The 72089-nt window shown below is 38.4% G+C and overlaps 1 long non-coding RNA gene across 1 annotated transcript; it reads right to left on the bottom strand.

Moving 5' to 3' along the window:
- Positions 1-25435: 25435 nt before the first annotated feature.
- On the bottom strand, positions 25436-32440 carry LOC135298169 (uncharacterized). Its single transcript, XR_010360162.1, has 3 exons — positions 32201-32440; positions 31465-31523; positions 25436-26226 (listed from the first exon to the last, which is right to left on the bottom strand). It is a non-coding gene; the product is annotated as an uncharacterized LOC135298169 (long non-coding RNA).
- Between the last annotated feature and the right edge of the window lie 39649 nt (positions 32441-72089).

Below are 72089 nucleotides of genomic sequence, written 5' to 3'. Positions count from 1 at the left end.
TTTTAATACTGCTCATGTGAGACTATATGAAATGTTCCAGATATTCTTGCTAGAATATTCTTTTTTTTTGTACTTTGTAGAACTTCCTCATCAGAGAACTGTCTTTTGACCTTTCTTCATCAGCTTTTAACTCATTACCCCTTTTCTCATGTTTGTGGTGCACAGGTTGAAGTTACACATGCTACAACCCTTATCACAAGTTTTTGTGCAGTATGCTGGGATAGCAAAACCACTTGCTTCTGGAGCTGATGTCTCACATGCCGATTTTTTCAGTGCTCAGGGGAGGGGATTAGTCATCTGTCCTTATCCAAATGCATTAAGCTTTTGGAGTTGTTTTTCCTCTACCTCAGCATGATCCTTCTCTATCCCCTTGTTTCTGTCAGCCATCTGGCAGTGCTCTACCCACCTCTTCTCTGTGAGTTTCCATATCCTGAAGTCACAACTCCAGAAAGTGTTGAGTTCTAGTGTGCTGAGCCTCCTCTGTGCTGATATTTGGGAATTCTGAAGCCCAGTTGACTTCCTGTATTGGGTATATTAATGTCCTGAAGTTTCTCTTCCTGAAATAAAGAAATCTCAGTTATGAGTCTGTTTGTTTCACTTTCTGTGTAATTTAAGCTGACTCAATTTGTGATCAGTTTGACACAGGGTTATTTTCTATGACCCATGCTTTCATAATGTCACAACTGCTTGCAAAAACAGAGTGGCTTTTGTTCTCATCTTTTGACTTATGCTGTATTTGCATTAAGGCCCTTGGCTCAAGCATCAGGGATGGAACCCGTGAGTCTCTCCTTTGCTGTGGTCCCTTGTAATGTATAGCTGGGGCTCATGCAATGCACTCTGCACAGTAGAGCAGGGGAGGTTCAGCTCTCACAGCGGGCATCTGTCTGCTGCCTGGCAGGCGCAGCCACAGAAAGAATGCTACTTCAGTTCTTCCCTGAAAGAGATAGCTTTCAAGTGGCAGCTAGATGCTTGTCTTGGCTACTTGATATCTAGGCTTTCACCCAACAGCTGACATCAGCTAGAGCATGGAAACTGCAGATTCAAATATCAATGCGTTCTTCCGAAAAGCTTCTTAGATCTGTCACTCACTTTTTCTCACTGGTCTGACAGAGCCTACTTGTTGACTCTGCAAGTCATAAAGAAAGGCTCACTTATTTTCTCTAACCATTATATACTGAATGCTTAATGTTGTTCAGTCATATTCGTGCAATTAAAAAAAAACAAATTGGAATGGTCCTTCATCATGCCTGGCAGAGCACATTATTGCAGTAGGAGTCACCAAACAGTGCAGTAACATAAATGTCATGTAAATTGCCTTTTTTGACCGAGCAGGAAAGTTTTCCAAATTTGAAGAAAATCTGCACCTAGTTTTTCTGTCCTCTGAATAAATCATTATATCCAAAATTTCTGTTTTGCTATACCTTGGCAAGTAACAAGTTCCTTTTTCTTATTGGGCCTCTGTGATTGCATCTACGGCTAACAATTCAAGCAACAAGAGGCAAGGTTTCTGAATGCTGCTTTCCTGTATGCAGGGTTGTTATACTGCTCCATAGCACAATAGAGTCCTCTCTAACCAGCTTTTTGGCCCAAGTTATTGAGACATCTCCCCAAATGAGATTTGGAGGGGTGCTTTTCTCCCTCCTATTTGCCCATCAGGACTATATTTTGGAATTTGGAATATGCCAGCTTTATCCAGATTTGGTGACCAGTATGCCTTTTTGGCAACCAGTTCACAAAGATGTACAGTTTGGATGCTGGGACCAGTGCTGGGAAGGAACTGGAGTGGAATCCTGAAAAACAAGGCTTAGGTATTCATTAAATCCTACAAATATTATTGAAAATGTATCATTTGTAATAACCAAAGAACTTATTCACTATGAATATGAGCAATTCCTTCACTTGAACCATTCATACTACGAACCTGAGGATGGACCTGAAGAAAGAGTCGACCTAGACATATTTTGTATATGAAATATACTTTTCAATGAGTTTTCAACATATAAGTGATCTATTTCAATTTCACAGCACTGCAAACTACTTTATAACTTTACCCTGTTATAAAATTATTTGTGAACACAGGGTAACAATGGGGATCTCTGATTGGCTGGCAGTGATGTCATGCATGTGTCAATAATTCTCATTAAAAGCACAGGTATGACCTTTTTACCTTGGAGTTTCCATACCATAATAGCTATAAAGCACTCATGGTTAATAGATTTCTGAGGGATTATTGCACTCTTTGAGTAGCTGAAGTCACTTGGCTTTTGGCTGGTGCCTCATGCTGCACCTGAGGTGTGTGATAATCCCTCAGAAATGCACTGCTTGTGGAATCTCAGGGCTTAATTATAAACATTAACTGAAGTCAGCTACACATTAACTAGTTTACCCAGATGTTTCTGTACCTGATGGATGGATGTAATGGCTGATGAAAAGAAATCATGCAAAAAAAGGTTCTCTTCTGATGGCTTAATCTGTCATGGAAAAAGGGAAGGAGAGCAAGGCAACTGCACTACTCACAAACAAGAAAATGGAAACTTCTTGACTGCAGGAGGATGCACAAGAAAATTAATTCTTATTTTTTTTATGGGGGAGAAAAGTCTCTGTTTGAAATCCTGAAGGTAACCACTGCTCTGTCCTCCACATTGCACTCCACCTGGAGCTCCCTTCAATGCAGACCGTGGTCATGCAGCTGCCTTCTGTGCACTGCTAGGACTGGGATGTTTTGGAAGGAACTTCTTGGCAATGATCTTCTGTGATCCAACAGAGACAATCTTTCTCCCATCAAGGAAAATACATCCCTTCAGAACTTAACCCTCTTTTTTCTGACTTGTTTTTTCTTCCCTTAGTGTTTTTAAGTACTAAAACTGCTCTAAGAAGTCTGTGATATATTTTTGATAGGTTGGCATTTATAAACTCTAATTTTCTTAATTGGTTCCTTTAATTCAAACAGTAATGAAGAACAATGGGAATAACCCTCCTCTTATGTGTTTTAGAGGTTTTTTTACAATATTTTCCTTTACAATATTTACCCAGACTGTAAAATTCAGGCTAATTTTAGTTTCTCCTAGAAATAAATAAACTCCTAGAAAAAGTATTCACAACAAGGAACATCTTGGACAGGGAAGAAAACTTAGACTAACCTTTCAGCTCCAGTCCAAACACTTAGCTGAAATTATCTGTAAACCCACTCTAAATCCCACACTAAGTAATTGATAGCTGCCCTAATGTAATGATATTTGCAGCAGTACAATAAGATTCATGCCCAAAAAGTACAGGCAAACATTAACCTAACATCTGCATCTCTTACCAGTAACTTGCAGAAATTAAGAGTAAAGGTTCTGCAGATTTACAAGAATCCCTTGACATTAAGGAAAACCTCAATGGCTCTGCTAGGGCACTTTTCCAGATGTTTTTCCTGGGAAGCATGATACATCTGTGAGAGGAACTGAGTTGTAGTTATTGGGTTTTAATCAGTATTTGTTTTCATGCCTAATTGAATGTTAGTTATAGGGTTGTTTTCAATGCTTCCATAATATTAATAAAGTCATAGTTAAATGGGCTGCATTTGAACATTTCTAAATAGTAAGTCTTTGTGCTTCCAAGTATAAGGCAAATTAATTTTCATGATTTTTTTTTTATTGAGCTTGAAAACAAATATTCCCCTATAAGCATTTCAATGTATAATTGCCCTTACACTTTTGTAAACACACATAAAAGATTTGGAGGAAAATTTTTAATTCAATGAACCACTTGCTGAATTGTATTAAATTTTATTTCTATGGGTAAACCTTAAAGGTGATTGACAAATGACAGCTTTGGTGTGATTTGCTCTATGTGTCAGTCATTCCAGCAAATTCATGCATGTAAGGACAATGTAAAGCTGTATATTTTAATGGAGTTGTCCTGCTGATGCACTTTTACTTCTCAGTGTAAGGAGATGTGCTGTGTGATATCAAGAGAGGCCATGGTTTGCAGAGAAGATGCTGCAGAGCTGATTTCTTTCATACATGGAGAAAGTGCTGCATATGAAGGCAGTCATGCTAACTCCCTTCCTCTTTAGCACTAGCTGCAGTGAGTGGAAGGAATGGATGGCACTAAAAATGAATGAAAGAAAAGGCATCTTCCTGTTTCTCATTCTGCGAGCAAACACGGAATTTCTAATCTCACCAACTGGAGAGAGATTACATGTGCAATTACTGTGTAATTATCTTAATGGCAAGACATCACTTTTTTGCTGCATATTCTTAGGTACTTTTAAGCCACACCTGTGTACGGACCCCATGGGCAGGCAAATGGGTCTCCCCTTTCTGGTCTTTGTATTTGAACTTGGGCACTAACACATACTCGGAGAAATTGCTGTGCAGCAAGTTTTTCTCCCTAAGGCTGTTCATCTCCCATCAAAATCTATTAGTGGGATGACCACACCTCCTTTTCTTCTGGACTTGCGGTTTTTGGGAGTTTTTTCATATGTTCCACTGTGGTCTTCCTCTGGGGATTTGGTAAAAAAGGAATCATTAATGGAAGAATCAGGTATGTCTCTCTGATCCCAACCTCTCAGGTTCCAGGTAGGACAAGTGAGGAGAGATAGGGTACATTCCTAGGGATGTGCAGGGTCTCGGATTTGTTACTGAAGCCCTGGTTCTCCTTTTTCAAGCAGCACTGCCTCATGTGGGCTGCATTAGCAAGCTTCCTACAATGTATCCCTTTAGCAGGAAATCACACTCAAGTACTCCTGTTCTTTCTAATTTTTATGGAACATAATGATCACAATTTGAAGGAAAAATTCGTGCCTTCTTTTGTTATCCATTCTGTGTCCTCCTTCCTTCTGCCCATAGAATACACTGCCAACATTCTGCACAGAATAAGATGCTTTAGCTGTTTCAGGATCTCAGTGAAGAGCACTTAGCTGCAGCTGAATCCTGACAGGTATTGTGTATTGCTGGTGAGAAAAAGGGGACACTTTAAAATACAACACTCAGCCTTCTCCATGTTGTTCTAAACTTCCTGGTCTCCTGGCAAGCCAGGGTACTAAGAGTAGTGAAAATAACTTCTTTCTTCTGTATGCAGTAGGACACCTCCTTTTTCCTTCCCAGCCAGAATACTGACTAAAGCAAATTACTCTTCCACTTTGTTGCTTTTTGGCTTTTTTTAATCTGTCAAGAACCTAAGGAATGATGTGTCAGGCCAGCCCATGGGCCCAGCCAGCTCAATGTACTGTCTCCAAGCGTGATGGATAATAGGATGTTCAAGAAAAAGTCACAGAACAGGCAGGCATACCAGGACATCTATAATTCATAGTGCCTCATGACAATCTTCAAAAAATTTGTGGCTCAGGAATTTGCTGAGCTGTTTCTAACTTCACTGTAACTTTCTCATGAGGAGGACAATAGTATTTACAATGAAGATGAAGCATGGGTTTTTACAGTGGCATAATGATGATTAGTGTTTTCTATTCTTTTCTTAATTGGTCCTGGCCTTTTATTTGTTTTTCATTTTGTTCTGTTTGGGTTATTTTAACATCATATGTTGAGGTAGAGTTTTGTAGATTTTTTAAGGAATTGTTTGTTCCAAGGAATACTTTTCCTATGTACTTTGTTTTACATTTCTCTAACCTGAATTTCATCTGCTTCTTTATCTGCTGGACACTTTTATTAATGCACTTTCAAAACTGAATCTTCCATAAATTTCTATAAATATTATTGACTTAATCCTTGCAATGTTTATCTCAGTTAAATGTGTAGTAAGAAATCTGTGAAGAACTAGACTGTTTTACCAAAATTCTCCTTGAAGTCATGTTTTACTTTGACAAGGCAGCAGTAAGACTTTTGGCAGGCATCACTGGAATATTTTTAGAATTCAAGTGGTTATCTTACTTTTAAAATTGGGAATCAGAGACAGAGCATTAGGCAGAATTTGAGCAATTGAATATTATCCTAGGAATTCATTCCTTTACTTTGATGTTTGGAAAAGGTCTTTTATGAGCCAGTTAGCAAAGTGTGATATTCTTACAGCAAGACACTGAAGAAATCACTGTAAGGCTATAAGTGAACACTTGAACACACTGCCATTTTATAGTCTCCAGCACCTTCTCATTATTTGGAAAGAACAACTAAGTAAATAAGTAAATAAATAAATCAGCCAACACATCCATGAAATCATAGCAACAAATTTTTTTTTCAAATTAAGTCCTCTGTTCTATAATTCTGGTTTTGGCTTTCATTCATTTCCCAGCCAGCTGCAGCATTTCATCTTCTGAAGAGCACAACTGTCATCTGACAGCTGAGTGCCATTGTGCTAATGACTCCATAAACAACCCCATCAAGTCCTGTATGATAAATTTCCCCCTGATTAGTTGAACAGAAATTGCATCATGCCAGCAGAAGGAGTTTTTGTTGACACAGCATCTCCGGAGACACTGGTATATTTTCTTTTACTCTGTGAATGCTCAGCAAGTGGAGTAGTGAGAATGACAGAAAATCAGTCGGTATTATTCAGTCCTGATGATCTTTCTTACCTTTAGTTTTTGTCCTTTATATATATATATTTTTATTTTTTTTTAAAGAAAACTTCTATAACACAGCCAGGTTCTGTCTTGTAAAAATGAAATTGAGTTGAGTCTTTGAAGGGCAGAATGTGAAAATATTGTTAGATCCAATCACAATATGCTTTTTTTAGTCCATGATCCATTAGAGCTACTTGTCTGTTTCAAAAAAGAAAGAAAGAAAAATTGTGCTCATTTTATATATTGAGGTTATTTTATATATTGAGGTTATTTTATATATTGAGGTTATTTTATTTTTAGTCCTTGAGTTTTACAGTAAATGCACTAGTGGGTCACTTCTGTGCATTATTTTTATGCCTTTGTAGTAGTACTATTTCCATGAGCATATTCATTTTATAGTGGAGTTTCCACTTAGGGCTGTTAGTAAATCTTTCCACAGAAGCCAGGCTTTGATAAATTTCTATTGTTAAAGAAATGTTACTGCCTATGATGGGTACGACAATAAATGTAGGAGAGACTTGGCTTGTGGTTATTACTCCTGTATCAACTTTCCTGTCACAACGGGAGGACAGGGCTAATTGTGTCTTCCCTTCCCCGCAGCCTCCACGCTTCCCTTTGGCCAGAGATTTTCAGGGAGACACAAATGTAAGCATCTCAGACAGAAAATATGGACCCTTGGATAGACTTTCAGAATAGGATGACGTGTTCCAGATAAACAGCAATTTACTCTAACGAGAATATGAATCCGGCATGCGGCGTCTTGGGATCCGAAACAGTAATGGTTTTTCCATTACGTGTTTGGAACATTTCTGGTGTTAGCTAACTGCTGCAAGGAAAGCCCATGTATGTGAGCATCTGATCAACTGGATTTTACAGTCCTGTGTCATAGAGGGCTCTAATTACCGTGCTTTGAATATTAGGGAACTCAACACACTTTTAATCAATCCCATGGGCTCTGCTGTTTCCATTACTCAGTCTCAATTCCTGTTTAAAAACTGGTACTGAGAATTTGTTTCACATACTCAGTGAATCCCTAAGTGCACTGCTCCTGAAATCAGAAACTCACACTAAATCTGGATAGTTTATATTCATTCTAAATGAAAACAGCAGAACAGTGGGATGACTGTGAAAAATTATGACATAAAGCTGATTCAAAACCCATTCAGACTCTCACTTCAGCTGAGGGCTAAAGGGCTTTTATTTATGTTCAAGTGTGTTATTTATGAAGAAGCAGAGTCTATACATAACCCTCCACAAGGAGGAGTCAAGATAGTTTGAACACCTTCCAGTCCAACTCCCTTTCTGATCAATAGCCCTCTATTATCATATGAAGCTATACTGTCAAAATATGTGCAAGCAGAGCTTAAATAATCATAACCACTGTCTCCTAAGCAAAAGGAAAGCCTTGGTAACTGACAATTAAGCAACTGGAGATCAAAACATAGGTAGAAGCAGAACTGCTAGAACACTGGCTATGACTTGAGAGGAGGAAAGAAAAGGGATGCAAGAAGATTTGATGTCAATGTGAAACACCTTAACATTTTCTGAACTGTTTAAAATGAAATATGTTGAGTTTTTGTTCCCATGTGATGATGATCCCCAGCTGCACCCAGGGACTTAGTCATTCTGGGAAATTGCAATACTACTACAAAGTGAGACAGCAGATTAGGGGTGGATTCAGCAAAGCAAATAACCTTGTGATATGGTCTTCCTTAATACAAAATATTATTTGCGATTTGGAATAACTGTTCTTGGGCGACGTGCTCATTATATGGTATAACATTTTGAGGTAGCTTTTTTCTTACTCCAACAGGAACAGGAAAGTTTTATTTCATATATTTATTTTGTGCCAATTCTTGAAGTAGTTATTCCTCAGCAACTGGGAGTGATTCATTAATTTTTGACTGCATACTGCCTCACATAGAAAGTTCTAAGACCATCAGCCAGTTTCTAGAACCACTTCCAAAACTCAGAATATATTAGGAGAAAAATATCCAGGCATGTTCACGGCCTGTATGCTTGAAGCCACATCTCAGCTGCTTAGAAGAAGGCTGTAAGATGTTTACCTCTGAGTGAAGAGATCTAATGAAACAACACTAAAGGAGAAAACAAAGTGACATTGCATTCAAATCCACAACCTCTCTGCTAAGGGCAACAGTTTTTACTAATGTCTTTCCATATATTAAAACTTATCCGTTAATACCCAGCAAATCCCCACCAAACCTGTTCAGAGTGACCATTAGAAAGCAGTCAGAGGCATATTGGGTTAACCTTTCTTAGATTTGGCAAGTGAAAAAATGCATGTTGATGGAATTGTATGGGAATATTTGGGCAGTATACAAGCAGTTGCTGCTGCTGCCTTCCAAATTCTCCCATTCCAATGAGGGATTAGTTGACTTCTATAATGGCAGGTTTGGTGATCAAAATCATGTAGGACCAGATTCAAGAAAGAAGAAACCAGAAAGACCAGAAACTTTCCTCTGGGTGATACTATTCCAATGCTCTGGTGGTCAGTCTGAGGAAGCTGGCCTAGTTGAAGATGTCTCTGCTCATTACAGGGAGATTGGACTAAAAGACTTTTAGCAGTCCCTTCCAACACAATGTATTTTATGATTCTGTGACCCTATGACTCTGTGGTTCTATGATTCTAAGTTTGTCCCCCAGTCACAGTTTATACTTATTTGCCATTTCAGGCTGCAGAGAACAAGGGTGGTTGTGTCAGTCCAAAGCAGTAACCTAAATTTTCCTCATGGAATTTAAAGTTAAATTTCGTTTTGACTTCTCTGAAGTATGAATATCAAATGAAGGTGTGGGTGTCTTATTTGGAGAAAAGTTAGAAATCGTTGACCTGTTTGCAATAGATAAAGGTTTTTGGAGTAAATTACATGGAGAGAAGTGAACATGATTCCTACTGTCAGAAGCCCTACATGTTTTGTTCTTATTCAGATGATTTTATGTATGAAATGGAATTGATGGACAGTTTTATTACTGCTGGTGTGTTTTCTTTAGAACATTTTTATATATGACTTGCAGAAGAGGTAAAGTACATTTAAATGGTGTCATCCATTTTAGAGCTTGCTGTCTCATTTCCCACTTTCTGAGTAAAAGCCCTAGTTGATTGACAGTAATTAAATTTGCAGAAGTTCTTATCTGAAATGAGTGTTTTGCGGTTGATTGCCATAAAATAGATAGATTATTTCTGGGAAGTATATTATCTGGGGTATCTAGGCCTATTTCCTTCTGAAAGATGAATCCAGTACTGATATCTATCATTCTTGGCTCTGAAGTGCTATTCTTCCTTTATTTTATGAAGATTAATATTCTTCAGTGTACTCCATTTAGACACATAATATTTGTGAATCCATAGCCACCAGTGGACCTATTTGCCAAAATTAAGGTTAATGAAGAGTAACAAAATTAATTTGTAGAATTTCTGATTCAGAAATTTTCTCATTAAAACCATCTTTGTTCATCCCTGGTTTTAAGTTCTAACCCACAGCTCATTAAAAGGAACAGAAAGGATTTCACTGAGCTTTGTGCTTGGTATTTATTGGTCTTTAAGTGGGAAACAGAGGTCCTCAGGAAGCAAGTAACGAAGCCAGGGAATACATCTCTGTTTATTTGTATTCTTCAGCTGATCATTTTCACTTTCTCATTGGAATGCGGCTGCTATTCTTCCTATGAATATCAAGAAGTTTGCTTTTGAAAAAGCAAATGCTGGAATATATTCCATAAACATCATGTAAGTTCCCGTATAAAGTTACATTTTATAGGAAATTTTACTGGTCTTATATCCATTAGCCAAAAATCTCAGGTGCTTAAGTCTGTGGAAAAATAAACTACTGTCTCTTGAAGTTTCAATAAAACAGTCAAAAAAGTTGATGTTAAAGAAAAACTTACAAGCAAAACTAATATTTTAAAGACTCAAAGGATTTTTTTTTCTTTTTTTTTTTTTGGTTTATATTAGACACATTAGAATTCTTCAAGAGTTTATTTCATTCAAGATACTAGATATTTTATATATTAATTTTCACTTTGAAGTTCAACAAAAACCTCGGTTCAGAAATTTATCCTTTTTGTATTTGTTTTAAAGATAAGATTTTTTCCTTGTTTATTTATTTTTTCCCTAATATTTTCTCTAAATATGTGTGACATAAATGGTGGCACCCCCCCTAGCCCCCCAAAAAAGCCTATTGAGATAGATAGATAGATAGATAGATAGATAGATAGATAGATAGATAGATAAAACAAAAATAAAATCAAATACTTTCAGGGATTAAATAAGGAAAATATTACAGATCACTGCTTTGGTGTTTCTAGAACATGTAACTGCTGAATGTTGATATCTGATCACTGAGAACATCAAAAAATATCTTTAAAACTCCTTGTTTTATTTAATTACAGTTCAACTCACTTAAATCTAAGAGTAGTAACAAAAATGGATATTGATACCAATAATTTAGGTATCATTCATGGGTTGTGGAGTCAGTTTTAAGAACGCTATAAATAACCACTGCTTGCAAAAGGCAGTCTACAAAAACAGCTGTAAAATGGCTAGCACATAAGCCTTCTGTATTATCATTCAGATCTCTTGCACTGAAATTAGTAGAGAAAAATAAGAATTTTGGCAAACTCTTCCCTCTTGTAACAGGAAAGTCTTGTTTTCTGCCAATGCCCTTGGCAGAAAACAGAAATCAAGCAATAACACAGGTTCTCTTCCCAAGCAGCACATTCCTGCTGTGGCAGCTCTGAGGGAGAGGGAGGGACAAAACACAATAAAAAAATCCATTTTTTTGTCATTGCTTTTCCATGACTTCACATCAGGCTGTCAGCACTCAGGGCTCAACAGCCCCGATGCCATTTTACAGAGATCTCCATCCTTGCCCTGTACTGAGGGCACGTATTGGCCTTTACATGTTGTAACATGAGTTGTCTCAAGCCATTACACCATTACAGATACAGCCTTCTCCTGTGTTCCCCAAAAACATTACTCCTAAGGCTGATCATCTTTCCTCTTGCTTGGTCCCACAGATCTTTTGCACAAGGGTTTTGGACATATTTTGCTAGGCTGGGATGTTGTCAGTTGTTGGTTTAATCAGGTAAAAACATTTGCCTTTGACTGCTTTCCCCAGTAGATCTTGCTGAACCAATGTTTTACTAGATCATATTTATAACCTGCACCTAAAACATAATGTTCACATTTGTGTTGCTAAAAGAGCATGAAAGCTAATATATGCTTTTATCTTTTGTTATTGCAAATAATGGAAGTTTTTAAAAGCTGATAGAACAAGACTTTTTTATACCAGCAAACTTGGTTTTTTGTCCTGGTTCACATATCACTACAACTCCCCTATCTTTATGTAACATAGAATCAAATATTTTCATTGGGAATTATAAAATCTAAAATCATTTAAATTACACATGTAAAATAAAGGAAACGTAATTTAATGAGTTCCATGTTTGGGACTTATAAATGTGTTTCTTCATGCAAAACCCGATCAAAAGACCACTGAAATTAATAGAAAGAGTCCCAGAGATTTCTATAGATTTCAGATCAGTCCCTTGTTAAGGTTTAATTCCACACAGTTTAACTCAAATAAATCACATGTGGAACTGGTTGAGAGTGGGTTTTATTCCCTATGAAAAATTTCAGGCAAGAAAACATATGAAAGAAATGTATTTCCATTTGCAGTGAAAGCACCTACTAGCCCCAAAGTTACTGTTTTGTCTGTGTCTTTGGCAGCAAAGAAAATAGTTCTGGTATTTCTAGCTATCTAGCATATAATGTTAGATTATAAAGCCATCTTAGAAGTCCTATAATTGTCATGATAAATTTGTTAACATACTTAGATGAAAATATTCACATGTACCGTTTCTTCTTAAAATTATTATCTCAATTTTAGTGCTCCTAGTTGTTAATTTAAACTCAATACTTTTTTTCATGCTTTTCCTTCTTGTTTGTGTGATTTCCATACTGATGCACTCTGTGTAAGTTCTCCCAGTTTTCCAGGTTAGTAGGCATGGTCCCTTATACTTTCACATGGCCCACAGTGATGAGAATTTCTTTCAGATCTCAGTTGTATACCTCATGTTTTATTGCAAAATCAGAATAAACCCACAACTTTCTACCTTTGAAACTTCTTGTCTCTCTGCTGATGTCAAAGATTTACAATTTCATTTGTAAGACCAAACACTACATGTAAGTACAGGGAATTTCTGTAGGTAAGCAAGACAGACGACCAAAAGGTTCTTTGGTGCTTCCTGTTTTTAGAACTTAATGGGGAAAGGTCCTATCAGCCACAGGACAGAGTTCAAGAGCAGTTCACCACTATAAAGTATTAATATAAAATTAATAAAAATGAAGCATGGGATGCTTCATTTACAAACACATGGGTATTTCTTGTTATTCATGACTGTTTCAACTCAGCCGGGTCTGGATATTAAGCTGGGTTCTTTCCTTGTTACCTTCCAAAACACTTAAAATCATGGACCAAAGAACTCCTTCAGCTATGCCATCACTGACAGATGTTCAGTGCCTTGCTGTAAATCTGACTCATAAATACAATGGTACAATAGATAAGGTACAAGGATCTGGAATGTAAAAAGCAGTAATATTTTATCATATTATATCACATCAATATAACATAATTTAGCTCCTTGCTTCAGCTCTGAAAATAAGGAACAAGTAGAAAATATTTCTCTGTTGGTTCTTAGTCTCAGATACTGATGAGATCACTAATTATAGAGGAAGAAAGGGAACCATTTTCTGGTAAGCAATTATCAAGTGTTGAGAACCATTAATACAGAGAAATATCTGAGCTCCTGATCTTTTACTGATATCTCAGACCAGAAAGGTGAAAGACATAGAATTAGATCCCAACTTTTAGTGTAGCCACCAGTCGTGCTTGTCAGTGTTTTCTTAGAGGATATGCCTGTACAGTAATTAAGTGTAATACTCAGTGTTTTGGTACTTTCCATCTTACTGATATCCCTACTACTGCACACAAACAAACAGGACTTTCGGTGGCTGCAGGAATAGACTCCATGATCCCAATGACATGATTTCAAATGCTCAGAGACACTGATGACTAAGTTTATGCTTAGGTTCTAATCTACTTTTATATTACCACAAAACTAGCTTCCCTGAAGTTGTTGGGAGGGAAAGCTGGGAGAGCACAATGAGAGCAGCTGGGAGGGTTGAGAGGCCCGCCCAATTGAACCATTTGCAGACTGACCAATTTGTACCAAAATGAGGGTGTTCAAAGTTTTTGCTTGCATTTGCAAAGGGTTGTGTATGTTTCCACTGACTCATGAAGGAGTCTGACTTTGGAGAGCCAGACTATTTTAAATTAAGGAGAAGTATTCCAAAATACCAAGAATATTCAAAATCAAACTCGTCTACCTTCTAGATGAGAAGAGAAATAATGACATCCACTGGCATTTTACTTCCTCACACCGTGCCCATGTTTGTTCATTCCTCAGCTTACCTACCAAGGCAAAGCAGAAAATACTCAGGGAACAGACTCAGCATGGTTCGAACTGCAGATGTGTTCCATTTGCAAATGGTTGAATTTTCATGTAAACACCTCCATTTGCATATTCTGCCCACTAGGCTTGCTTACAGAAGGCTAGAGATCCCAGTTTCCTATTAAGAAGCTCAGTATAGTTATTTGGGAGTTTCGTAAAAATATTGATTAGAATATTTATCAGACTATCAATAAGAAATGGCACTTATTTTCCAAACAGTATAAATGAATACTACATATATTTATACAACATACTTATGTATTTCTTTTTAAAAATTGGAAAGAAATCCTTCAAGTCCTGTATCCTGTCTATAAATGCATACCCATATAGTATAAATGGGTATGTATACCTGCGTTGTCAAACCCTTATTCTTATTTAGAAACATTTTTGATTTTGGCAGAAGAGAATTAATCATAAAAAGGTTGTAATGTATATGTTAATGAGGTTACTCTTTTAGTTCAGCCTTCAAAATCTATCTCTCTTTAGCTTAGATTCTGGTTACTTTCTGTAACTCCTTATTTCAAAACCAAAGCTTTCCTTATTCATTCTTTGTCTGGCATTTTTCTGACCCAGAATTGTCAGTATTTCCATTCTGCTGTTCATTCTCTTGAGGGTATTGCTGTTGCAGCAACACAAGGGAACCTGAGTGAGGAACTGACTTCCATCGTGCCAGGTACCGTCCGCACACAGAACAAAAGCTGGTTCCCACGCCAGGTCTTTAAGCTTGTTAAGTGCTTTGGGCTAAAAAGATTTGAGTGAATATAAAATATTACAGCTCATTTACAAACTTTGTTTAAAAAGATAATCAGGTTCTAAAGGGAGCTGATTCAACAATTGCGCGTAATAATATCTTAGATTTTACTGTGGTCCCCGGTGACTTTATAATAATATGTGCAACACTTAATCCTCACTTACACTAAAGCCAGTTTGCATTGATTTTACAATGAAAAGCTTAAAGTAAATGCAAAAATGGGCCCAGGGGATGCATTCTTTTCCTGCTGCTATGGCCAATGATAGGGTTGAAAAGAGATGGATGCTTGGAGCAATTAATTCTCCTCAGGCACAGGAAAGGGCCCAAAGAGACCAAAGAATCCACCTCCTACTCATGATCCCTGCAAATGTTGCTACTCTCTCTCTTCTTCTCACCATCTTCTCCTGTCTGCTGTGATGCTGTCTAATTGTCTTTCTGTGCTTGCTTTAAAGTTTCCACATGGAAAGACATATTTATCGTCTAAACTGACCTATACAGAATTATCCAATTTATGAACATCTGGAGACTCCAGGAGATTTTCTGGAATTCTTTTCTAGCAAAGCTTTAATAGTTGTGCATGAAGTCATAGCCATCCAAGGACTCTCAGACTGGATTGTGCTTAGCCTAATTGTTAATATCAATAAGATAATAATTTAATACAATTATTAACCTAGTGGTTCATTTACTCTGCTCTCTCATTTCCTGCAAGAGCCTGTGGTTACATGGAGAAGTTGCCGTGATGCTTCTCCAGTATATCATGCTAACTTCCCTCCACTGGAGTTTATGAATTTTTTGAGCCTGAGATTGTATGCTGGTGTTTTTCACTGTATTCAATGGTTCTTTATCTCAATAATTTGTCTAATGTTTTTTGAACTTATGTAAAAATTTGGTAGCTACAGCATTCTCTTGCAAAGAGTTTCATCACTTTACAGCCACATGCAGAGTGAACAAATAATTGTGGCTTTTTACTTATTTCAGAACCTGCCATCTGACCAGTTCCTTGGGTTCCGTTAGCTCCTGTGCTGTAAGAGATGATGAACCACAGGCCCCTCCTCACTGCTACTGTGAAGATCCTCCTCATGTCCCCCCTCCCACTGAACCCCTGTTGCTGCAGCCCAGCTCTCCAGCTGACAGTGAAGTTATTGAGACCAAACCATCTCACAGAGACATGACAACTTCTGTTAGGACTGAGTCACTTTGGCAGAAGCAAGATACATGACCAAGACAACTTTTGGTAATAACTTATAACTTTTCATGTGTTTTAGTTTAAAGAAAATTTAGTGTACCAAAGCTATCAATTACATTAACTTAAGTAGGTAATTAGGATTAAAAAAACCAAACCTAACCAAACCAAACCAAACAAGAACAAAACAAACAAAAAACTCTACATAACCATTACTTTATCAATATTTTAAAGAGCATTTACAGCATCAGCAAGGATTTGCAAGACTGCTGCTTAGGTTGAACCTCTGCTGCTGTTTCAAATCAAGTGAAACAGCTGTAGTTAATGCCATGGCTCTCACAAGCAGGATCACAAGACACAAATAGACCCTGGCCACTTAGCCACCCAAAATATTATCTGTTTGGGACTCTCCACCCCTAAGTGTAGAATAGCTTGAGCATTAGGTATTTTTAACTTGTTATAACTTGTGAGCAACTGGCTACACTGGCAACTGCAAAGAGCCTGGGATTGTATCACAGCCTAATAAAAGCCTCAATAAAAGTTTCAAACTAGTTCACACATCTGCAATCTGATGGGGGCCTTACCTAATGTGTGCTGTTTCTGTTGTGCTCCCCACTATCCCCTTGGTTGTCACAGGGGAAAATGTGTCACTATGATGTCCCCCAGGCAATTTATGGCCTTCTCTGAGCCATCACCACCATCTTCAGATAAACCTCATGAGAATTTATTAGAGGGATATAGGTAATTCTCTGAAGGGCCTATAATTCTCACCTCTCAAGGTTCTTTGAAAGTATTATAACCTACCTCCAGTCCATGGATACCTTCAAAGTGAGATAAAAATACGTGTCTGGTATTTTTATACCATGGATAAAAGTAATCAAGGCAGCCCTTTGGGTCCATGCAGTGTTTTAAAATGTTTGTCCTTCCAAGTGCTATGGTTTCACCACACAACCTACAGAAATAAAGTCCATCGTTAATTTCCAGTATTTGAAAATGGGGACATTTAAACCTGTTGACATCCAAGAGGGTGGGGAGCTCTTAGTAGCTCTGAATATCAGTATATAATGAAGTAGATTGAGTTAACAGTTTTGGCAACACTTTCTTCTCATATGTAAGGGTGTTCTATGTCCAGTGGGATTTATAGTGGGACTGCACAGCATTTTATGGAAAGATAAGATTTTGCCCAACAGGGCAGATTTTCAATGGTCAAAGGCTATGAAAGATTGCAAAGATGCAATTTTTTGTTTTAAATGTAGTGATACAGTTCCTTCACTCAGCCCTTAGGCTCACACCTCAACACATTGCATGTGCTTCCCAGGCACCATGTTTCCAGCACGGCAAAAAGACCCTGAAAAGCTGCACTATAAAACCACCCCGATGTCCTTCATTTACAGAGATTCCTATATTTAGAGACACATTTTAAAGATGTACAAGCTGCCCTCCTTTCCATTTTCTTTCCAGTCAAAGGAACTCATTACAGTAAAATGCTGAGGGGCCAGGGGGAAGCAATGTCTGGCAGGGGCTGGTCGAAATTTCCTTTGAACTCTGATGAAGAACATTTCCACTCTGTTTATTACTAAATCCACTGGCCATAGATGATCCAAGGCTCATAAACTCAGGTATGATGGAATTCTCTAGGGAACTATCAGAAAGAGAGAGAGAGAGAGAGAGAGAGAGAGGACCTGCATGTGGTGCAAGTGTATATGTGTGTGTTTGTGTGTGCTATTTCTCTTTCAGCCTGGCTGTGAGAAAAATAGTGATTGAATGACAATAATTGTTCTGTGCTCTCAGTAAAGTAATGGTACATGGTAGATGTTCTCTCATTGAGGAGAAGAATGCTCATTAAAATATCAACATCACCTCTCTTTTCCCCTAGTTTTTCTGATCTCTCTGGAAGTACCTCCTTTATACTTTAGAGCCATTTAATGTATTACAACAGACTTTTCAGCAAATGTATTTCAGACAAAATTTGTCAGGCATCATAAAGTAAACCCAACCTGCCAAATTCAGGAGGAGGGAGAAGCTTTTCTCTTTTCTTTTCTTTCTCTCTTCAGCTGCTTTAATTCATTAACTCTCATATGAATTCTCTTTGTCTTCTCTTGAATTCCTGGGCCATGTAAGCTTCAATCCCGTGTGAAAATTACTATTTTCAGTCCATCTTTATGTCAATGGGAACTGAAAGATCCAATTGAGCAGAACTGAAAGAGAAGTGGCTGATGGTAATCCAAAACTCTGATCCTGAAAACCCCTGCTCAGTTGCTACTTCTATGTACAGATCTTCTAGCTTCATTAGCACAATATTTTCTATGAAAAGGCTCTGACATCAGACCAAAGAGGGAAATGTCAAGCTACCTGTAATGCCACTCCCTGTGGCAGGAGAGAAATCACAGTTCCCAAGAGGTTTTGATGATATTTTATCCCCTGGCTGCTAAAAGCAAAGCAAACTATGAAGCAGAAATTGGCACCTGGGTCTCTTTTTCCTACTGAGTACCACAGAGATGCAGATACAGAAGAATCTCTCCAGCCAGGTGCAGGGACCCAGTAGCCCCAAGGTGCTGGTAGATGCCAACTGTAACTTCAGACAAAAGTGGGAGCTGAGACCATCTCTCCTGTATTCCTGGGAATACTGTAGCTCCTGGATGTTATTTTAAGAACAAAGCAAGACTCTACTTTGCCTTGGAAAGAGCAAACAGCATTCCTTTCAGAAAAGGACACAGTTAATCCTCCTTTGACACAAAAGCTTCAGAGAAGCTGAGTTCAGTCCAGGTCCTCTCCTCAGTGTCTTATTTGTACAAACTAGAAGGAAATTTCCTGGTCAACATGCAGGTTCTTTTGGAGTGTTTCTTTGGAGCAGAATGGAAGGGTCACTGAAGGGCAAGGCACAATCAAAACCTCCTGGAAGTTACTCACTGACAAGAATTTGAAGCTGATGCTCCAGGAAATGTTATTTAGATCTGCTTGGTACAAACACTTAAGAAAAAAGGGCCATTTAAAGGGACTTAAATACATGTCTTTGCCTAAAATCTAGCTAAGGACTGCTGAACTGAAACCTAAACTCTCTGGTCATCAAAAGTCCATACTTAGTGTGACTGAAAAATAACAATGCCTGTCAATTGCCTTGCTTGTAAGCCTCAACCACCACAGAGTAAACATCAGTAAAAGTTTGACAAGCTTTTTTGTCAGCTTTGATTTCAGTTTACATAGGAAAATTTATGAAAAAATAAAAGATAAACTCTTATCTGCTTTGTTAAGTCTTTATAATCCCCTGTTTGTGCTTACATGGTCTCTTGAAAATAGAAGAACCATTCAGAAAAGTGATTTACTCAAGCAGCTCTTTCCAAAGGTAAACAAATAATAAATGAACACAAACCAAATAAGTTTAACACTTGCAGTTGATCTTGTGAACAGAACAGGTTACAAAGAAACAGGGAGAGTTTATTCACAATAGTGCTTTTGCTTAGATGTGTATTTCCCTATTGTTTGTATGTTAAATCCTTTTCTTTATTGTTTGTAGAATAAAGCAGCATATAACATGGCTGAACAGAGGATTTTATTATTACTGTAATTATGTCATCTATTACCATCATTTTAGTATCCAGTTAGGATTGGGACGTGCTTGGCATGGTTCAAACATAAACTAATGAACAAGTACCTCATTTAAACAACATATGCTGTCCACATATTGGTAAGATACAGGAGACAGGACTGGAACTCAGCTGAGATGACAGAGAGGGAAAGAGTGACTGCTGAAGGAATAGCCAAATATAATAAATACCTATTAAAATCAATAACAGCTTTTCCATCGGATTAAGTAACTTTTGGACCAAATCCTAAGTGTACCATTTGAAGGATTTATAGGTTTCTTTTAATAGACATGAACAAAAGTCTTTTTTATTAAATTATGTCTTTGCTGCTGTGGCTTATGGAAACGGCATGCATATCTCCGAGCAGTGTAATGGACCTCAGCTCTGACAACACTTGTGCATTTGTTCAGCTCCACATGGTGAATAGGCTTAGTGTATGAAATTAAGCATGTGTACAGGGCTGAGGCTTTTCTTAATTGTACAATAATTTTATCTGGAGATGTACCAAATTCAGACCCTCTTTGCTCTGACATTTGTTTTCGTTTTCAATCCTAAATCTTTCTGGTCCCTTGAACTTTCATTTGTGTGTGAAGAACACCATGGGGATCTGCACCCACACAGATCAGCAAGATGGAGTATCACAGAGAAGCAGCACAGAGTGGGGGCCTCTTGCTCTTAGGCCTCACAGCTGCATGAATAATGAAGGACCACCAAAAAAAAAAAAGCTGAGTCAGCTGAGTGCTTTGAAAGAATGGCTATGCTCTGGAGAGTTTTGTCAACCTTGAATCTCAAGTAAGCAGACACATCCCTTGAGAAGCTTAAACCTGAGATAAAAATCATATTTCAAAACCAGTTCATTTGGGTTCTCCTATTGGACATGTTTAGATCACTGTGCACTCATCGCATGGATTTTCCAACTTTCCTTCTCAGTCACCAAACAGACTCAGTGGGCTGAATGGACAATCTGTGTGCAGGGTCATGTACACAACACGCAGGTGACAAAGTACCTCAAAATACTGTTTCATGGTACAGTGAAGTTCATCTGTCACTGCTCTCTCAAAGAGATGGTGTTCTCCCAGCACCACCTCCTGCTCCAGCATTCGCTGTAAACGACAATCTATTTATTTTATAAAAAAACATTCTCTGAATATTTTTGTTCTTCAGAAACAAGAGATTTAACTGAAAAGGTTCCTGAAGCTGCGGAAGGAAAGACCCAGGTTTTGTTCGGCAAAGCTGAAATCCTACAGCTATTTTATTTCAGTTTGCCACCTTAGTTCTAGAATGTCTACAAGCTCTGTAAAATAATACTTCTTCCATGTTAATCTAAAAGATAAACTCGGAAGATATTGCAGACTCACTGACAATCAGCCTGTTCAGAAATCTTAGTTCTCCCATGCATTGCTGTCCTTTGCATTCACCTGGCTTCCTCCTTTAACTTATTCACATCTTCAAGTTTAAGGCCTGCCTGTGAAAAGCAAGGATTGTTCCAGATGAATTTAAATTAATAAAGGAAGTAGGACAACGGAATAGAGAGGTGTAATGTGCCTTGTGGGGAGAAAAACAAGGAAATAAAATAAAAAATAAAAAGAAGAGATCTGGTGTAGTGTTCTTGTTAACCTCTGCCAGAAAATTGAAGACACTACAATTTAGAAGAAGACTAGAAAACAATCCAATAGTGAAATTCTTTCAGGGCTCACAAGCATGTAGTTATGTCCTTATTTTTTCAAATTCCAGTATTGTACATATCTAAAGTCTAGCCAGGAATAAATGTAGGTGTGCCAAAATACTGTGAGGAAGATTCATTTAAAATGTTTCTGGACTTAACAGAAGCTGGAGGTGAAAAGAAACTCACAAGAAATCCATATTGCTTGAGATTTATTGACAAATTTGTAGATCCCAGATGTTTAAATGATTTATGTAAGCTGCAAATATTTGAAGGCTTATCCAAAATAAATTCCAAGATTTTAAAAATTTGTCTCTCACTTGGCTTAATGGACCACTGAACATGAAGTGATTAAATAAGCCTGTTTGCCCTTAAAATATAGAATGGCTGATGAGGACAATGGGAGTGCCAGGCAGGGATGGGATACTTGCTCAGATCTGCTCTTTAACTGGAGACCCACACAACCCATGCAGTACACAAATCTGGGCATAGGGGGGATACCTACATCCCCAGCTTCCACTGATTTCGTTCTCAAAATGGGAACCTGCATTGAAGTTGAGCTCCAGGGTGGCATCTGGGTCTGTAACCTTCCTGCTCTCTTATCCTTTGCCCACAGTCAGCAGCCATGGCACAGATTCTGAAGACACAGTAGCTGTTCTCTGGGTGATACTCTCAAAGTGGTAGCACAGCAGGGGAAAAAAATCAAGTATGCTTTAAAAATTACTATCAAATTTACTTTACCTCTTTCAAATGTGGAAAAACCTTATTCTTCTGGCATTGAGATGGAACAATTTAAAGAACAAAATGTTTTCCGGGAGTACTTCCATCAGACCTTAAGGGAAGTTTATAAACCAACAGAAACCACTTAACTGCAGCATTTTCATGGATCCAGAGGAATTCTAAGCAAATAGCAGATTTGTAAGAATGGAAAGTTACTTCTATTATACACACAACCTAATGTTCAAAGGAGTGTAAAAGATGCTTAAGTTTTAATATTTTATGCAGCCTTACCTCTCAATAGTAATTGCAAGCCATTAAAAAGAATGTTAAGCCATAGCTGTTAGCACTGGCACAGCCCCAAGTAAACCCTGAACCCTCACGGAAGGGGGTTAATTGGTACAAGAAGAGGTAATTTACTAAGGAACACTGAAACCCTGTATACACCCAAAGATTAGACTGAACTGCAAATGTCCTGTGTGAATACTGAGTCTGACAATCAGATTTTTTCCTACACTGCACTTTAGAGTCTTTGCAGAAAACTGAAAAACCAACATGTTTTTTCTATGTGGCTCCAATAAACCTTAACCTAGTGCCCATCAGTCTGCCCCTTTCCCACCCCAATCTCCCCTAAAAAGTCTGTCACTTGCTGGGAAGAAAAGCCAACATGACAAGCAGACCAAGGGTGTGGGACTCATGTTACTCTCTTTCAGTAAGTTTGGCACAATGTGCTAGAGCCTTACTAGTCTTGCATAGGTCCATTTAACTTTTTCAGGATTGATAAGCTTGTCTTTTTTTGAATCTTCTAAAAAAAGACTTCTCTCCACAAGTTTTCTGACCCCTTAAGGCACAGTAAGGTAAATGGAAGTGGACAGCAGTCAGTTCTTCTCACCCCACTGTCTCATGAACTCCTGTTTTTTTAAATGGTGGCTCAAAAACCCCACAGTTTAGTTGTTTAGAGATCAGGAGTGGAGTTCTCCCTTTCAGATCTCCATGTGCCACTGTAAATCTGGGATGCACCCTCCTTCCAACAAGCCTGGGAAACATTATGCATGTTACCAGTGCTCCTTTAAGAAAAGCCACCTGGAAAATCTGCAGACTCCAGAGCCAGACCCAGTCTCCCAGCTGAAAGAAATGGTATCAACTTCTTATGTTTCCCTCTCCCTGACACAACATCTTCCTTGGTCTGCAGTGCAGATGTCTCCTGAATATTTGCTGTTTCAGTTTTATGAGAAAGGTGCACAGAGCACATGGCAGACGTGCACTTTGGAAAGGCCAAACTTTATTATTTAGTATTTAGAAATTGTGTATGCAAAGTAAAATTCAAAGCCCATTGAAGTCACTGGGAATTCTCCCACTGTGCTCAGCAGGGTTTGGATCAGGACCATGAACTAGAATATCTTGAAATCAGTGATTAAAAGCTTAGACAAAATGAAAACAGATTTGTGAAACCCTACCCCCTCCCATTCTATGTTTTGCCTCCCATGGAAAGGTAGCACAAATGCAGGAAATGAGGGATCTGATGGCTGCAAGGTTTTATAGCTCTGATCCCCAAATTTTCCTCTTGATCTCTAAATGAAGTAAGTATGGTTACATCTGTTCAAGTCATTTTATTAATCTAAAATAAAAGGGAAGACACTTCTCTGACACACTAAAGCAATTTGTAATTTTATCTGTTTTGACATAGTTCATTTTGCATTATAAAGGTCATTATTTGAGATGAGGACCTTATTTCTCATGCTCACAATTATTTGCATCTAAAATTGCACTTAAACCTATATCTTACATTTTTATAGATTTGACTTAAAGAAGAATTAATTTCATGCTGTGTAGATATCACCCCCGTAGCTTTTTACTTTTGTCATCTACTTTTGATGACATATGACACTTCTATAAAATTGGTGTCAAAGACAGAAAAAGAAAATAATACTTTAGTGATTATGAGGACTTCAAATTTTCTGATTTTTGATTCTCATATAGTAGGTCCAGGCCTTAGTCCCAACAGAAAAGCTTTGGGAGTTTTGACATAGTACTTTTTTCACTTCTAATTGCACATTCATAGGCCCTAGCAAGGATTTTTTATGTACAAGGGAAGCAGCTTAAAATAATGTTCAAATTAAAATACAATTTTGATAAACAGTCCTCATCATTTTAGATTTCTTTTGCTAATTCAGCTATTCTCTTAATTTATTTTCTAAATTTCTTGTTTATTTATAATTTTTACTGTTTAGCTATAAGCCCTTGAGACTTTCAAAGCATTGTTCAAGCATTTGTCACTCCTTATATTCCATTAAAATGTCATCTATGACCATATCAACTAAGTCCAGTCTTTATTTTTTCACTCTCATATAAGCAGAACTGCCAAGTTCTGAATTGGAAGTAAAAGCAAGTAGTTTATTTGAAAAAAAAGGCTATTAGATAGTATCTAGAGGATCCCTACACACACAGCCTTCTAAGTCAGAAAGTTGCTAAGAATAGTTGTAATAACATATGTTTAAAATATTATTCTCCCAAATAAAAACCTATTATACATTCATTCAAGGCCATTAATGGAAATTCTAGAATTTGCAATATTTCTTTGATTTTTTTTAATAAAATACCAAATAATGAGAAGTCTTGATTTCAGTGTTCTGGGGTTTTTTTTTTGTTTGTTTGTGGTTTTTTCTTGGGAAGGAGGAGAGATCAGAGGATTCAACAATGGTTCAGTAGTACAAGGCAGCACTAATAAAGATTATTCTGTCCTGTCTGGTCCTTGCTAGATAGGTTTTCTCTGAGGATATCTCTCATAGCATTCCATTGTGTGCAATTCCCACTTGACGTACTGTGTAGTTTGGTAGGTGACTAAAGAAGTGCATTGTGGAAGATGTAATTCATCCAAGGAGGAGCTCAGCCACAAAATCTTTGCGTTTTTGGGGTTTTTTGGGTTTTGTTTGTTTGTTTGTTTGTTTGTTTGTTTTTGTGGTATACAGCTCAACAGGCAGGTATGAATTAAAAGATAAGTTACACAGAAAGTTTCATTTCAGCACAACAAAATGTCAACATTCACATTAAGCACAAGCAAGTCTGAGACATTTATGACATTTCTTCAAGATAATGATGACATTTCTTCAAGACAATTATTATGATATTTCTTCAAGACAATGATTATGACATTTCTTCAAGACAATGATTTATTGAGATAAGGTCCAAGTTTATACAAAACCATTTTGGACTTCTAAAATTCCCCAGGTATCAGGAAATTCTCATTCAAGTTGCCCGTGTCTTGTAGCATCTTCTGGGACACATATACACCAAGGTGGGACTGAGCAGGTGTATGCAACGAAGATTAGCATTTAGTATTTTTACAGGACTGCAGGATAGCAGATACCTTTCAGAGTAGTACAAAAACAAATATACAATGTACTGTACATATAAGATCTAAGGGGACAGGAAAGAAGCAATGTCACACAAGGGTTTTACCATGAGCTTGAATTTCCATTGAAGGAGGTTTTCAGAGCTGCATTTGGTTTCAAAATACAATGAACCTTCCATGACAGGTCATTTTTACCTTGTTGTTAGTAAACCTAATTAGAGCTGGAGACATCTTTAGGAATTAAAACTGAACCTCACATGCCCAACCTGAAGACAATAAGATACTTTTTATTAAGACAAATATATTGAGGATAAAACTTCCTCAGTTTACAACTATCATTCCTAATGTTATTGCTTAAACAGCCAACAAAAATACATTTTCATCAGAACTATTCTTCAATACATTACTTAGATTTGTTTTTATTTCAGCCCTTTTGTAGGCTGAAGTAGAAGCAGTATTTTAGCTAGGAACAGTATATCATGATATACAATGTTATCAAGAGCAGTATATGCCTTTCAAAGCAGATATAATGTTCCACTTGCATTCACCATATGAGTTCACTTTTGAAAATAAATCTTCAGATAACCCACAAACAGGGAAGCAAAGCCAGGAAGAAGGCAGAGGCAGCAGTGTTAGTGGATATAAAGTGGGCTCTGGGGAAAGTTCTTCTAATGTTACTTACACATGCATATATCATGCATTTCTGCTGAAACATAAAGATTTATGTCTTCTATATGCACATATGGCACAAACCATATGAATGAAAATATGGGATTATTTCATACAGAAGAAATAAATAAAAAGATGATTCCTAAATTTCTAATTCAGATGTTCAAAAGGTAAGAGACCCTCCTAATGACCTACCGTGCTCTGGTTTTACTCTCTTCTGATCTTCTTTCTCCTGGAACTCCCTGTATGAGTCTTTAGTTACACGATCACATGCTATCCTACAAAAAATCTTTGTTTCAGTCCATGTACATTTGACAAAGAAATGATGGCAAAATGCTGTTGAACTACCCTCTGCATCATCTGTTTTAGATAAATCTAAGATTTTTCAAAAAAAAAAATCAAAATCTGATCAAAATTAATAAAAAAAAAATCTACATTGACTTAAAAATTTTGCTTAAATATGATCATCCAGCTATGCAGTATGAATGCATGAGGCAAGGCAGAAGACATAAAGATTTATTGGCACTCTCTTGGGATGATGTACATAATTCTCTCATGTTTTCACCACTTATAATACAATCATCCCAAAATGATGCCACTAAAACCTGCATTTCAGATCATATCATCATGTGCTTAGACTGTATGATTCACTCAGTAATTTACAGAAAATACAGCTTAAGAACTCCATTATACAAGGTATGTTCAGATTTTAAACATTTCAGACCTTTTCCTTATATATAATCTATGCTTAAAAGACCAGGTGCCTTAGCTACTGGCTCCAGCTGACTGGGACTCAGCAAAAGACATTAAAACTTCAGATAGGAATCTCAAATTGCTTTCCTCTACATAAAAATGCCATTATTTTAAGGCCTTTTCTTCCATGACTCTTCTGAACTAAGAGCAGATCAGGTGGGAAGCCTGGGAAAGATTGCTTTCCAAATCCTGCATTTTTAGTCTGACAAGCAGTAAGAAAAATACCTGAAGTAGATCATTTATCTAAAATGAAACACTGTCCATTTTGTCCATAATACTGTGATGAGAACTTCCAGATTCTAAAAAGATGGGAAGTGATGATATAAATATAGGATGCTTCAGATTCCTTAATGGCACATGTTAAAATAGGGTAATAGTGCAGGTTGTTGGATATAATTTCAGTAAATACTAATTTAGAAGTAATCTTTTAATGGAGAAAACAATGTGATTTTTATTCCATCACTAATTCTCATAGATTAAGTAGGAGATTTCAATGGTTATTGTTCTGGACAGGAATTCAAGATCCCAGTTTTTGCCCTTATCACCATTTCAGGTTTTTTTCTTGTTACCTTGCTAAAGGATGTGACTCAGAAGTAAGCTGGATCAGCGAGAATTCTCGAGCTGGAGCAGAATTTCCCCTTTAATCATTTTGTGTCAGTCTAAAGTGAACACTTGAGGAAAATTCCCTTGTGATATCTCTTTTTTTAAGTAACAAATGCTTTGGTGTGTTCATGCTTGCTATTTGGAGAAAAAAGAATTTTCAACCACTAATAAAATATGGCTGCCCCACCTCTTTAGAATCCCACTTGCTGATCCTGTTTGCATGGACAGAATATCTCAAATGAAATTTCTTGAATTGTAGACCACACACATTAAGTATATGAAGAATTAAAAGTATGACTTTTGCAAGGCATCCCAATTTTCACCTGGCAAAAAAGTTTCATACACATTTTCCCATTAGCAGCAATGTATTTTGCTTCTACATTTTTTTCCTTTTTTTTCTTTTTTTTGCCAGAATGTACTCAAATGTAGGTAAAAATTCCTACCTCCTCATCTCTTTATCCATCATATTCCTTGATAGTCATGGCAACAGTAAGGAAGAAAGGAAAGACAACAGTCTGTCTAAAATGCTTTAATCTGGATTAAGGGGTAGAAAACCATGCTCTGGGACTACTTGGATTAGAATATAGCTAATGTTCTAAGGCGGGGGGAGGGGGGGGTGTAGGCAGTGTGGAAAGTGCATAAAACTACCTTTTCTTTAACATGCTAACATCTGACTTTGTTGTTTGGACAGCCCTTGACACCCACCATAGTGTCTTCTGGGAAGAGCTCAAGGTGTCTTCTGGGAAGAGCTCAATTCTATTTGGTTTTTAAATAGCAGTTAAATTACAGAGTCCACACTAGATAATCAAACTTACTTTCTTGAGTATCTTTAGGGTGTCTCAGCCCAGTGGAAAGATTTGTTTGGAAAGATTTTGCAAAAACAGAGGTCTTGAAGGTGCAGTATCATCTCAGTCAGACCCAATGCAGCCTGCTGTTGAAAACATCTGAGCACTGCCAGGTTCATGTGCCTTTGGCGAGAAAACACATGTCTATCCCTCCCCTCTTGGACACTGAGTCTGTAGATGGGAAACACACTCTGCTCACTGTAGAAACATTTTTCTCAAGGCTATTTTTCCAGCTTCTATAAGGAATCATTGGACAGTCACAATAAGGATGTGGTTGATAAAATGGAAAACTTCCTGTTTCAAGAACTGAGGAGCTATGTTCTTTATTTTTGGTGACATTTTCTCAACTAAACTAGGAAAAATAAAATATTTGATTCTTCCTTCTTCACCAGATGTGCAAACCCCAGATTTTCTGGATATCATAGGTATTATATGATATCAAAGGTATCATATGAGCTCCAGATCAGTGAAGCATGCCTGTGTATGAACTCAGAATTCCCAGCAGGCTTCAGGAAGACTTATTTTTCTTTCAGGGGATACCATTTGTTTCCCATTATAACCACCTTCTGTTAACATTTTTTCTGAGATGAGACTTTGTATCTAATTGTATTAATCTATAGCTCAGCCCATAACTGACTTTCCTGACACCACATGTCTGTTTTTGTCCTGACTCCAGATACTCCAGGAACTCCATGACTGTCTGTGGTCATTTCCTTCCCACCTATCCAAAAAAAAAGACCTATCTGAGAAGAGATAATTGAATTCCCTCCTAGCTATAAGCCAGTAATAACTTCATATGGTACCACTGAATGATCTTGGGCACTTGTAAAAGCAAAATATCTTCAAAATTAAGTGGGACATCTCTCGGTTGCTTGTGCAACCCTTTTCTTAAAATGAATTGTTTCATGTCTCTAAATTTACCCTTTTTGAGGGAAGACTGAAGATGGGAAAGGATTGTCCAGTTTAGTCTTTTCAGCTTTATCCATTTCTGCTTTATATTTTCTCATATTGGGTATTAGTGTAGTTTGCAAGTTTCTTTTTAGAGCAACTCCTTGAAACAATTTCCATCTCTCCTGCAGCTTCTATATTCTTTGTTGTTCTTTTTTTGCTCATTTACCGTTGTGAGAATATAAAACTCAAATGTTTAATAAACACTTTCTTTCAAATCACATTTCTCTTCTAAGCTCTCAGTTGGTTCCTCCCTACTGGTCAGTATTGTGTATAAAATAGCTACTGCTATAGTAGCTCTCTTCTGTTTTTGAGAGAAAACATTTTCAGTATATTTGTCATAATGATTTCAGCTCCCACCTCACCCACTAGCTTTAATAGTGTTCTGCTTTTTCTCTTCTTCTTCTTAAATATGTTCACACTTACAAGCACACAGAAAATTAATTCCTCAGGTTTTCCCAAAAACACAATTTCGTTTGTCCAATCCAGTCCTCACAGTCACAGGGAACAACAAAAAAAATACAACTCTTTCAGCAGTCCACAAAACATATCATGAGATTCAGAGTGTACCACAAATTATGTGTGTATAGATGTATATGTGCAAATATGCATATATGGACTAGAACAAATACCTCTTGTAAATGCTCAGCTGTGTTTCATAGAACATGAGCAAGAGACTAAAAAGACACCTTGGTAATGGCAGCTTCTTGATAATCATAGCAAATATACACATCCTTGAACCAAAATACACACGTAGAATTTTTTATTCTTGCTCCTTCCAAAATGAGCTAATCCCTTCTAGAGATAATGTTTTTACTGTGATTTGTCTCTAAGCTTTGATTGGGTGATAAAACCCTATATCCATTTTGCTTCACCACTCCCCTGCTCATCTCTATTTTTTTTAAGTTGCTGTCCAGATATGTTCTTTCCCTTGTAAGAACACACAACCCTTATCTAATCCATGGCATTCTGAAATATTAAGAAGGGACTGATTTGAAGAAAAATATTCACTGTTCCATCAGGGACAATACTAGTTCTTGACAAATTCTGTGTCTATAAACAGGATGAGCATCTAAAATTAATGGCAGTTTTCTTGCTGTGTTATCTTTCTGCATGGAGGCCGAATTAAGGAATTCATGCTTGAAAAGCTTGAAAGTTCCCATTCTGAACAAGATGCCAAAACTTTATCTGATCAAAGCAGTTTATAGGCCACTTTCCTGGGAACAGAAAGGGATGGATGTGAATTGGAAGTCTAACTTCAGACAGTTCCATCAGCAGGGCTTGAAGAGAGTGCTGAGAGGACAGAGCCAAAATTAATCAAACAATCCTCACTCATTTTGAAAGAAATAGTTTTCTTCCTGGTGGACTTCGAGAACTGCTCCGCTTTACCCTGCAATGTGTATTTTGCTGTCTGCCACAACCTGGGAAACACTGTCGTCTGTTCTTTTTTAAAGTTTTCCATTGTATCAGTATGACAGCAGGGAGATTACTTGCCGAGAGGCAAATCTGAAGGCTTGATGAGTGCTGCCTGAACAAATCAGGCCCATTATCCCTCTCATGTCTCAGGGCCCTGAAATTCTGAAGTGCTGAGGCTGAGCAGAACCACACCCGGGGTGCTGGCCTTCGATATCTGCACTTGTGTGCCAGAGAACTCCATGTGTTTGCCTCCTTCTGTAGTGAATAGCACTTCCACAAGTTTGGAGATCCCGTCCCATCTGAGACTGAAGGATCCTGGGTCCATAAATTGCAAACAGCCTGATACTTTATCTTATCTGTGCACCCTAATAGCTTGAAAAGGAAATATTTTTCTTCCCAAGGAGTTTCCAGGATAATTCATCACTGTTTGCTTAGTGTTCAGATTTTGCTGTAATATGCACTACATAAATATGTAGACAGCTTAGTTTCATTACATAGGTATCACTACCCATATGTTATTAAAAATAGATTGAAGGAGAGGCCATATTCTTTGAAATACACTGCAGATTCATCTGTCAGTTACTGAAGAAAGGTAAATTTACCTTCTATCGATCATTTTCTACTGACTAAGTGAAAATACTGAAAAAAGGGATGAGATTATTAGAAGGATTTACCAAATTTGACCCTGGTTTGCAAAATCAATGGAAACTCACCGTGCTTTAAAAGGTAAGCAAAAAAAAACATAGAAAAAGAAAACAAAAAAATAATAAAGATGCTAAAAATAAATTGGTAAAAGAGAAAAGTTCCTGTAATTTTAGGTTTAAAATATGAGCCTGAGTAATCAAGGAAAGTATTTTTACTGCCCTGTCAATATTTTTGCTGGAAGCTCTGGTAAATAGACTTTCTTTAGATCTGTAGTGTGCGTGCCTAATGGTCTTAGGTGTCTCTTACCGCAGAAAACTTTATCCTTAAGAAATACAGTAAACAGGAACTCTGTGGTTACGTAGTTCCTGAAAGAAAAAAAAAAAAGAAACATGTTCGCTGCCATGACACACAGACAATTTATACTGATTTAAGAAGAAGCTGTTCACTTCTATTTTGAATCTTTCATGTCAGCCTTTGTTTCCATTGCATTAAAAACTTCTGTTTTTAAAACCTATCAGTCAACTAGATCATGTTTTCTCAGTCATTTGAATTAACATCTCCACAACCCCAGGAGCCCCACAGAAGTGCTGGAAAGCAGAAGGGCGCTTTTTTTCCTGCCTTTCTAAAGCTCTATTTATTTACTTTGCTGGAGAAAAAGATCAGCCATCTTCTATTCTGAAAAAGAAGCCTGTAGAAGCTGGGACCCATCCAAGACTGAACTAAGCTATAAAAATTGTCTCAAGGCCACTTAGACACATAATTCTCCCAGATTCTGTGTCATCTCAGTCACTTCTTTTTTTTCTACCATGCTCTTTTCTTCAAAAGCTGACATTTAAAGAAATGAATTAACACAATATCTTCTTAGCTCTGCACATCTCCTGGTCAGCGGCAACTCAACCCTGCAACCTGGTACCCTGAGTAATACTGACTCTACATTCAAAATGAAATTTATTTTTCCACTCTCCCTAAAGGATGCACAGTTCAGCTGGCTAACAAAGTTGCTGGCTGGCATTGCAAATGGTATGTTAACAGGGGAACAAACCTCAGCACTCAGTGTTGCTGCTCTGAGACACAGAGCAGGTGTTCTGTCATCATGCCTCATTGCTGTGAGCTTGGCCCATTCTTCACCAGACAACTGATCAGGATAGTCCAGAAGAGTAACTCCTTCTCATCACTCCTGTTGGAAAGTGACAGTAACGTTAGGTAGAACTATAAAAAATGTGACTGCAGCATTGCACAGAGATACAGAGGCATTACGATAATATTACCTGGAAACCTAACAAGATCAAGACAATAATCAAAAGAGCAAAATTCCATTTAGATTCTGATGTTCATTTTCTCTAATGACAAATTCCCACTGTGTGAAACTCACTGCTCTAAAATTAAAAAATCACTTCATTGTTTTTGATGATCATTCATTTTGCCATCCCTGCTGTCATTGTAAGGTGAATCCTAGGGAGTAGGAATCATGTGAATGCAGGGTAGGCACAGCCTCAGGCCTTTCAGGTTGCATTCTGGTGACGAAGATTAAATTTGGACAAATACCACATTTTCTGTATGCAGTAGAGGTGACTGCTACGTTGATGGGATGGATGGGATAGATAGGTGGATCTATGAAATGATAGGGATTTGTGAAATGTTAAAAGTACCAGTGTAAGGCATCAGCATGTCCTGCTGCTCATGTCACCCCAGCACCAGGGCTGCTTCGCCAGGGAGAGAGGTGGCCACCATGTGCTCAGCTAGATCTCAACTCAGGCTCAGGTTGCCTCTGCTCATCCCTAACATCAACACTGGCTTAGGCATTTTTTAAAAGGTAACTTTTATCTACTTAGGAAGTTGAAGAAAACCACTAAATGCTTAGTGTGAAAAGCACTGCAAAGTCTGGACTTGTGCTGCTGCAGCTTTGTGCCATCACTACTGGCAATATAAAGCAAGAAATTGTTAAGATACTGATAGACCAAACCAGTCCTTTGTCATCACAATGAATGTAGGTTTTCCTGCAGGTTTCCTGTGTATTACTCTGTTTTATGCCAATGGTCTTTGTACTCAAACCTTGCCCAAGAGCCTTGTATTTTTTTAGCTCAGGCACTCCATTGTTGCTACTGCAATTTCTCTCTGTATCTCCTGTTCAGATGATTTAAGTATTGTGCATAGAAGCTGAAGATGTTGAAAGACATCTATTACAGTATTGGACTGATATCTATGGCTTTGTAGCCTTCTCTTAGTTGATTTCACTTTTCCCAAGCACAGCTCTCATTTTTCTCAATCTATTTCCCTGAACACTGCAAAAAACAATCTTTCCAGTCTGTGTAGTCAGTGAAAAATATTTTCAGTGGAAAATACTGATTTTTTTGTACCACATATAATGTCATGGGAATTGTTTCAGTAAAAAAATTTGCCAAGTTGCCAAAAATTGAAGTCAAAAGAAGGGGAGGAGTCAGGTTTAATGAATTTTCACTTATAAAGAAGTTGAGGAGAAAAAATTTTTAAGTAAAACTTTTCAAAATAGCCTATCACTTTCAAAGTAATTTTTAAAATTGTACTTTGAAACAATGTAATTCAAACACCAGAACAAACACTGGGAAAATGGAGAGAAAAAAAAAATTAACACATTAAAAAGAAACAAACCATACAAGAATTGATGAACATTTTTTCAGAAGAATTTTCAAAATTTTTCATCTCTAGCCAGATTTTGTGTAAGTGGCAGATGCACAATCTAAAACTTCTCTTCTGAATCCAAAACAAAAGTACCTTCTACCTCTCCAATCCAGTGTTACAGTTAGAACACTGAGCTAGACCCCATGGCTGCTTTCAGTGACCTAAGATAAATGAGAAAAAAATCTTTTTCTTAGATGGTCCAATGAAAAAAGGGCAGAACTTTAGTGGAAGAGAGTGTTTTACAATGTTCATTGTATTTTCTGTGCTTCCTAGGGGTTCTGTAGCCAATGAATTCAGATCCCTTCAAAGAAAAAAGAAGGATCCACAAATCTAGCACCTTCAAGATGTAGTGTATCAATAATTAATGGGCCTCTTATTTTCATAATTCTCTCTACATAATTCTTATCTCCATTTCATCTCAAATGTAATTAAGTCTCATTCTGGATTGACGAGAGCCCAGTCATTTATATTGCAAATAAAATATTTTAGAGCAATTATGAATGAAAACTTGATGTCTTAGCAGTTATTTCCGGCATAGTTAAAGGTATCACAGAATGGTTAAGGTTGGGAGGTACCACTGGGGTTCATCTAGTCCAGCATCCCTGCTCAAGCTGAGTCTCCTAAAACACATTACTCAGTGCTGTGCTGCTGTCTAAGTTCTCTACTCCCCCGGCTAGGGGAGGACTCCGCACTGGCTGAGCTGTGGCACAGCAGCTGACAGCGGGGAGCACTGCCCAGATGCACCGGGGGCGTCCGGGGAGTGCCTCAGCAGGAGACAGCAGTGATCAGCAGAGAGGCAAAGCGAGTGAAGAAAACAGGGACTCCTTTCGGGGGCACAGTCCAGAGGTTTATTGTCTCCAGGAGAGCCAGCCGAGAAAAGACCAGGAGCAACGAACTACAATGGTATATAAAAGGGGTGGAACAATGGGGTTGGGACAATACAGTAACCAATGAGGGAGAACTTAAGAGGGAACACACTTGTGAGGGACACACTGGCTAGCGAATAGGGAAGGTAGGAAGGAGGGACACTTGTTCCTGATCCAGTCACCCACTGCCGAGGGGAGAACTTTCTGGAGAAAGGGGAGGGGTCAGTGGGTGACAGACAGGAGCTCCAGGAGGGGTTTACAGAAGATATCCAGGGAAACAGGGGAGGAGACAACGGACAACTCTCACATATGGGGAGGGGTTACCAGGAGAGGAAGGGGAATCCCAGGACCCATCCATTTAGCAGCTAGGGGTAAGAGAACAAACCAACTCTAATGGAACTGAACAGCACACCACAACAACTCAGGACTGTGTCTAGGCAGCTGATTTGTTACCTCCCCATGATGTCCTTCATGGGAATAGTTGATAGATACTGAACTTATCACAGAACTGAACTGCAGTGCTTTAGGTATAGAATAACATTTATAAGGTCAGGAATCACTCTTGTTTAAGTGGGGCTGTGGTCAGTGACACAACATCAACACAGTTTTGGGGACACCTCTTTCAGAGTGGCAGGAGGTCAGTCAGATCTTTCCAGAAAATGCAGCCTGTCCTGAAAATTTCCAGGGAATCTTCTAAACCACAAGTAAGGTCTTAGGAGCAATATTACAGCATCTCTTTCCAGCTTTCCTTTGAAAACTTCATAGGTGATGACGTTTATGGAAGTGAAGCAGAGGTGGAGGCATGAGTGTATGGAAATGCTCCTCTGGAATTCAAAATATGATATGAATGTCCACATGGTGTTCATCTTTCCCCATAAGCCATCCAGGACAAGTGCCCTACAGCCACCCTCCTGCCTGTGGTGACCCTGCAGTATGAGTGGGTCCAGGTGAGCCTTCCCTAGGTTCATGTGCAGCAATCCCACTGGTGCCCAAATGCTCACAGCTGCTGTGCCTCCCCCAGCCCCACTCCTACCTCTCCATGGATGTCTCCCTGAGAACTGGCGTGGCCCCCTCAGCAATAGCTGTGCCTTTCCAGCACGCAGCAGCACTGCTCTGATCTACCCACCAGCACAAGATCAGCTCCTATGAGCAGGGTTGTGCAATAAACAAAATGTTCACTGTATCTGAAAAGCTTTTCTTCACTCAGCTTTCAGCTCTGTACTGTTTATTTTTATTCAACAACAAAAACAGATGTTTTGTGGTGTTTTTGCTTCTCCAGATGTACCACTGAAAGCACTGTCAGCTGTTCAAAGTCGCTGCTGATTTTTGGAGAGCAGAAAGAGCTGTGGGAAGTTAGCTATCTGGCAGTCAAAACTAAATTTTCTAGGTGCACAGTCTGCTTTTTTTCCAGTGGACACACCATGATTAAGGATTCACTTAGGACTTCTTCAACGGGTCCCAGTGTGGCTTAGGCCCTCATTGCAAACTGCACACAGCTCAGCAAATTGGACCTTGGCACGAGCAGAGCATGTATTCACATACGGATCACAGCTGCCAAGACACACAAATTCTCTGTGCGATCGCTTGAATTTCGGTCTCTCTCTCATTGGGGAGGAAATGTCATGATCACATGGAGACTTAGCATGAGAGGCCACTGCAAAAAACAAATAAAATGGAACCATATTTTCTGACTGGCAACAGAAACACAGTTTACTCCCAGATTTTTACTGCAATAGTGTTATTTCAAATTATAAGTAAGGTTATATTTTTCATACAAAGAAATAAGCAATGGTGTTTTGTTTGGGGTTTTTTTCTCTGGTTTGGTTTTGTCCAATAAAAGCAAAGGCCAAAAGGGTCTGACTAAATTCTGCATTTGGATTTGGAGAGCAGTTTCCTCAAGTGAGCATATGTTGTTATGACTCCATATTTAGCTCCATCTTAAATCCCACTAATGTGTTAGGCTGTATGTGTTCAGCAAGGTGGAGGATATTTAACATAATTTGTAGCTGGTGTGAATCCATCACATCTTAAAAATATATATTTGTCTTTTAAACTTTCAGCATGGGAGAGAGTTCTGTAAGCCAGAAGATGATAGTCCTGATAACTTGAAAAAACAGTGTAGCTCCATCTCTTGCCTAAGGATTTGAAATCAATAGTGTGGTTTTAAAATTAAATTTACACGTATGTGTATTTAGACTCTTCCACTGAAACTTAGCAGTCTCATATGTCTTGTAAAGAACTGCTCTAGAGAGGAACCTGATGAAGGCTTAATCCTGAAATTCACATCAGTTATTAAATTCATATCTACACTGAAATACAGACTGAAAACTTCCCTAATTCTAAAGCAAATAAGACCATTTCTGTTCTGCAGGGTGGATTTCTATTACATTTTCTGTATCACCATGGTCTGTAAAACCCATGTAAGTCAACATAGCCTCACAATTTCAGATCCATGTTTTCTTGGCTTCTATATTAGCTGTATCAATCATACCACTAATTTCATTGCTTAAATTAATTCATTATTTTTGGCCATACTGCTTTGAGGAAAGAGAGCTTCATCCTGCAGACTCAGCCCCTGACAGGCTCCCTAGAAGTCTTCCTAGGTCAGGAGTTAGTTATACACAGCTGGAGTAGCCCCATACCTGACTTCAAAAAAGTTCACAGGGCAGATTGACTGGACTTCCATTAATTCTACAGAAATGTGAAAACAGTTTTGTCTTCTTCTGAACAACAATAAACCCAGATGAAATGTCAAAGAAATACAAAATGAAAAATACAGCACCATGAGTTTAGAGGCTGACCTAGGGCTTCTTTTTAACTCTTTCTCTTTTTATCCTAAAAGGGGGCCATGGATATCTTGATGCAGTGACGAAGTGGATTGAAAAGGAACAAATGTAAAACTAAATAAGCAAACACTGTCTTTATGGGTGTTTTCTCCTAGAAAACACATCACCACAAATCATCATGGAGGCCAGAAGTTCTTAGGATTATGAAAGGCCATTTGCCTGGGTAGTGAAACCATTCAGAGTTACAAGCAGAGGTTAAGAAACTGATGGAAGAGAAACTTGCTTCCAGAAACAAGAAGTTTCAGAGTGCTAGAAGACACATTCCTCCTGAGATCAACCTAGATGTGCTTTGCATGCTTAGCTGCAGGCTCCTAATTGACTCTTGGCTGCTGTCAAACAGTCTTACCAAACTGTAAACTCTAGGTTTAGTTCAAGATTTACAGTTGTGATAGGAGAATTAAGTGTTTATAAAGAAATACTCAGGACACAGTTTGACTGCTCTTGATCTGATCTGTATCTCTTGTCACAGTGAACAAAGAACATTCTTACTGAAGAATGTGTGTGCCAGCAGAACAGAGTCAGATATGCTCATCATTTCTTAAAAACCTTTGTCTAGACTATTTTCAAAAATCTTCAGTAACAATCAGTGTCAACAAGCAGTCTATCACATATCTGCTCTGTCCTTACACTGATGAGCCTTTTCATAACATGTAAGTGAGCATCTCTGCTGCTATACCATAAGTACATTTCAGTATATAAAAGTTTCGGTTCTTATTCTCTTTACAGGAGGCTATTCTGTATTTGAATATTGCTCCTGTGTTGTTCCTGCCTTCAACCTACCCTTAACTGTTCTGTTCAGCCTCTTCTCCTGGGCTATGCAAAACAGAGTGCTTCTCATTAGGTTCCTCATTAATCAGTTCATATTACTCATTTGTACAGTGCTTGTCTCTTCTTGAAGCCTCTGCAATCACTCTGAGATTTTTCAAGTCCAAAACCAAAACCTGTTTGTTTCACCTCAAAAAACTTCAACATGACAAGTGATTAACCTGTAAATTAGATTTGGTGCAAACCTGACTTAAACCAAAGAATTTTTTTACCATCTCTTGCTTGTGAATCAAGGACACACCATGGAAATAATTTAGCAGAAACAGCATAATTTTTTTAAGGAAAAACACTCCACCATCTCTTTCCTTTACTCTCTTATTCCCCATCTCCATTCCAAACATGTTCTCGAGTTGATCATGTTGTTACTACAAAGATTTCATTATGTTTATTTTTGTCATTTTAAGAGGTATGTTATCTAAAAGTTTTCATTTATTGGAGAAGCTGAGTTATTTTAAAACTCTTTTTCAATAAATGATCATCTTATCAACATTGGCCCATTATAATGACACTTACTACATTTCATTACAATAAAACTTTCAAAGAGTGGAGAAAGAAAGGGTTGATGGATGCTAAGCTAAGTAAAGTTTATAACATTCCTGTATTTTATCAGAATACAGCAAACACAAACCAGTATTTTCTGTTGTTCCTTTCCTGGTAAAAGAGCCAGTGGAAAAGTGAATTTCAAAATGAGATTCTTTCCACATGCAATGAAAATATTTAAATCATGAGAAATTCAACAAACTTAAAACCTCATTTTCCCAGTCTAATTTCTTCTCTTAAGATAATTTTTGCAGTGGTAGTAGTATTCACATTATGCCTATTTCACACCTAGGGACAGGTGCCATCTGGCTAAGAGGATAATCATAGAATCAAAAAATCTTAAGATCTTACAGATCATCTCATTCCAACCCCCTGCCACGGGCAGAAACACCTTTCTCTAGATCACGTTGTTCAAAGCTCCAGCCAACTTTGATCACTTCCAGGGATGGGGCATCCACAACTTCTCTGAGCAACCAGTTCCAGTGCCTCACCACCTTCACAATCAAGAATTTCTTCCAAATATCTAATCTAAATCTCTCCTCTTTTAGATTAATATTGTCCTTCTCCTTCTGTCAGTATCTGTCTGGGTAAAAGTTCCTCTCCTTCTTTTATATAAGCCCCTGTTATGTACTCAAAGACTGCAAAGATCAGGAATGGAGCAAGGCTTCTCTTCACAAGGCAGGTGTTGGCAAATATAATAGCAGTAGTGATGATGATGATGATGATGATGATGATAATAATAATAATAATTAATAATAATAATCACCCCAAGAATAAGATACCAGACAAAGATCCAGTTTGGGATCCAATATGACATTCTGTGCAGGCAGCACACGAAGAACATAAGTGAGCACATGCTACACCACAGTGTGTTGTGCTGGTCTGTTCACTGGTCAGATGTACAGAGGTGAGGGACAGCAAGAACAGGAGGAAACTCATCAGCCCTTTGACCATTCTTGTCTGCTGAAATGGCTTGGAGTCCTTTTTGCTGCTTCTTTCTGATCAACAGTTCCAAACAAAAGAAAAAAATTCAAACAATAAATGTACAACTATAATAATTAATGAATTAATCACTATTTGGAAAAATCCATTTTCTCTAAAGCCCTAGAAAGCAGATAGAAACAGCTATTTTGAAGCCATTCTTTGATATCTTAGCTGGGTTTTTTCCCACTCCAAGTTTGCCTTACTCTCTGAGAAATGGTCATGTATTCAAGTGACAAGCCAGTTGTGAGAGAGTCAGACTTTAAGTGTGCTTCAGCGAAATACCTAAAGATTTAGATAATTACTCAAAGGTTGTCCAAATAATTTGAATCTATTCAGTCAGCACCCCTGGTTGGAGATCTTACAAGAATAGAGGTTGTCTTGTAAGATGTCCAGTACTTCCTGTTTCTGGCTAATACTTTGGCCTTTGTCTGTTCCAGTCTTGGTATTTTGGTTTTTTTCTGTTCCTGTCTAGGTGTTTTGGCTTCCCTTGGTTTCTTGTTCTAGCTGGAAACCAAAAGTGCAGATGCATGTTAAAATTAGAAATAGTGAATAATATAGCTAAACTGAATATTTCATATTCTAAATGTTTAACTAATGTTCAGATATAAAAATTAGTCTTAATTTAGTTACCTCTTGGATTTGTCTTTTTGGTTTTGGTTTTTTTTTCCAGAACTCTTGTGTTTCTGCCTGCCATAAGGGCTCCCAGTGTATTATTTATTGCTAATTTGTGGCAGCTATGCTACATGACTTAGCATAGCTTACTGTACATTTTTTGGTGATTAAAGCTCCCAAAAGATGACATTGAAATCAGCTGAATTTTTCTAAGAAAGCAATTGATCCATGTCTTCAAGGGGAAAAAAAAGGACCAGGGGAAAAAAAATGGGTCAAGAAAGTTCCTACATGAATTTTTTAGGATAATTAGTGGGCTAGAGTTTCCTTGCAACAGGTGGGTATTTTCCAGCTGGCCATGAGCAGCAGTTATTTCAGATCCATCATGTCTGATAAGTCTTTAATGAAATCCAAACAATGTCTACCCTGGCTCTTTGAAAATAGAGAATTCCGTGTTTAAACCCTGGAAAGCTCTAAGGCATGAACTCTCTTGTGTTAGCTTGCAGATCTGCAAAGGTTTTCAAGAAAAGAATTTCTCAATGGGTCCAATATAAGGGCCCTCAGAAGTGCTTGCTGTTCTCATCACACTTGGACATATATTCTCCAAAAACACGCAATTCAGCTCACAGTGAAGCTTTTCTCATAGGCTCTCACATCAAAGATCCAAAAGTTGGTGAATCCTAGTAATTCTGGAAAGGTTCTTGGGAGCATCAAAGCACAGGCCATCTCAGATCTTGGGAGCTCACTTCAGTGAGGGGTGACCAAATAAGTAAGCAAAGAGATTAGGGGTTTAGAAATGAATCGTATTTCAGTGAAAAGGTTGCAAGAGCCTGTAGTTAGTTTTTTCTAATATTTATAACAGCATTTCCATAAATTTGAAGACCAGCTGCAAAGCTTTGGGAATGGACAAGTAAACCAATAAAATGAGCCCAAGTACTAATGTGAGGCCACCCAGGTTCATTCCCTCAGAACTTACTAAAGTAAACAAGGGATGCAGGAGGAAGTGTGCATTCCCAGAACTGTGTCCTGTCTCAAACAAGGATTTCAGGCACCCTTCAATGCCAGCTGTATGTTTTGGAAGCTCTGGGCAAAGTGTTGGATGAGTTGGAAGGAACAGCTGTGCTTCTGAAGGCGGAAGAAGCAGCTGTCACTGTCAGGAGCAGGAGAGCAAGACCATACGCAGGCAAGTCCAGCCTGTGGTAGCACGTTGTTTCCATGATGGCAGCAGATTCCAGCTCCTTCCAAATCACTGTAGGCCATGGAAACCCCTCCTTTCATGGTGGTGCCTGGCAGGGCAGCAGCTCCCATCCCCAGAGCTCGCCCAGTGCACTCCGAGTACTGTTCCGTGTGAACATCATTCCTCTGCTGAGTCACTCTTCAAGGGCCAACAATATCAGATTCTCAGAAAATTTGCTAAAGTCTGGAGGTAAGAGTACCCCAGCACAAGGTATGGTTGTTTTCCTAAAGAAAAATGGCCAGAAGATGAAAATATTTTTTTTTTTTTTTTTTTTAGCAAGGATGAAAACCAGTGTGACAGTCAAAATGTATAGCTTTGCTCTGGCTATACAGTAAGTAGCTAGTTACCTGTGAGTTGTCTAATATTCTGAAAAATAATATTAATATAGTGAAAGGCAGTCAATGACTACAAAATGGGAATCTGGCTTCCAGTGAATGGATCTGTTCTGGCTGCCAGTGTCAGGACACCACTGCAAAGCCTTGTGGTGTAAAACTTGGTGCTGGGGGAATGTATACTGATATTTAGTTATTATGACCTCTTTATTGGAGGACAGAGGTTTTGGAAATTAAAAATAATTTTCTGTAAGGAATGAAATCTCTCTTGGGAATTAGTCTGCCCTGTGCAATTCACATGCTACTGGTGTCAGTGAAGGAGAGAAATTAACTGCTGACTGAAAGTTGTCTGGTTTCTTCTTTGTAATGATTCATCATCTGCTAAGGTGACAGGTATTTGATGCCTTTTCCATCCTTCTCCTTTAAAGGTTTTCACATATATGAAGAAAAAAAAAAGGGAGAAAAAAGATAATCATTCAAGTGAAAATCTGAGTAAGCAAATGCATTTGGCTCTCACGTGCATGGAAAGTTTATTCTGGAGGTGGTTACTGTGACCATAATTTTACACAGACAGTTACAAGCAGTTATCTTGGTGGCTTCATACCATTTTAATGTGAAGTACTTCAGTGTTTTACTTTTTATCATTTTTCAATAAATAAAGCAGAATGAACTCCAATTGTACATGCTGCCAACTACTTTCCCAAGCACTGCTCTTTACAGAGGATAATTTATAATGATCAAAGATAAACTAAAGTATTAGGCTTGAAGAAATATGACTTCAAGTTTAAAAGTTCATTTTATGATGTAGATAATATTTAAATTTTTTTTAGGCCTCATAAATTTGACTGCATTTTCCTTAGTTCTTTAATTGTTAGAAAGGCGGAAAGTTCAGAAACACAGAGGGATTTTATTCCCAGGAGTTTCTGGTCATTGCTCCACTTAATTGCAAGAGCACAGATCAGTCTTTGTAGACACTGAGGACATATGGCTGATCATCGCATTTGTATTTTTAAATACCTATTTAACACTTCTCTGCCAACAGAGAATTGGAGCATGTGGTAAATTGTCCTCCCTTTTAGGAAGAGCAGGGTGTTTAATCCACTTGATAATGGTTGATAAAAATAGCACAGTGTGAAAGATGGGAACAGTTATTGTTTTTACAAAGGCAAGACCTGTGTTAACCTGGTGCCAGGCACAAGGCAAAGGAAGTTCTTGAGTGACAGCAGGAAGGCAAGGGACAAAAGCCAGAGCTTGTGTTCTCACATACAACTCCCCACCAACTTCCCACAATGGATATTTGGGATGATGTGTGCTCATACACACACCCTCACATTTGGTCTCTGTTCACTGCTCCGGAGTGATCATGTCAGTATTTGGAAAGGCAAAATACTCCTCTCTGCGTGCAAATGGTGAAGATTTCACTTATGCACCCTCTTGTGTGCAACACATTCCTTTAAGATACATAGGTTCAAAATACAGAATTCCAAATCACTCCATCTTTGCATGCTTTAATTCATTATTCATAAAATACAATTGTATCAAAAGACATTTTCCTAACCTCTTCTTGAGTGAACTCATGTGTTTTTAATGACCTCTTAAATGATGTATTAGTACAAGGAGGGCATGAAGAGTTCAACATTTTTTTTCTGATGAAGAAGAGTAAAAAAATTAAAAGCTCAGATATTTCAGATTTTTGGTCCTGTTTGCATCATATTTAATACTAAAATGCAATATAAAACATACGAGCCTTATATTTTAACAGAATTGAATGTCAGGGCTCAAGACACACAATAGGGAGACAGTGGCTGTTAAATGGAGCACGTCTATGGCCTTCTGGGGACTACAGAATAAAAGCTGCAAAAATAAAGTGCTTAACCTTACACATTTCTATGCATATCCTGATCATTTGTGGGTATATAAGAAGATATTACCTCATAGTTAGTAACTCAAAATTGAGATGGAACTATATAAAAGAAGGGGGAAAAAAACTACCACTTCACTCCTTACACATGAATAAAAAAGAAATTAAATCCTGAAAAGTGTCAATGAAAGGTAAATTCAGCCTTGTTGCAATCTCTTTAGACTGTGAATTGGAAAGTTGTGTTCACAGGAGGTGTATTACTTACAATTTTTGGCAAACCAGATTTGCTGAATTTTGTGCATCTCTGTGCTGTACATGAGGTGATGGAATGAGAAAATCACCTCTCCCTGCAGGAGTGTGGATGCAGGAAGAGGCATGAAGATGAGATTACTTCTGTCCTTAACTTCTAAACACTCCAGGGAGGTGCATTTTTTCTGCTGCTGTTTCAGTACAACACTTCTAATATTTCACTTTTATTGCATGATGTCTTTGGAATCTGCGTGTTAATTAGCAGCTCAAACTTCATTCTAACAGCACCTTAACAGTGAGCTCATTAGTGACCAAGTAGCTGTGAAACAGCATCTACACCATGCAAGCTCAGAAAACATCACAGCATTCTCCGAGGCTGACTGCGTCTAGAAATTGTTCCTAAAATTGGAAACAAGACTCACACCTTTGAGACATGAAGGATCTGGTATTGTACTGTGAGAGGTAATGTGATCCAGAAGACTTTCTCTCTCTCCACACCAAGAGGACAATAATTTAAAAATTCTTGTATGTCTAACTGGCTACAAAATGAGGAAACAAAAAAAAAAAAAGTTGGCATTTTTCTGATTAACATAATATAGTTCTACATTGCACAACCTGATTCCACAAAATATTCACAAGTTTGTGTTGACAGCATTAAGCCAATGGAGCTTCCCATTGTCATTATTCCCACCTTCTCTTTAGGCAGCTGTGGAGAATGTTGAATTGTTGAAATAGCATTCAAAGTAAGGATAATATCTTCACTTTCCTAGGAGTTTAATGTGGGGTCTGTGTGCGTGCGTGTCATGTGTATGTGTGTACGTGTGCGTGTGCGCGTGTATGTGTGCGCGCGCGCGCGCGTGTGTGTGTGTGTGTGTGTGTGTATGTGTGTGTGTGTGTGTGCCTCCTCATATGTTTGCGTGCACACAAGACCCAGGGAGGACAGCAGGGCGAAGGTGAAAGAAAGGGAGTAGGGTTATGAGGTTAGTTAGATCAACAATTAGTGACAAGCACTCTTGTGGCACCTGTGACAACCAAGATGGATCAGGTATTTCAGAGCACAGAATTGCAAGGCATTCGGCAACCTCTGATCTCCTAATTCAATTGATTCTTTTCCAAGAGTTTTACAAACTGATGACCTTTCCAAACCTAATTAGATGGTAGGAATCATAAAGAGGACACTGGAGAATTTTAATAAAATGAATCAAAATGTTTCTTCATCTTCACAACCTGGGATTTATGAGGGAATTGCACTGGCTTTGTAGCAATGTAAAATAAATAGACATTAGATGATGACAGGGAAAATAGAATTGCTGCCAAAGCTAAAAAGAGCTTGGCAAAAGAAGAAAGAACTACTACATAGTCAGTCATTCTTTACTGTGCAAACCTTTTCATAAGGCACAGAAAAGAGATATACAGAAATAATGGACCCTTACTAAAAGATGAAAAGGACTTTCTGTAGTTTAAATTTTTCACCAGTGAGGGCTAACATGCATCACAGTTGCTACAAAATCTTACTGTTCTCTTTCGCCATTCAGAAAACTGATTACAGCTCTCAAGGAGCATTTGCTGCCTGAACTTTTAACATCAGAAATAAATAACTGAAACAAGAGGTCAGGAAGAGAACAGAGTTGTTATGAGCATAAATACATTAAAGATGTATCAGTCAAACTACATTCTCATATATTTTCTTTTTAACTGTGCCTTGCTGAACTAGGCAGAGTGATTTATCATTAAACTGTGAAGTTCTTGTAAAATGGTGTTTCCATTCATATTCAAAAACCTTCCATATTTCAGGATTGAAAGAAATTGGAGTTGGAAGAAGCCCCCCTTCTTCGTGGTCTAAGATATTTCAAACACAATTTCATCTTTTCTTCATCCAGATATAATATAGGAACTATCCTGTATAATTATCAGCAAAGAAATAAAATCACTAGAAATTACTTCATCCAACCTTTTACTTCCTTCTTCTGGCTTATGCCATAAGACAAGATGTCCAAATGTTAGTAAGCATCACAGGAAAGACAGCTCATATACAGCTTGTCCTTCTTGCTTTAATGGGGGCTTGAGAGATATGTTGAAAGCAGGTGATGTATTTATCTGAATCTATTCTACACACCAGTCAATTCCAAACAAAATTTAAAATGTGGTAAGAGGCTTAAAGATAACTAAAACCCTAGAGTTTTAGTGAAAACTGTCAATTTAGTAGAGGAGGTATCAAGTCTGTACTGTGTCTCAGTGGTGGAGAGATCACGCATTCATCAGGTGTTGGATTTTCTGCCCAAGCAAAACTGGAAGGGGTGGTCTCTGCATGGAGACTTCAGGACTAACTTCAGTGTCCATGTCTTATGGCCAGAGATGCATCACAGACATTCAGAGCAGTGCTTGAGTCACTGGAATGTGACACTATTTAAAGAAAAAAATACTGCAAAAAAATCTTTCTACTCAATTTGTCTTTCCCCACTGTCTCTTGCAGAAATAATTTGAGGCAGTAACATTTCAGTTATTGCCAACACTCATTGCATTTTAGCAACATATATAAAAAGCATATAGGAAGGTTTAAGGCAGAGAGTAGAGTCTTCTTTTCTGAGGTAGCAAGTACAACAAAAGAATGTGGCCCTACAAGGTGTGGGAACACAGATCATTATATGAACTGTGTGGGTAAAATCTAGGTCTACTGAAGTAATGGATTTTGCCATGAACTACAGTATATATGGGATTTTGCCTGATGTAAGACCACAAAGCTGAAAACAAATCTCAGTGAATGAGAAGGGCATAGTTTTGAATATTAACCAAACTCTCTCAAGTTCTTGGAAACAACCTGTTTAATCATTTCAGGATTCCTACTCTGATCGTTCTTTCTTAAGAATTACCTGCTCCATTCCATTATTTATCTTTTAAAAGAAAAAAGATCCTCCTGAAAACAATAAAAGCTTTTCTCACAGAAAGCCAAAGGAATGTATATGACCTGGGCTTAGAAACAAGGACAAACACCCAGAGCAGAGCCCAGCAGCTGTTAATATAGAGGAGTTGTTAAGGGGGATCTCCTGGTATTACATTGCGAGTTGTCATTTTCTGTAGTAGTGGATGGATCCATTGATGTAATGGTCTCAGGAGACAGGGGGGCTTAAGTGGTTTTTTGAGACGTGGGGTTATTGACCTGACCTACTCACAGCAGTTGAATTGTTGAGAATGTTGATTCATGATTTTACAAAGACCTCACTATTCTTATTCTCCAGAGTGATTATATACCTGACAAATGGCAAAAGCAACATTACTGGACCTCAGAGAGTTATTTTACTTTTAATGCATGCCATTATTAAGCCTGATAGCCTCTCTTATTGCTGTTTTGATAGCTGCCTGCTGTTTAAATGAAAGCACCACATTTCCTGACAGCCCATGCACAGGTGGCCCTAGCTTTGTTCTAAACAAGTTGAGGAGAAATCAGTCTTGGTCAGGGTGGGGGTAGAAGAGAGGTGTCAGTCCATGTCATCCCAAGTCTGAACAGAGAATTTCACCTGGTCACAGGAAGAATGAAGCAAAAGGACCCAGGAGAGGATGCTGCCAGGCACTTCCGTGTTACTGGTGTACTTGATATGGGACCATCTCTGCTGAGCCTTATGCTGTCAAGGCAACTTAGACCTATTGTAGCCCTTCTGTGATATCCTATAGGTGCAGGGATTTAATGTGAAAAGCACTGACACCATTATTTATTATGTCGTTATGCAAGCCATGAACAGAAAAAGAGATTAGACTATTGCCATAGCTGAGTTACTCTTCCCAACTATGTCAGGAAGCTCATTCCATGTGTCCATGTTACTGCAAAAATTAATGGTGACTAGAAGTGACCAGGGCTAGAGGACAGGCCCTGCTCATGTCTGCTTCATTGCAAACATAATTAAGGTTTGGCAATGAAAAGGAAGAATTGTCCCTTGATTTGTAAATAAGTACATATACAGGTTTAAATATTTGGTTTTAAGTTCAAGGTCTCTCTGGGCTCCACTAAAGAACCACAAAGCAAGCTTTGACCTTTTGAGGACTCTTTTGGTTTAGGCAGTGTTTCTAAGAGAGTTATGAGGCTTTGGCTGGAAGAGTCAATGGAAACTGCTTCCTGCTGAAGATACTCTGCCCTTGGGAGTCCCATCTCCACTTCAATTCTGAAGAACAAGCTCTCCATTGACAGGTATTTATTGCCTACCAAATTCTCAACAGTTGGGAAAATGCAAGCAGCAATCTGAGCTCCAGTGAGAAAAAAACACCCTTCTCTAGCAGGTTCCTCTTCTGGGAAGCATTTGCTGTTTGCCATTGGGTTCACACTTCAGTGATACCAACGATTCCCTACTGAATCTTTAGGAATCTGGGGCCCCCACCTCTTCTACTTTGAGTTTCTGTGCTGATCCAGCTGATTGTTTTAGCATTGTGGCATTTAAGCTAAGGATATTCCAGTGGGCAGATTGTCCCCTATGAGCCTCAGACAAGGATTTTTGTGTGGGATCTGAATCCTCTCTGGACACTTGCAGATTTATGCCCCTGACAACCTGGACTGGAGATACTGATCCCATCAGGAGAGCGGTGGTGCCATCCCCCATAAATGCAACCATAAATGCATCCCCCATAAATGCATAAATGGACTCTAGTGTTGCCTTGTTAATCCCTGCTTCCTCAGAACTGTGGGATTGAACAGAGCTGAACAGGTCCATCGGGAAGAGGGAAAGGTTCTTTTTCAGGTGTTTATTTAGCTTCTCCCCAGCACTGTCCCACCACAAACACAGCTCTGACCTTTCCTTATTTTACAAAGCAAAGTCTTACTAAACCTCTTACAGCAGCCTCCACACAGCAGTGAAGTTTAAGGGTGTGTCTTTGGCCACAACTCTAATTATGGCTTAGAGTTGTATTAGTTCATTATTTGCTACAGCTTTCTGCTTTTCTGGCTTGGATGAGAGCAAAAGTGGCAAAAACCACTGGAAATAAGTTCATCCTCAGAGGACTCTTGGCCCAGAGAGAAACAGTGAGTACTAGAAAGCCTGTGAGTAAACCTGGAGAGTTTGCTACCAGCCTTGGTAAGAAGTCTGTGAATATTTTTTTACCTTATTTAGAATGGTTACAAATCTTGAGAAACTTTCCTGAATTCATATACTCAACTTTGGCTCAAGGTTTTGTAAAAAGTAGAAATGTTTTTGCTGTAATATGTATTTGGTAGTTGGTAGGACCAGCTGTGCAATCTCTTTGGCCATTCCCAACTTCTCTCATAAGGAGGCAATTGTACATTGATAGGCTACCTCTATGTAAAAAACTAATTTTTAAAAAAATAGTCTCAAAAACCCCTTAACACCCTCTTAGCAAAAGGTGAGCGGTAACTCTCAAAAAGGAAAAGTAAGGTAGCATTTATAAAAAAACTTTTCCACAATGACTTATTTCTGTTCTTGGTGAAGATTGACATAAAATTGCTAATGCCTTCAAAGTGTGCAAAATTAGAATATCACTTAATGTCTTTGATAATCCTACCCCAAACATATTCCTCCTGGATATGAGTGTACACTCATAAGCTCCACGTCAAAAACTTTGGAAAAAATAGATGGATGAAAGAGGGTTTTTACCTTAGCACTTGCACTTTTCAGCTGAAACCAAAATGCCTCTGCAGGAGATGGAAGGAAGAATGATATTTCCTGCTCTGAGAACTTGCATTTTAAGCAGTCAAGACCAACAACTAGCAAGAAGATGGTTCACTCATGCCATTTGGCAGGCCAGTGCTGACATTGAATCAAAATTCAAAGCCCTCATGTGTCTAGTCCACAGACTTGTCAGTGGTCAATTCAGGGAAGGCACCTCACTGCTCCTAACTACTGTGAGAAGAAACCTTTTCTTTTTTGCCTTAGGTGTTTCAGTAAAAATAAGTGTACAGAAACTGAACAAGGATAACTATAGTTCTTTACATGATCCCATTTATAATGGAATTTAGCCTTGCTGTAAAAGCCTTTTCCTTCATTTTTGTTCCAAAAAGATAGTAAAATAGGGTTTGTCACCACCATTGAAGGCTGAATACTTTAGAAGCTGAAGAAAAACCTGTTTGCCATATCTGTCCAAAACATGAGAATCACCCCTTTTAGGGGCTTTCTATTTAGCTCAAAGGGTTCCTTTTGCCAAGACACCTGGTTCTCTTGTCAGGTACACAACCACTTTGAGAAGGATTCCCTGTAACTCTTGTTCAACCTGTTTATGTTGCCTCCATAGAGATCAGAGGATTTTCAGGTTGCATGAGGATCTCTTACTGTGAGTTTCCCTTTCAGTATTTGGCCTTCTGCAGGAACTGAAAGTCCTATTGCCTTTTGTTTATTTTGAAACCAGGCCTAGGGGCTGATTCTGATCTCTTTGACACTGAGGCAAATCAGAAAAGCCACAAGGGAGAGGCAGTATTTTCATGAAGAAGGATTAGAAATAAGCTCAAAATTTGATTCACACCAGCCATGATATATTGAGAAGTCATGAATCGTGTTGTAAAGTCCAAAAAAAGACCCAGAGTGAAATTTTTATTTTTTTTAAGTGTTTCATCTTTGCAGAGAAAGCTGAGTGAGGAGCACACAGAACCAGCTACACATGTGTGCATGTAGCAATAGACTGGCCTGGGACAGCAGCTCTGCCAGGCACGAAGGGATTGCTATCCTGGGGGTGTCTGATCAATGGGCAAGGACTTCCAGCTCATACATAACTTCCTTGGCTACACCCATGCCAGCAAACCAAGCAGTGCCAGCACACAGACACGGGCACTGTTGCCCAGCCATCTCTGCTGATTCATTGCTGGCATGCTGCACTGCTCAGGAAACCACATAGTAAATACAGTCCCCTCTATATCTATATCTATATAGTTAGGGTGCACTGAGCTAGCTAGCATTCCTGGGCACTGTTCAAGGGAGAGCATAAGGCAGAGAATGTTTCCAGAAGTCAGGATAGATGAGTCCATGATGTCGAGGAGAGGTAATGAGAGTTTAGCCATATGGATGCAAGCCAGTGCCTTTGCTCTTGTTCCCACTGCCTCTGCCATGTGGTGGATGTTTTTATTATCCATGAGAAAATTTCACAGGTATAACACCCTAGATAACGTGAGGTAGTGATCCATACCAATTCTGTTATTAGGTAATTACCAGTTCTTAATAAACATTGCTTTTTATATTTTAAATAGGGTCACTTTTTTTGACAGAAAATGCTCTCCTTGGCCGCATGTAAACCTCATTACTAATAGCTAAGCTTCCTTTTTTTTTTTTTTCCCCCTTGAAAGCATGCCGCTGTTTCAGTTGTTGTTAGGCCTGCATTTGGGAATTAGCACTTTTATTTCTGATTAAAATATCTACATAGTAATGTCATTGAAGCAATTGTTCCAAAGTAAATGCATTGACTGTGGTTTTCATTATCAGGATAATCTTGCTCTCTTCCTCACACCCAGGCAGTGAAATCCTTCCCTCTCTAGCAATATAAAAACGCTTCAATGTGCACAGCAGATTTTAAACAATTTACTGCTCACTACCCATTAAACCATTTCACAAACAACAATGAAACAGGAAATAACAAAGCATGCCCTTTGAATTAATACTCAGGATAAAATACTCAGAGTTTCTTCGCAGTCCATAAACTGCTCCAGCTGTGTGTTCACAGTTTATGGCATTTTAAGAACCATGCTCCTCAGTAAAATTAAAACCTTGTCCACCGTTGGGGACCTGTTGCAGCTCCATGGGCTCTCTTGTACAGTGGAGGTGGCAGAAGTGCCCCCCGTTGCTGCAGGATGCCAAAGCCCAAGGTAGCTCCTCTGCTGAAGGAAAGCCCTCCCAGGACAGGAGAAATATGGAATATTTATTTCTCTGATGTAAATACATATAAACCAGAAAAGAAGCTGATGATACTGATGCTGCAAAGATGAACCTTGCAGGATGAGGCATCTCCTGGGCTGGGAATGGTGGAGGAGTACTGCCACCTCTTGGCTTGATCTTACAATGTCCATGTCCAGGGAAAGACCATGCAGTCATCCAGACAACAAGCAGCACCTAGCGTTGTCTCCTAACCTAGTAGGGGGAAAAAAATCAAAAATGTCTGTTCAGTTCCATAGTTAAATAGCACTTGCACTTGTGAACTTTTATTAGCGCTCACAGGTTTCATTTCCCACCTACTGTGTCTGAGGCACTGTCCTAACAAAGGTGCCAGAAAAACACTTTATAGAATCATTATCTCACAGCAAGACCAACAGCAAGCTCAGCTGGTGTAAAGCAATCCCTCCAGCCTTTCAGTGCTGGCTTATCCCAATGCAATGACATCCGTGGGGAGATTTATGGTATTTTGTTATATGATGATGGAGCCCTTCCAAAGGAATAAATTGCATATCAGCATTGCACTGATGCTAGGCAGGTCATGATAGTCTCAGAGGAGACCCAACAACATCTTGCAAGCAGCTGTGGTCATTTTTGTGGGTGCTAATTAACCTGTGGTGGTCTGGGAGATGTGGAGGACTCTATCTTTGCTTCTGGAAGTTAAGACAGTTTTGAGAGGGGATGTTTCCAGACACTGGCATAGGAACTCTTCTCATGGAAAAGAGAAACTCCACAGTGCTCTGTGCTGTTCTGCAAGCCATCAGCTGTCCAGCCCTGATTGGTTTCACTAAGTGCAGGGAAGACAGTAGGGCAGGAGCACAGTGACAGAGGCTCATTCGTTTTTTCCATTGACTCAGAGAACACCTTTGAGTCTGGTTTTGCACATATGCTTCAGCCTCCTCTGGTACTGACAATCTGGCCACCTCCCTAAAGATCCTTGAGATGTACAGTCAAAAGAATGGTACTTAATTTCCAAGAGCCACTATGTCAAGTCAGCTCTATTTCTTGGCTTCCTAACACGCCCAGGTCCTTCTACCTAAGATCTGCTGTTTGCTTGGTGCCTGGCAGGAGAACACCATCATTCATTGCTTAATCTAGAGGGTTTATGTTTATCAGTCACTCAAAACATGTTTTTGAAGTGAGCTGACAAATGGAATTAGAGTTGTTTCATTTTTTTTAAAATATAAATAACAGTACTTATATTGATAGCTAAATACTATAGAGCAGAGGTTTGAGCACTTTCCTTTTATTATTTTGTCTTTAGTTTTTCTGATCATTGGCAAAACCTTCAGGAGGGGTTTTGGTTTTGCAGGAGAACTCCAAGAGTTTCTTGGCTTTTTCCTTCCCTTTAGGTAACAGTACTATAAAAACTTGATCCCTGTGACTGTAAACAGGAAAAAAAAATAGTATGTTGGGAAATGCAATAATAGTTTGTCAGAAAAAGCAAGCAAACCATATCCTTCCATAGACATCTGCCTTCCAAAACTGCCATTAAAATGAAACTTTTCAAGATGACAAGTATTTACCAGAGTGGAAATTAAAGCTCTGAATGTCCACAGCTTTACACTCTGTGATGAAGTAGGAAAGACTTTGCGATCTCTTGTTTCTCAGAAATTATCCTTCTTACTTTTGAAATATCTTATGGTAGCACAATCTAATAGTAGACTTCCCAGTTTGTTTTGTCTGTTTGTAAAATTTGACTTTACAAAATATTTCTACATTCCAGTCCAGCTTACAGAATAATTATAGCATTAAAAACTAAATTTTTACAAGAACAGCTCTTGTATGTTGTAGAATCACTTGGTTTTGTGGTGCTTTGGAATATCCTCAGTCTGCATGGATGCAGAACAATTTTAACCAATTTTCCTTATATAAATATTTTGCAATAAATAATGAGGCCCAACTTTTATGTTTATGTGTCAGACATAGATCCATGATGTATCCTGCCAAGTTTTGTAGCATTTAAATATATGTACATACCTATATAAGGATATATAGATATATATTTGATGGTAATAATTACCTGATGAAATATTCTCCCACTTCCTATTCTCGCCCCTCAGGGCAGCTGTTTATAGCATGTACTGCGGTGAGGGAGGGCACACGGTTCAGACTAGGAACAGGGTGTAATCAAGGCACCAATAAAAAAATCTCACTTTGTAAAGGTTTCTCAAGTTTAATTGAGCTCTTAACAGGCACAGTAAAATGTGATGGTGATGTGATTGACAAAATTTGACCATATCTTTCTGAAATAAATCTAGGACAGATTAATTATGACTTCTATTTCACTCCTTCTTTGAAAATATCAAGAGAACTGGGAAAAAAGTCCTGAAAAACTACAGTTCTTGTACTTTATCTTTCAGTTCTGGGAACTGAACTTTGGTCTTTTCTGCTCAGATGTATGGTTACTTTTTCCAATAACTGAGGTTTCATCAGTACTTGGGGTGATGAAATAACATGATGGCCTCATCTACCGACTTCAGAAAGATTCTGTGATAATTTTATTTCTACAACATACTGTATTAGATAAAAGAAAACTTCATTCTCTCAAACATAACATTTTGAAAGTTTTTAGTTGCTTGATCAAGGGGTCACACCTCTAAAGCAGATATTCACTCACAGCTGCCAGTATATACTGCCATTCTTTAGCCTAACCACCTGAGTAACTTTTGCTTCTTTCACTAGGCAAAGGGTGTTCCTTTCTACAAATATGCTTACATACACACTCCTCTGTCTGCCTGACTCTGGTTATTAAAACCAAAATAATTTTTATGTATAGGTGTGGTTTTCTGCCACTTTGGGCTTTTGCATCTCCCTGAGCCTGAGCAGGAAATCCACAGTCAGGAGTCTCTGTGGCCAGGGAGTCCACCTGGCCCCGGTGCACTGCCAGGAAGGAAACCTGGCATAGAACAGGGATGGATCTCACAGCAGCACCTTCCTCACTCATTGGGACCCCTGGTTGAAAATCTGCAGTCTGTGCATGAAGAAGGAGAAAAAGAGGTCATTGCATTTTTCTTTGCAGAGTTGCTGTCTGCAATGTTAAGGTTCAGGCATTACTTGCTGTGTGACTCCTTCCTAAGTGCCTATTCACATTAAGTACCACAGTTGAAGTCAGTGCTGTACAAATAGCATTTATAAATTGCATGGTAAAAAGCTTACAAAGCCCTGGAGATCAGTATTCATATTATTGCTTCTAAGTTATAGGTGAGGGAATTAGCACAACAAGGCTAATAGAGGCTCTGCCATTCAGAGCCAAGTCATCTGTTGTTCTGCTTCACCTCTGACTCTCCATTGTCCAGTGACTTTAGGTAATTGCCTTCCTAGACTCCCTGGTGAAATAATTTGCATCTTCTGATCCCACCATCAGTGTATGCTGGTGCTTCCCTGGCACAGCAGTTTGGCTACCTTCTGCTCCTTCCTTTAAGTGCAGCAAACCAAATTTTCCCCTTTTCTCTACTGACTTAATCTCTTCCTCTGCCTTATCCCTAAACCATTAAAGGCAGAGAGCTTATGCCACAGAGTTCCAAAAAGTTACGTCATGTCCCAGGTTGCACCTGTCCAAGCTTAGATCACACTAAATGAATAAATGCCCAGGAAGTCTTGTGGGAAAATGCTAATTGCAAAAAAAAAAAAATTGGGGGTTGAGAGTGGATAGAGAAGCAGTATCAATTTTGCTGTAACTAGTAATCCACCTATGGGGAGCAGAAACTTCCTGCTGGGCTTGATCCTACTATTTCCTGAGCTGTTGCAAGGATACCTGAGACTCGGGTAAGTACCTCTTCTTGGCCAGTGCCATAAATCTGTGAAACCAAACACACAGGACTGGACCTCCTGAATCATCAGCTCCAGTGCCTTGCTGACACAGACAACCACACCATACATTAACTTATAAAAAAAAAATTCTGGAAAGATGTTTTTCAGCAGATCTCTTTGTAGAAGACACATATATAGCAAAAGAGAAATAAGGCAGCTAGTGAAAACGGTGTTCAGAAAGAGCCTCTGGCTCTGACACACTAGACCTCAGGCATTATGTAGGTCATAGCCACTGAAATAAATTATATCCATTTAATTTCAATTAAAAAAAAAATGTTGAGACATTGTCACCACTTCTGGTCCTTTAATGTCTTTTTTTTTTTTAATTTCAGTAAGGATGTTTCTTGTCTTCCAAAATTCTAGGGAAAAATAACCAAATTATGAAGTTCTGCAAAATGGTAATTTATGAAAAATTCTGTCCCAGAGGACAGAATTTCTCCTCTGAGATCCTACTTTTCTTTTTCATGAAAAATTCATAGGAGAGGAGAAAAGAATTACAGTGCCTACAGCTGTAAGTATCAGACTGGTACAGCTTCACAGGAGGGCGTCATATTTCTATTGTGTTTGTTTATTTTCCTGATGTTAAGGACAAAGTTTTATATGACTCAATTTAGATCACTGAGATATACAATAGTTAACATTTGATGCTATTAAAAGCAGTGTTTCAATCACCTGGAAAAGTCCATTTCATTTCTGGAGATAGTCAGTCTGCTGGTGACATGTATTTTTTACAGTCTTTCTGTTATTTATGCCTCACCTAGTGTTTTCAGCTTCTTAATTAAAGTGGGAATTGAATGCACTTTTTTTAAAAGAGAAGAAAGTGGAAATGATTGATGAAATGTTGCTGCAAGTATTGCCACTCTCCGAAACCACTTGATTTGGCTGTCACAGAGAACTTTCCAAAGGCTAAATTAGAAGGGCAAAACAAAAGAGCATTGTACGTTGAGACTGCACATGGTAGTCTGAACCCTGGGGTCTAGGCACATTAATTTCAGTATGAATTTGTAATGCTTTTAGGATATACTGTTGCTGTATTGATAGCAGTGTAATTAAAGAATCACTGTAGATTGATTTAAAAATATAGTAAAAATGAAACCTTGCAGGAGAGACTAAAACTTCAGAGAAAAGTCTTTCTTTCAAGGGACAGTTTGAGAGCTCTTTTCCCATTTTTTATATATCCCAGTTGTCTTGTTGCTTTCGGGAGCTTTGATACTTGGCCAATACTTGAGCACAGAGTAATGAAAACAAGAACTCTAAAATCCTGAGTGGTATCTTTTTGCAAATGTCTTTGAAATGTCTTGGGGCAGCATTTCTTCTTTCAGACTCATCTATTTTAGATGTTTGTACAGAACTGAATATAATTTGACTGAGTAATATTGTCTGAAGGTTTAGGCCTTAGGGTCAGGGTGATATATCAGTGTGCTTTGCATGATGTTCCTCTCACTATATCCCATCTGAGCATTGCTGGAGAAAAGGAGGAGGGATCAGAAATTCTGGACATTGGCTTTTTCTGTTAAGTCTGATGCAACAGAAATTAAACGTGGGGCATTTGTGTTTATATATATTTGCAGGCATTTAAATGGCTGCTGCAAGCTGACTACTGCATCAAGTGTAATGATATTCTGAGATGAAGGGCAGCCAATATTCAGTCTTGTCTCAGCAGTAGATTTAAAGTCTTCTTCAAATGCAAGATTCATGGACATTATATATATTGTATTATTATTATATATTTTTTGTTGAACTGGAGTCTAAGTCCATGACACTGCACCCTGAACACAAATACCAGCTCTGCTCTGAGTTGTAGGTGCACCTTGTAGTAATAGTGATCTTATCTAGTGGTGACAATGTACAAAGAAAACATGAACTCTCACTCTTTCCCTGGGATGAGCTGGCAGGAAATTTGAAGAAGGCTACTATGGTTCAGATTTGACCAAAAAGGACACAGGAAATATTTATTTAGAGTTAGGATTAGCACCTGCTCCTTTGGTGGTGTGGTAAGAACTCTGAAAGGTGCCATTCAGGAAATGAGTGGGTGGAGGTCTGGGAGGTGACTGGAAGGTCTGAGAGCTGGCAAAAAGCTCTTTGCTAAGGCTCTGTTTGTGTTTGTGGGGGCATGAGAAAGTACAGGCTAGGTGCCCAAGGTGGCCGTGTCTATAGAGACCTTCACAGGATTTAAGCAAAATGTTATTGACTTGAAGGGCAAGTTTCCAGTCCTTGTGAAGGTCTCCTGCACAATCATTCCCAGGTGATCCATGTTTACCCTCAGAGAAGAGGCTGCATAGGTAATTTATGATTCTCCTAGATCTAGGACTGATTATGTACTGATTTTCTCCTGGTGGTGAGGGCATGATGGACTGTTCCATCAGTTCATACTTGTCAGCTCTCAGAAGAGTGCCTCTGGCTCTCCAACAGGAACTTTGGCTACACTGACAAGGGGGAATTACTCCTGCAAAATCTTACATGAGAGAAATTCTTATCTAGGGTAAAATTCTTTGCAACAGTCTAGTAAAGAAAGGAAAAACTAAAAAATCTGATGCTCTGTACCTACAGAACGAGTAAAGTTTTACAAGATCTGCTCATGCTCATTTCCTTCACTGGGATCCATCTTTCCTAATTTTAGGGTGCTACACTGTAGGTGTCTGAACCAGATCTAGTCAGATAATCATACCTTAGAGTTCTCTGAGATACAATCAGTTTATCAGTGGAAGTATGGACCCACCTGATCCCAGACTGTATTGTCTATTTTGAAGAGACCTCTATTGACTGTGAAAGGAGTCTCAGTAACAAGCTTAGATTTATATGTTTGTTTTGTATATGCCTAAAACTAGAGAAGACAAATCCTAGCCTCTGACGTTATATTCGAATTTTGAAAATGGATAGCTCCAGAAGACTTAATAGATCATCTGAAGAGAAGAGAAAGGAGTCAGGACCTGTATTCACGGATGGATTACAAATGGTAGCTTCCCAGCTCATATTCAAGACACTTTACTAGCAGATTTACTCCAGATTTGGCCTAGGTTTGTAAATGTAGCTTCACCGAGCCCATATTTCCTTTTCATACTGATAATTGTGCATGGACAATTCATGTTCACTACTTTGGCTTTGCAGGACTGACTCCTCCAAGACATCTGAAAAGAGGTGATCCCATTCAGGAAAAAGGCAATTTACTCTTCCCATCACCAAATGAGAAGAAAAGACCAAATTATGTTTCTCAAAAGCTGCGTTCAGCCTGTACCCTGGGTTGGCCATCCATGTGCTGGCTATCCTTTGAAGAAGGACACAGGGTACTCTCTTTAACCATTATTGGTTTGTTTTAAGGGAGCTTGGATTCTGTAAACAAGGCAGAGCAATGTTTTCTTCTGGCAACCCACACATTTCGCAAGAGCTTCCACAGCTCTACCAGGAGACAAACAAGTAGGCAGGAGAGAAAGCAAGCCCTCTTCAAATGGAGAGAGCCCTTTCCTAACCACAAGCAGGGGGAGTGCTTCTTCCCCAAGCATGTGGCAGGTACTTGCTGAAGGGTGAGATGGGCTTGCTGAGGGAGAAATCCAGGTGGAATTTTTTACAAGCAGCTCTGCTGAACAACTCTACAATAAAGCATTTGTTTTGGGGATATTCACTATCTTTGTGAACTGTTATTCCAAGAGCATAAACACAAACCATGCTGTACGGAATTAGACCAAACATGGCCCAATAAGGTGTTTTAACAGTGCTTCTTTATAAGCTATTCTTTTTTTCCATGTACTCCTTTTAATTGTTGCTTCCTCTCAGTGTCCATCTGGAAATTCAGAGACCAGAACTGTGCCCTCCCTGCTGCTGAAGCTGGACAAAAGTGCCAGAACATGCTAGAGAATCCTGGTGGAAAGAGTGACCAGAGAAGAAGGTTGAGTGGCACACAGCCATGCTGGTGGATAATAAACCTGATTTGAACATTTTGGTGTGGTTCTGTTGTGGCTGCCTTCTTTAAGCAGCAGGTGGCCTACCCCTGGAACCAAAACCTCATGGCTTAGGCTGTGAACTTCTAGCTCTTACCACACAAGTGGAAGAGGTTGCTGCTTCTGCCTGCTGGAGATTGCTGCCCCCACAGCTGACAAACTGCATGTATGAGTGCATTTTACCCTGTAAAATTCAAAATGTTCTGGATAGGCAAAGACTGATCATTTAAATCTGAGCTCCTGTCCCATCACTACAGTACCCAAGTTGAAGGTTATTGCTCCAGAGTCAGAATAACATTAGCTTAAAATTATTTGCTGGGTGGCAGAGAAACATCAGTAGAGGCAAACACCATGAGATGTGTTATTTATCTGCTACAGTAGTCAACTTTTGCCTTCAAATATTGGATTAAGAAATCTGATTCTGTGGTACAGAATTAGCTGCCATGAAGACAAGAAAAGCCTATGTATCCACCAAGATTTACTCAAGTCCTAAAATATATGACTCAATTTAGACTTCAGAGCTTAAAATTCAGGACTTAAGAGGTGGATGCACTCTTGTTACAATAAAATAAAAAAAAAGATGGTATGTAGCTGTTTCTTTTTTTCAGTTTTTCTTATTTTCTTTTATTATACCACCTAGATCCATTCTTAAATGGAGTTGGTCAAAGAGATGAAGAAATTCTTCTCTTCCAAAATCTCTAGCAAACCACCACACCCAGCTCCACTACAACCCAGCTCCCGGACAAAATGCCTGTTATGTCTTAGGGGATGATATTTTCTCATGCTGCTTGCAACAGGCTCCCACAAACAGTAGTGCACCTCAGCTATGACAGAGGATTTCATCAGACAGTGATCAATGTTCTCAGTCAAAAAAGCACTTCCCTGGAAAACTGTGTATATCAGGACCATCTGGAGACCCCCACCACTATGGTACAATAAAATATACTTTAAATTTATATTGTGACATTGTGCTTATTAAAGCTCAGTTCTTTCAACAGACATATAAACCAATAATTTTACTTGTGTTAAATATTCCCCAAGGAAAAGTAAATTTACCTCCTCAGGGATTTTCAAGGATTAGAAAAATGTCCTTTCAGTATCTGTTTTCCATTATTGTAATTACAGAGGGTGATGATAATCCTTTCAGCATTATTGTTTCGACATGTGCATGATTTATAGTCAGACATGTAAATTCATTTGATGCCATTGTTGAGAGCAAGGCATTGTATCAGAGATAAAAGGAATGAAACAGACATGTAATCTGATGACTAACTTCACTTGTGAGTGGAATGAAAATGTGGTACAATTTAACCTGATTATAAATAACTGCTTAAATTTCAAGTCATCAGTGGAGTGTAAATGTTCCAAGAGGAATATTGTAAATAAACAATCTCAAAAGAGTGTATTCAGATCAGCTGATAATATTAGAGTGAAGGGACAAAGAGTTTCTGCTGTGCACCCTGGCATTGGGTCCTGCTGAAACGCCTTAGACAGGCAAAATACTCAAGGAGATCAAGAGGAAGTTCACATAAACAAAAGGAAAGACTCTTTTAAAAGCATCTCGACTAAATTAATTTTTTTTTTTTTTTTAATTTGTGGGGTGGAAGGGGGACTCTGGTAAGTGTGCCTACCCAGATGCTTGTACATTGCAGCAGGACGAGGTGCTTCAGTGATGGACCAGCTTGTGCACAGAAGACATTTTCTGCTCCTGAGACAGGGGAAGAGTCACCCACATCAACCTCTGCCCAAAATCGTTCCAAACTACCATGGGTGGAATTTGCTTGCTACTGTGGCAGTGAATTCCTAATCCCAGCCTACCTAAAGCCCTCTGGAGAAGGAAGAAAACAAGTCAGATATCCCAGTTCTTTGGGGAGCTGGATTCTGCACAGGAGCTTTATGTGGCCACATGCACATGTCTACAGCCAAGCTGGTCACCTTCTGCTCCTCTTGGTGACTGTGGTGACATGTTAGCACTTTGAGGGCCTCATGCTTGGGGATGAGATGAGCTGCGTCCTGGAAGGCCCTACTTGTCTCCATTGCCTATGGGGTTTGTATAAGGGGACTGCTGGAAATGTCAAAAGGTAGACCGAGCTGAGACTCACTTGCAGTGTTTGACAGAAATCAGCTTTGACTTTATAATGTTGGAGATGCTCGATTTTTCCTACTCATGTAATTTTTGTGAGTAATGTAGACAGTGGCATGGAGAGACATTTTAGTCTGGAAATACTGGAATACAAAAAAAATCAGGAACAGTCCATACTTATTTTAAAATGTATTTATTAAAATGTGTTGAATACTGGTACAGATATCCTTGCTTAGTAAAATTACACTTTCTTACAAAATAGGTTAATCTGGTTTCAGTCAATTTATCTTAGAAATTAATTTTTTTAACTGAAATGAAGCAGCTCAGATTCTACCAAACATTAAAAATATGTTAACTGAATATAGTTTAGGAAACACAGAATGACAAAGCTGATGATAGAAATCCAAAGTCCTGCATCTCAGCATTATGCTGAGCTCTTTTCTCAGAGATTTAATTTATTTTAATTTCTGTGTGTAACTGGAGCATATACCTAAATGAAAATGACCATTATTGCTCCATGGATGAGTCTGAGCCTTTCTGATAAATCTAGTCACTGATTAGTGCCATGCTGGCTGACACTGCCTGGAAAATATAAGCTATTATCCGCTTTTATTTGGAATTTGACTGAAAAATTACTGATGTAATTATTTGATTTACACTACAAATATTAATTTATTTAAATCAGCTTTTTTACAGAAAAACAAACTATATATTTTAAAAATTGAAAATTTATCCCTGAAGGAAAATCCTATGAAAAATACTCTTGTGTCATTCACAATATTTCATTTTGATAAAATCATAATAACTTGATTGACTTAGCTTTTTTTTTGTGTATGTGACATTAAATATCTCAATATTTTAAAACATCTGATTTTAAAATTATCCTAAAGCAAATAAAGGAAATATAACATTCTGAAAAGGTTAGCTGATCATTACTAAACCATCAGAACATTTCTTCTCTTTTCAAAGCTTCGAAACACAACATATTTCATCAAAAGACAACCCAGTTGTTTAAAGTGGTTCCAGTGAAGAGTCTTACAGTCTGGCAGTAGCTCTTTGTCCAGGTACCATTGCAAACTTCTCTCCTGCGTTTGAAATTCCATGGGAAAAACCTTTAAGAATAGGAACTAGGGAGGAATACAGTTGAACTTACATTATTTCATCATCTTTTCCACCATAATGAAACACTGATACATTCTATTAAAAATTGCACCTATCCATGTGTCCAGATATCAAAAAGATATCATCATCTGCTGCAATATTTATTTAATTAACCCAAGAGGGTGATTTAATTGTCATGGCTAATCTATAAATAGATTTTTATTTTTTTTTTTGGATATAGTGAATTGTGTCCTGGAAATTAGCCTGAAAGCAGCTGTGTACTTGACCCACAGCAGCAACAACAAACAGTACACAGCAGCTCTGACATGCTATCAATCAAAGTAATGGATCATATTAAAGAGCCTGGAAATTATTAAACAGGGGTGCTGCTGCATGCTGTCTTTAATTGATTGATTTGAGTTTGCGGTCAGAAAACGACTGTCAGATACAGCTTATCTATAATTATCAGTAATCAAAACCAGATTTTTCTCTCTTCCTAATGCCATAATGCTCTTTAGTGCTCATGACATATGTTCAGCTCAGGCATGCATCTGCAGTTGCCTCATAGTGTTAGACTGAGAAGCACCATGCTCTGATACACATCCAACAGAAAAAGAAATACCTTTATGCCTCTGAAATAATCACTGTGAGAAAGGAGGAGAGAAACTGGCAGAGAAGAGTCTGAGGTTTAGAATATTCTCTTCACATTGTTCTGATGAAAAGACGACAGCAGACAAAGATCATGAGCTTTCTTTCCCTCTACCCTTGTTTCTGTACTAGATGAAAAGCAATCAGATTTTTCCTTGAGAAAATTTTATTCCCTACTTTTTAAGAGAAGCCAGAAAATTATCCCTTCTGGAGTAATTAGAAGGATATTTGCTTTTGAGGGAAGTCCCTGAGGATTGTTCTGAAACCTGCTTTGATTGCAAAGCCTGAACAAGAAGATGCAAACTCTGCTAAAGCTACCAAGAGCTATCAGTGTTCCTGTTGCTCCAGAAAATGAAGTGGCTCCCCTGACATTTGTTTTATCTATCTTGAGAGCACTGATGCACATCAGGCTGAAGGGATGAGCCCATCTCTGTCAACTCTCTTTGGACACTTTATGGCTGTAAAGTGGGAAAAATTGGAACAAACTGATTTGGAAAAAAAAGAAAACAACCAGCTGAAATCGCATTCAGTTTAGAGAATTCAAATTACTTGGTTACTGATTCCAGAGAAGAACCAAGGGTGTAAATAGTAAGTGATGGAAGATGCTACCTGCATCCAGAGTCAGGAGAATAGGTCAGAAGCTGGTTAGGGTACAAGTACCATCCCTTTGCATCCTGCCTTGTTGGGAATGGTTTTAGACAATTTGCAGCTCAGTTTCTTTGTCCTGCTTGTGAGCCCTGCTATAAGGACAGATACATGGCAGTGCAGCTCAAGGAGTAGTTGGCCATGTTCCCATTTGACTTCCTCTCACTGCTGACCACAATGGGATTAATTTTGACAACATGTGAGAAGCACATGAGAGTTGACATGTGTAACAGTCAAGTTGAAAAACACAGATCTAATATTTCTGGTATGTTTCTTGGTGGCAAAAAAATCAGGGAAACTCAAAGAAGAGGAGGGTTTCTGCTTTTCCAGCAAAAAGGAAGAATAAAAAATAAAAGTCAGGGAGGATGGTAGTGCTGAAAATGGGAAAAAACAGATTATGTCCTTCCTACATGTCTGGCACATCCTGCCTGCTGGTGGTCATCAGGTCAAGTAATTCAGTGAAAGATGAAAGCTGAAGACACAGAAGGATTCTCTAGAAAACATATTTTCAAAAGCAGCCTATCCCTTTAATGTCTGTCTCCATGTAAACACCAGTTAGTTTTTTTTAGATGTCTGGAAAAGGTAGATCTCATTAAATCGAGACAAATTAAAAAATAATCTGCTTTATCAGATCAGTCACAAGAGTGTGTGGATACAATCTGTGTGTATACTACAATATACCTATTCTATTTGTTAAGGAAGAGCTGAATAATATCTTATTTTCAATTTTTGCATACTTTCATCAGTCACTTTGGTGAAGATAACTAAAGAATCTGCTATATTTTTCCATAGGTCTCTCTATAGTCATTTGAACAAGCATCCCATAGATGTGCTTTATGAAGAGAAAACATTATCTCCTGTTAGCTCATGCTGGCAGATTCATGTGTGCCTGCACACTGCTTCTCTCCAGAACACAGAGATTCTGCCTGCACCTTCCTATTTTTGGATTTATGTGCTGAAATTGCAGACCTCTTGCTTGTCTTTCAGCATGCAAGGTCTCTCACAGAAACTTTCCACAGTAATTGTGGGGAAAGATGATATGGAGCATTCTGGACAAGGGACGGAACAACAGGAGCCAAAGTGCTGGGGCCAAACAGTTCTCACCAATCAGACTGATTGCAGCATCATCCTACAGCTCTGGGTCAGCTTTGGGATTGCTACTGGATCTCCTGCTCCTAGCCAAAATCCAATCCAGCAGCAGCTCCATATGCTTCCTCTCTTCTCAGAGTGGGTAGGAATAAAAGGTGAAGTGCTAAAGCAGGCAATATGTGTCCCTCATTTATCTTGCTACCTGTAAAATGAATGGTCAATATCACCATGGCTTTTGGTTTTCTTTTTTAACGAAAATTCTTACAACAGAAAATACTGAGTGGGGGGCAGAAATAATTGGGAAAGGCATATTTGTGCTTTAATACCTGCAGAGGGAACATTCCTGCTGCTCCGTCATTTCCCATGATTTTCAGGGGAGTGTTGCATTGCACTGGATGAAAATGCTACCTACAGTAAAATGTTAATATGCTGAAGAGTAGTTGCCAATGGAAAAGATATTTTGACCCCCTTTGAATTTCTATCTGAAAAGTACTTCAGGGAACCAGAGTTGACAGGATGATAAATTTCTACTGCAGTTTTGAAACTAAAAGTGCAAGTTGGCACACAGTGATCCCCATTCTTAATCAGTTCAAGATGGACTTGGAAGGGGCTCATCTTGGTCTTCCATGTCTTGCACAGAGAGAATGTGTAGAACGAAGCTTCAATTTCACCTCTGGTGTTCTCAGGTGACGTGCACCACTGAAAAACTGACTACGGCATTGGCATGTTCAGTCATCTGAAATGCAATCTATATGCTGATGGGATGATTTGCACATTGCTAAGAATGAAGTGAGAGCTGGGGATCAGGTCTGTTACACCCAGAAGCAAAACTGGAAGAAAACGAACCCCTGGAGTGGCAGAGGAGTAGAATTACTGACAGCTAGAACTGCTGCAGCTTTTTAGGATGCAGCACCTTCCTTTGGGTGGAGTGGAAGGTGCAACTGGGAAAAGTGAGCTTGTGTTGTATCAGACCCAGCTGGTACACACATTATGTCCCTAGAATCAGTATTTTCCATGGAAGCTGCATGTACCTGCGCTGATGGCTTTTGCTAAGAGTCAGCACCTGAGCTAATGTGCACCAAAGCCAATAGAAATCCTCCTGGTGATGCCAACACTGCTGGAGCATCTCCTGGGAGTTTACATCAAATAAACAAATGCATCTCCTGTGATTGCTGAAGAGATGACAGAAAAGAAATAAAGGTTCATGGCTTCATAATTTACAACAATAAACTGTTCCTTGTGCTCATTTAATCTGCCACCCTGTACATTTAAAACTGCAGGATTTCTTTAAAATCTCTGGTTTGCATTTCAGCCTCACTCCTCAAAGAACAGTTCACTTTTGCTAAGCTCACTGTAAAGGTCTGTTTCTGGTATGTTTGGCATATCTCATCTTCAAATTGATTGTTTCTCTGGAGCCTAAAACCTCCTCAGGAACACTTCATAGCTTCATTTTCCATAATGTTATTGACTAACTTTACCCAGAATTCCCAAGACCTCAGAGACTTTTATATTACATTTTGGTTTATTTTTGTGTCTTATTGCAGGCTGTTTTCTTATATTTCTCTGTATAAAGATGCAAGCTCCCCACACAAAGAAACCCACAGACCACAGTAACCTCTTGGATGGGGGGAAAAAATTCTCCAGCTGTTATGTCCATTTTTGGAAAGTGCGTATGAACTACTCCTAATCTGAGTTCATCCAAAACTATTTTTGAAGTCTAGCTGTCAGCATTTTTGTCTCAGCAGTATTTGTGTTCTCTGAAAGTCACTAAACTTGGACATCGTGGCATTAAACTTTCGAAAAGAGAAGTCAAAAACATTTGTGTTGAGTTTAATGTACTTTTTAAATGGGAATAAAGCTAGGGAAAGCTTATCTAAAAATAAGTAATGGACTTATTATATCCTTGATTTTCTTATCTCTCATTGTAAAATAAGTTAAATGACAGGTTTGGTTTTTAGCCTTTTCTATATATGAGTCTGCACATTTAATTCTTCTGTTAGTCATGTCCATAAAATGTAAGATGAGAGCACATTGGCTTTGAGGGCTGATAGTTGCTACTTTTATTTCTGAACAGAGCTGATCTTAGTCAAGACAACCAGAAGAAGAATCTGTATGTTTCCCACCAAATTAGACCTCCAAAAAATGTCTCTGCCATTTGTTAATCCTCTCCAGTTCTGCAACCTGACAGGCTCTTGAGGGAGTTTATTTTACTTCCTGTGGGTCCCATTGGCCCAGGACCTCTATTATTGATACACGAATGTCACTTTCCTTTAGGGGTCTGGATGGTGAAACTCCAGAATTGTTGGTCATAACTTGTATTTTAAAGTCTCCTCCTTTCCTGAAAGAGCCCCATACATTCCTAAGTAAGCAGTTCACACCAGTTCTTTTACTATTTCTTTTTCAGGGTCAGAGATATTAACAATAGAGGTTTTAAACTTTTTCACTCAAAAAGTAGAGGAAGATATAACGTGTGTCAAGAATTACTGAAAGTTATAAATATACTAAATCTCTCATAGTATTTCTTTTGAATCCTCTACAATCAATGCTAACTGTTAACAATAATTAGGTCTGTTAGGAATCTTTTTTCATGTAGGCCTGTATTATGTCTACAATTCTTTTTTATTTTCTCACTAAAACTCTAAATAGTGATAATCATATTCGTCACCAGAAAGTTACTAAATATCAGCTTTCGGATCTGCTGCAGTACAAAAATATTCATAAATACTGTAGAAAACTCATTTTAGTATTGATTCATGTAAAATTATATTATCTATATATTCTTTCTTAATAAGTGAGCTAAAATCTTACTATTTGTACTTTATTATAATATGGGTATATAAATTGTAATGATCAGTAAAACCTCAAAAAACTTCAGAGGTTTGTAAAAGGGCCTCTTCATCCCAACTGAGCTTGCTCTAACATTGGTTTACTGATATGATCTGATCCTACAAAGACAAAAAAAGAAAATTTCCAAGATTTAATATCTCTTCTTAAAATAAATCTCTGCTTCTAAATAGCAAAGATTATTTTCCCATGAAATAAGACTCATGTGCTGCAAACATTGTTTCACAAAGACCTTGGAAAAGGTGGAAGTAGAGGTTACATGTACCCTCTGCATATTCTATAACCGCATCAGTCATTTGCTGAACAGTGACCCTGGGACAAAACAATATAATATCACCTCTTTATAGGGGCAACATCAGAGGCAAACAAAAAGAATGACAAAAATTTAAAGCTTATCGGCAACACCTTATTAATCATAGCAAATAACTTGAAATTCTATTAAAATCTCGGAAGCAGACTCTGGTAGCAATCATGATAAAAAATGAGGAAATGCGATATTCTACTAGCATTCTGGTATTATAAGGTTTGCCCAGCTAGAAAAAGAAGCTATTTAGGATCACCTGGAAGAGGTTATATAAGTTGCCATTCTGCCTAGAGATGGTTTTAACACACTCTTTTGGAAAGTCAGATCAACTGATAAACTATTTGATAAACCTACTGAGTACAGGAGGCCCCTTACTACCTTGTAAAAAATTTTCACTTAGAGTGCTATAAGAAGATCAGTTCCAGAAATGAAAACAGAAAATAAGTGGAGTATGAGAGTGATATTTGGGGCAGTAGTCTCTGTGTATGCATACAGGGCTACATTACTTGTCTTCCTTGTATTTAATTTAAATGCATCCATAACACAGGGTCAGGCAAACAGCAGCTGGTTTTCCACACAAATGAAGGATAGGCTAAAATAATTAGGCATTGGAAAAAAGGCTGGAGACTTTGGTTAGGCTGCTAGAGCCAGATGGAACTTCCTTTTTTTTTCTTTCTTTCTTTATTTAAAATTCAGTGCTGTATAAACGCTACAAAGAAAGATGGCTTTGTTAGCAGCAAGAAGCAGTATTGCCCATGGTCTCATAGGAAAAATAGTGTGCTGGCTAGTTCAGAAAATGAACATGAATTGCTTTCAAAAATCTTATTCTTTAAAGCATATTATTCCTTCTGCAGGGACCTAGTGGAATTTATTATCCTCCAACATGCTGAGGCTTTCTCTTCAGAAACGAGGAGGAGAGAAACTGGTTAACTTTCTCATTCTAGCTGGACCTTTCAAAGACATTTTATAGCTGCAAATATTTGGCTATGACATTGTAACCCATAATTATAAATACTGATATTTGGCGACATACTGGATGAAATAAATAGGGCAGGTGATCTTTCTCCTTTTTTAACGCCTTTATTAAATATTAGCCCAAGTGGGGAGAACTGATGGCTCACACACACACACACTGTCACTGCTCTCCAGAAGTGATAGGGAGAAGGAGAATGAGTGCAGCTCTGTCCGCTGCTCTGCAGGCAGAGCTGGGGCTTCCGTCCTCAGGAAAGCACCAGGAAATTCCAATTTTTCAGTCTGACATTCGAGGTCCTCTTCCTAGCCGACATCCTTGAGGTTAGGGTAAAAGGTAAAAAGGATCTTAGCAGATACTGGATTCAGTTCCTCACCTCTAGACATCACTTAGATCTCTTAATTCCATAGTGGCACGTTGTTTTAGGGTTTTTTATTCCTATATTTGGTGAGGTGCTTCCTCATTTGCATACCAGCTCTGATGTCACCTCCCCTTCCTCAGTCTCAGGTGTCATCCTCCAGGAAGCAGCAGGGAGACACCAGACGGAAGAGGGATTTGCAACCATCAACAGGTAATTAGAGAAAACCTATTAAAAACAGATGATTACAATATGAAGTTATTAATAACAAACAGTTAAAATTCCAACTTAGCAGCAATTGGTTTGACTTGTTAACTCTGTAACTTAAAAAAATGTACAACTTTTCTATTCATAACACAGGATGCTCCAAAACATGAATGTTCAATAGTAATAGTAACTACACCCAGTAGTTACATTCTGCAGTTCATCTACACAGTAAAGTGTTCTTTGCAGTGGGGACACCCAGGAACATTACAAATAGGGTAATGGGAGCAGGAGAAGCTGAAGAACTTCCAAATAAAGATAATTGGACAACTTTGATTGCTTGCCTTTGTTTTTCCACCATTTATACTGTATTCATCAAAATAGACTTGTCTGTAGAGCTGGGATATTCACATTTCACTGAACTGCACAGGTAACTAAAAGAAAGAGAGGAGATAGAAGATTTTATAAGATTTTTTTTTTCTTTTTGGGCAGTTTAGACTCAAACCTGAAAAATTAGGAAGTGTTCTCAAGGCATTTCCTCTTTTCAAATTTCAACAAACATATGTTTTACCTCTATTCTTCAGGGATTTTGCTCCTGAGCTATGACAGTTCACAGCCTAGTACAGCTGACACTAATTAATGCTTTAGTTCTCCCACAGTACTCTAAATTACAAAATCTGTGGAACATAATCCAGCCTAAGAGACAGCAACATAAAATATCTACATTATCACAAAACATTATTTTACTTTTCATTTATTAGCAGTTAAACCCAGCAAGATGCTTACCCAAGTTCAAATCAATTGCTTACAGAAGACATTTGGGTCTCTGATGATTATCATCTGATTCCTTTTGCTACCATCAAAATGCACTTTAAACATTAAAATTAAAATTTCATTTTACCTAGGAATTGAGGGAAGACAGGCACATTTAAATTTGGCAAGGATAGATACAAAAGCTGTGAAAATAAAAAGCCACCATTAAGAGGTCCCAACTTTTTCTTTATAGAAAGAGGAAATAAGTACCAAACTTTTTTTCAAACTCTTCGCCTCTTTATCTGATGGTGAACTCCAGCTCACTTCATTTGAGGACCAATTAATCAGGAATGTCACGTGTTCTACAGATGAAAAATATTTGTTCCTGATTCAAGAAAATAATGGAACATCAAAGAGTGGTAAGCAAGCTCAGCTCTTGGAAGCTAATAACACACAGCTCTTATTTTACCAGTGATTTCTGCTCAGCCTAAGGGTGAGCATAAGAGAATTAAATTGCTTCTGTATAATACCACTAGCTGTTTTTTGGGGGGCTTTTAACAGATCCTTAAAAGCAACCTCAGTACATAAATATGTCTCCTTTACTTGGAGTAATGGAACCCAGGCCAGGGTAAGCCTAGTGCTACCCAACACCTGGTTTTCTGGGCTATTCATAGAGATGATCTTTGAAGCAGCATTAATATGACCCATATTAGAGTGACTGAGAACTTGGCTCAACTTTCTTGCCCCTCCCAAAGCTACAGTTGTTAAAGTTTCAAGTAATGGAATCCAGTAGCATGAAATAGTACATTTATTTTTCTTAGACACACACACACACACACACACACACACACACACACGGTCATCATAATTTCCTATGACATGTAAGAGAAGAAAACTCTCATACATACTATTCTTAAGGTTGAATATTTGGCTAGCAACATTTTCCAAAATAACTATTACAGTTGTAATCGAAAGTGTTCCAGGCCACAGGGTTGGGTGGTTAAATTACACACTGAGGGGGAGATGGGCTGTGAACACTCAATGTAAGCTTTATTTTCATTAGGAAAACCCAAGACAGGCAACTCAAATTTATAATAAGAAAGTGCCTTTTTTTTTTCTCTTGAACTGACCATTTTGGAAAGTCAAAGGGGTTCCAAGCATACTATTAATTTTTTACAATGTCAGCATGCTTTTTATAAACTGTTTGGTTTTTCGGGTTTTTTTCTGAAATTTAACAGTCATCCATTTTGGAAATATTTTATACCCCAGAGGAAAGGTTTTGCTTTCCCTGAAGTGGGGAACAGTATCATATTTAAGCCATGTATGA

Source organism: Passer domesticus, chromosome 3 (genome assembly GCF_036417665.1).
Source record: "Passer domesticus isolate bPasDom1 chromosome 3, bPasDom1.hap1, whole genome shotgun sequence".
NCBI classification, from domain to species: Eukaryota; Metazoa; Chordata; class Aves; order Passeriformes; family Passeridae; genus Passer; species Passer domesticus.
This window is presented reverse-complemented; position numbering and strand designations above follow the sequence as displayed.